At 41.4% G+C, this 60,948-nt stretch overlaps 3 protein-coding genes and 1 long non-coding RNA gene across 4 annotated transcripts; 1 reads left to right on the plus strand and 3 right to left on the minus strand.

The window, feature by feature from the left end:
* Window positions 1–1,161: 1,161 nt before the first annotated feature.
* dnajc21 (DnaJ heat shock protein family (Hsp40) member C21) lies at window positions 1,162–17,022 on the minus strand. The gene is made up of 12 exons (XM_072661738.1): window positions 16,549–17,022; window positions 15,460–15,553; window positions 15,070–15,193; window positions 13,187–13,315; window positions 12,791–13,095; window positions 10,889–11,040; window positions 6,301–6,388; window positions 5,441–5,608; window positions 3,251–3,299; window positions 2,161–2,312; window positions 1,962–2,046; window positions 1,162–1,732 (listed from the first exon to the last, which is right to left on the minus strand). The coding sequence occupies exons 1-12, from the start codon at window positions 16,643–16,645 to the stop codon at window positions 1,574–1,576; spliced, it is 1,602 nt and encodes a 533-aa protein (XP_072517839.1). The 5' UTR covers window positions 16,646–17,022; the 3' UTR covers window positions 1,162–1,573.
* Window positions 17,023–21,611: 4,589 nt separating this feature from the next.
* On the plus strand, window positions 21,612–39,071 carry LOC140539631 (uncharacterized). The gene is made up of 12 exons (XM_072662374.1): window positions 21,612–21,854; window positions 27,692–27,747; window positions 29,062–29,174; window positions 29,775–29,849; window positions 30,834–30,977; window positions 31,199–31,276; window positions 32,115–32,266; window positions 32,374–32,428; window positions 32,579–32,653; window positions 33,262–33,376; window positions 33,871–37,308; window positions 37,797–39,071. Exons 1-12 carry the CDS (start codon window positions 21,760–21,762, stop codon window positions 38,066–38,068), a joined length of 4,668 nt encoding a protein of 1,555 aa, XP_072518475.1. The 5' UTR covers window positions 21,612–21,759; the 3' UTR covers window positions 38,069–39,071.
* A 568-nt stretch (window positions 39,072–39,639) lies between these two features.
* aurka (aurora kinase A) lies at window positions 39,640–47,561 on the minus strand. The gene is made up of 11 exons (XM_072661837.1): window positions 47,415–47,561; window positions 46,444–46,478; window positions 45,399–45,454; window positions 44,931–44,999; window positions 43,788–44,115; window positions 43,515–43,557; window positions 43,148–43,339; window positions 41,797–41,935; window positions 41,422–41,570; window positions 40,560–40,734; window positions 39,640–40,339 (listed from the first exon to the last, which is right to left on the minus strand). The coding sequence occupies exons 4-11, from the start codon at window positions 44,994–44,996 to the stop codon at window positions 40,160–40,162; spliced, it is 1,272 nt and encodes a 423-aa protein (XP_072517938.1). The 5' UTR covers window positions 44,997–44,999; window positions 45,399–45,454; window positions 46,444–46,478; window positions 47,415–47,561; the 3' UTR covers window positions 39,640–40,159.
* An 8,570-nt stretch (window positions 47,562–56,131) lies between these two features.
* Window positions 56,132–59,710, minus strand: LOC140539522 (uncharacterized). Its single transcript, XR_011977832.1, has 3 exons — window positions 59,488–59,710; window positions 58,594–58,756; window positions 56,132–56,480 (listed from the first exon to the last, which is right to left on the minus strand). It is a non-coding gene; the product is annotated as an uncharacterized lncRNA (long non-coding RNA).
* Window positions 59,711–60,948: the final 1,238 nt, after the last annotated feature.

A 60,948-nucleotide genomic window follows, 5' to 3' on the forward strand; every position in this document is an offset into this window, starting at 1 on the left:
CTAAAACTAGTCCTTATTATACCATTTACCACAGTGTTTTAATTAAGCTTACGTATGTCTACTGATTACATAGAAACGGTACAGTCTTTTTAAGCTGTCTCTTAAAGATCATTGGAATTGTCCTAATCGTCCCCGCCAGCGCACCTGACCCATCTTATCAGCAAATGATCAAGTCCTTCATGATCTGGATCAGGTGTGCTGAAGGCTGAAACTGTGAAGACCAGTGGGTCCCCAGGAGGCAACCTCACAAGATCACTGTAACAGAGCACTTTACATATACGCATCTGCCTCTATAGCCTCATCTCCAGTGACAGCAGCTACTATCTTTGTTTTGTATTAAGCTTCTTAAGATGAGCATATAAAGTTGTGATTTACTTTTAAACATTGAATTTATTCAAAGAATGCCTTGATCTGTGTCATTTAATCAGTGTTGTATCATACATGTACACACACAGCTTTCTGGATGAACAAAATAAAGCATAAGAAAGATTTTGGTAATATGCAGCCAATGACTTTAGCAGTTACTGGGCATGTTTTTATAGCTACCACCAGCTAAACCCATCACTGGAGTCAGCCAAGTGATGAGGTCTATGCAGTAGTTTATTTCTGTAGTGGAAAAGTGTACTACCCTACACAGTAGACGGTTTGTATTATGTAAACTATGTTCAAATGTTTGTGGACACCACTTATAATCAATGCATTCAGCTACTTGAAGTTGCACCCATTGCTGACACAGATGTGCAATTGCGTATCTAGTCCCACTGGATTAGTATGGCCAATAGAACAGGACTCTCCAGAGCAGATGAACATGAACCTATTGGCACCACGCCTAATGCCAGCCATGGGTATTAAGTTGTGGAGCAGTGGAACTGTGTTCTCTGCAATGATGATGTTGCTACATCCAACTCTTTTGGACAGAAGTGGGATGGTAAACATCCAACATTCTGACCTTACTAATGGTCGTCACTGAATGCAATCAAATCCTCACAGCGATGCCACAAAATCTAAGTGTAATAGTGTAAGTGAACTTTCTAGGATAGCCTTGTAAGTGAACTTAGCCTTGATTTCAGAAGAAACCATAAAGGAGCAGGTGTCCCAATACTTTTGTCCAGACAGGGCAAGTTAACTTTCTAGGAAAATTAAATGAGAACTGACTCAGTGTGGAGTAGCTGTTGTGTCAGACACCAACAGCAGCAGCAAAGACACATTTATTCTCCACTTTTCCAACAGAACAAGAAGGAGTGAGAACATGTTTATTCCACATCGCATTCCTAGAAGAAAACTCTCATGGAGAGACCGTCTTCGGCTCAAAAAATGTTCGATGTAGCTGAAACTCTGATTTTTTTCTGCAAACCTTTGGCAATTTATAGCAGAATGAGCATGCTGTGGAATATCTACTGTAAATGTGTAGAAACTATGTGCACACACCAATGTATTCAGAATGGCAAAACTGTCCACATACAGACACTTTCACAGCACTGCGTGTCTGAGGGTTTCTGCAAAAAGCGTCTCCATTGATTTAGTCTTTATTGTTATTAATGAGCGTAGAATTAACTGCTGGCCACAGCTTTGGTCATCTGTTCTTCCGCTTCTCTTTCTTACTCTTTGTCGTGTTTGCGGCAGCACTGGACTGCACGGCGGTGGCATGGCCTGTGGTCTTCAGGTGGTCAAACAGTTTGTTTCTGGAGGTGAATTCATAATGGCAAGTCACACAGCGCAGGTTCAGCTCCTTCTGCACATAGATAAGAGACAACAGCATACAATATACAACAATCAGTCAATTATAACATTAAAACCACCTGCCAAATACTGTGCGAATACTCCTTCACTTACCTCCTATATGATAGGCTCGCTGACATTTTAAATATTGCTAGTAACATCAGTTACAATATAACCACAATACGGAATTTTGTCCACACAGCTCAGCTATAATGCAAATATATATGCATACAAATTCATACCTCTTGGAGTACTTCCCCACCTCCCTGAGGTTTGCTGTTCTTTTTTGAGTCTTTTCCACCTTTTTTTCCTTTCGTCTTTGAAGAGCTTTAAAAGAAAATACATTCAATAAATCATTACAACAAAACAATGAACAAAATGACAACTAAAGAGTAATGAAGTGTAACAGTGTGGAATTATGAATAACACTGAGGGTCCCACCCTTTGTTGGGTTCGAGGCCATCCTTTTTCACTTCCTCTGTGAGGTCCTCAGAGGCTGGGATGTCCTCATTACTGCCCGTTTGGGTTGGTGGAGTAACGCCTTCTGTGGAATCCGGGACTGGACTCTCAGCCTTTGGCTCTTCTGGAGCATTCTGTGGAACATGTAGGTCAGATTAGCATGGATTTAAAATAAAAAAAAAAAAAAAAAAAAAAAGGAGTAATTATTAGCGTGGATCTTCCCCCGTGGCTTCTCTCTCTTACTCTCTCTGTTTACCTTGCTGTGTGCTTGTGTGTGTGCATGCTGTAGTTTATTTCTGTAGTGGAAAACAGGGTTCAGTTTAAAAGTGTACTACCCTACGGTTTGTATTATGTACACTATATGTTCAAATGTTTGTGAACACCACTTCTATTAAATGCATTCAGCTACTTGAAGTTGCACCCATTGCTGACACAGATGTGCAAGTGCACACAAACAGCGTCTATAGTCCCAGTAGATCAGTATATAGAACAGGACTCTCCAGATCAGATGAACATGAACCTACTGGCACCATGCCTAATGCCAGCCATGGCCATTGAGCTGTGGAGCAGTGCAATTGTGTTCTCCGCAATGATGGTGGTGCTGCATCCAACACTTATGGACTGAGGCAGGGTGGTAAACATACAACATTCGGCCCTCACTAACGGTCATCACTGAATGCAATCAAATCTTCACACCAATGCTCTAAAGTACTCAAGTGTAAACAGAATCTGGTCAAAGTAGGTCCGGATATTATCCAGTTATAGAAGACATGTTAAATTAATAACACAATGTTAACTGTTTTCATTTTCAATATTCATAATAATAAGCATCATACTGCAGTATTTCTGTACCAAAATCTATACAGTTTAACTTCAGACTGATGGATTGCACTTAACTGCTACCCTCCTTATTAAGAATATTTAATAACCAGTGGAAAACAACCCATAAGCATGCAAAGCTTGACCAACAACAAGCCACTAAAAACACTTTCAGCCTCAGGTTAAGAGACTGATGGTCATGGAACTGTTTACAGTCACAGTCCTGATGATAAAGTCTGTAAAAGAAACTTACGTTTGTGTTTTTCTGCTGCCGCTTTTTCTTCTTCTGTTTCTTGGACAACCTGAGATCAAAACACAGTCAATGAGCTAAATTAGAGTGACTGCAATTCCAGTTCGTCCCAGTTCAGTACCAAATTAGGGTTTAAATGAATATATTTCTAATAATAAAAAATGCTGACAATAAAGACATTCTTTCTTTGCACCTTCAGGTACAACGGGAGATGTTAGGATGATGCTGCTAGCAAACACTAGACTGTCACCGATGTCATCTTGGTATATACATGGCAAGAATCAATTATTTGCTTCCAAACTATTAAAAGCTACAAAAACAATTTTAATTAAAAAGTTGTTTGATGAACTGTATCTGGGGTCAGTGACGAATCATGTTCATTATTTGTGCACTCCCTAATACTTTTTACTTAAAAACTGGTATTGTTGTTTATGAACATACAGTCTATGAGTAGGGCTTTTTTTATTATTTCCATTAAGCCCTAAACAAGCTCTATTTATCAGCACAATCATAGGCAGAATATAATCTATTTGCGGAAGAAAGCAGAGAATCAAAGGAAAATTTAAAAACAGGATAAAAGGATCCAGAGAAAATGAGTCACTTAACAACTGCACAAGACCTGGTAGACCACCAAAATTGCCCCCATCAGATAAACAGCACTTAAAGCATTTATCTTTGAGGGAGATGAGAAAATGCATCATCGTATTGGTGCCAGATCTGAAAACATCCACAAATGTTCCATTCTTCCACTTTGCGAGGTCAACTGATGTGGAGCTGATCAAGAAGCTCTTACTGAGAAAAGCAAACAGCCAAATAAAAAAACAAAGAAGCTGCTGCTGCTCATAGTACAAAGGACTGACCACCTCAGAGTGCAGACATCAGCATCCTTGAATGTGTTTCAGATGGCTCAGATGGTCAGAAGCAATAAACTGTCAAACTTCTAGGCCTGAATTTTGAGGCATAAAAATTTCTGGAAATTTCTGCAGAGAAAAATGGAGCTACAGCACCATAAATACTAATAAAAGGACGTATGAAAAAAAATAATGGCAGTCTCTACCTTATGCACATTACTGTACCCTACATTACCTCACAGAAGTGCTTCAGGTTTAATCAATTAATCAATCAAAGCAATGCTCCAATGACTTCTCACAATATTAGTGGACACTACTGAGAAACTGTCTGTTAACAGCTGTATATGCTTCACTTACAGCTAATACAGCAGAGACTGGTCAACGTCTGAGCAGACATTAACTGAACTCACGCGCAATTACACAGACTTGCCGCGCTGTCCGAGAAGCAGAATTAGCCCCAGTTCCGCTAATCACCTGCAAATTGCATGAGAAATTGCATCTCTGGAACTATGCAAGACCATGGTCAAAGGTAAAATGCTTTAAAAAGTGACAAGCGTGAATGAACTGTGATGGCTTCACAATGTGTTAAAACACTTACACAACCGACCTTAGCTTTAATGCCATTGAGCAAAGGGTTGAATTCACAGAAATGTGCTACATATAAGAGGCAGGGTCACGGCTGACAGTGTGAATCAGTGATGTTTGAAAGAAAGCATAATGCTGGTCAGTATTATGTGGGCCACAGAAAGTATATGGAAAGTCATACATGCAGCAACTTCTAAGACTGAACTTTGGAGGTGTGGGGGAAAAAAACTAACAAAAAAAAAACACTAGTCTCGTAAAAAGAATGGAACGGAAGCCGTAACACTGTAAGGGCAAAAAGGAGGGTAGTGTCTAACTTTTGTACCATTACTGCACAGCAGTTTCAGTCAATCTAAAGGCAACAGTGCAATGACTACTGACAATACTGTTGGAGGTAAATCTAAATCACCTAAATCTAATACATATGCATATAGAAGTCATACAGAAAGTATTCTAATCCTATTATTCTGCCCATGAAAAGCACAGAAAGCAGAAAGTCATGTACAGAAAGCACCATAATGCCACACAAAAATACCCTACAACTCAGCACCATTCAGTCAATAAATTGTTTGATCGACTTATAGATAAAACAACAGGGTCGCACAGTAACACAGTAATCATTAACCGACATATATCAAGTTCTAAAGACACTGCATACAGCAGTATATAGTGATATAACTGTAATGTGTTATTCTGTTAGTATCGTGAAAGTCCTACAGTGTAATGACCCTGCTTCAAAAGACCTTGGTGGAGAACATACTTCTGTCTCGGGGCATCGTCTCTCTCCTCCTCTTCATCTTCTTCCCCAGCCTCCTCCTCCTCTCCATCTTTCTCTGCTGAAGTCAGACACTCGTCTTCCTCCTCCAGTTGTTGTCGTAGCAACGCCACCATCTCCCTGTGCTTCTTGGACTTCTCGTGATTCTTCATGCTGAGAAAAGAGAAACAGCCATATGGAGTTTATCCTGGGGTGGTCTTGCTTGATGCCAGTGACTGAATTGTACAATGCCATGCCAAAGCCTGGCACTATAATGTAAGATTTTGTTACAGATACATGTATGTGTAAAGTTTATTTTATATATTTTTAAATAAATAATTAAATAAATAAATAAATATATAGATAAATAAATGTAGGTGTCCCAGTGTTTTCCACTATACTATCCAACCGACTTGGGTCAAGTATTATTAGGGATGAAGATCTGAATAGAATCGGTATTGACAGACAACGGTTTCACAAAATATCTCTGTCTGTCTGTCTCTATATGGCAATCAGACTGAATTGATGAATAGAGCTGACCAATATTTTTAACTGATATTTGATGGTACATTTATCAGAACAGTATGTTTAAAGAGCTACTGTGCTAAATATTGTATTTTACTGTATCTTACAGACATAAATGGTACATTACTCTAAACCAGATGTATTTGGTCCCAGATACAACATATATTCATTACAAGACCTTGTTTTGTATCTCCCTCTCCCTGTACTCAAAAAACAAACATAAAAAACATATTAACACTGCCTGATATCATCCTTCGTATTCTGAGAAGTTTAAAAAATATAACCAATTGTGTGTGTGTGTGTGTGTGTGTGTTTATGTGTATGCGCATTAAGTTACTCACGCTTTGTCAGACTTGAAGGACTTGTCACAGGCAGGACAGTAAAGGTCATCATAAAACTCATCAACATCATCAGCACCATCCACAGCATCTGCCATGAAACACACATGCATAGATTTATTACTGAATGACTGAACTTGGTTTATAGTACCTAGTTGTATATTAAAATATTAAACATTTGTTTGTATTGCACCCTTCATACATAGAGAGATAAACAATTTAAAGATTCAGTTTTGAGAGAAAACAAGGTCCAAGGAACATGAACAATAATAAAATGTTTGGTCAAAGCTTTAAAATAATACAAATCTAATAAATCATTAAAGAAATTAAAATGAAATATGTTCTTTCACCAACCTACATACATAGACTGAGTTGGCAGCCACATGCTGTTCATATTTACATGAAAAAGACAGCTTTACTTCTTTATATGGTTTTATTTATTAAAATAATAATAATAATAAAGTTGATCTTGCTTTTGTTGGAGTGACTATCTCTACTGTCCAGGGAAGGCTTTTTTACTAGACTTTGGAGCATTGCTGTGAGGATTTGATTGCATTAATCTTTAGTGAGATCAGGAAGTTGCATGATCACCAAACCACCTCATCCCGAACTCCCCAACTCATCCCAAAAGTATTGGATGGGGCATCATCCATCATTCCAGAGAACAGAGTTCTTCCACTGTTCTACAGCTTAATTCTGAGGGGGCTTGATACCCCTCTAGCCCACACCTGGCACTAGGCAGTATGGTGCCAATAGGTTCATGTTTATCTGCTTCAGAGAGTCTATTCTATCTGCAGTACATCTCTACAGGGACCAGACAAGCTGTGTGTGTGCATCTGCAGATCTGGATCAGCAATGTGTGCAAAAGCAGTTAAATGCATTAATTAGATGGGGCGTCAACAAACATTTGGACATACTGTGAACTGAAGAATGTCATTTGTGACAATCAATGGACATAATTAGCAACATTTTCTGTACTTAAAATCTTTCAAAGCAGTCGTACCACAAATCTATTTTAAATCACTCACACACAGCCTTTCAGATGTGTATAAGGGGAGGAATTAGCACATCAGTTAGACCCTCAGGCGACAAACAAAACATCTGCACCTAAGCCTCACACACCTCACGCTTGTGCACGACCGTGTTTGTGTGTGGTAACCGCAGGCCTGGTCAGTGTTGGCGTGATGGGGTCAGTGTGAGATGTGAAAACAAACACACACGCCATGTCCACCTGTTGTTTGTGTGCCATCTCAACTGTAGCATTTAAAATTCCCAGATTCCACGATCACGGGAACTGGTGTTCTCCTCGGAAATTCATGGAATACAGACAAAACTGCACAGCCTTCTCAAAGTTACAAGAGCTCAATACTATGGGCGTTAAAACACGTGATAGATTCATCTTAAGCTGGAAACACCTGTTTATTAAAGTACTCGTAATATACTGGGCACTCGCATGTAATGAGATCATAAAAAGCACTTGTATATAATGCTATTATAAAAAAAAAGATTATCTATGATTTTACTGATTGGAATCTGATTTAATTTCATAAATTTAATATTCTACTGTATACTATTTTGTTAATAATTGAAATTGAAATTTAAATTTAATTTAAATAATTCAGAAATTGCACCAAAATAAACATCTCAAAAGAAGTATTTGCCTTAAAATGGTTCTTTACATTTGCGTTAAACCTTTTGTAGATGGTTCCAGAAAATGATTAGGAGCAGAGCTCTTGCCACTCATCTGCTAAACCCTAATCAGGCACTTAACCATTTCCCCTTAATCAAGCGGGGGCCAGAGGACTATTCATTAAAGCCAAAACAGATCTGATGCGCACACAGCTGTGCAAACTCAATAAAGCCTGCAGACATTCAACAAATGCCGCTGGCACATGTTTTGTCAAAAAACACCAAAAATAAATAAATAAAAAAAAGCACATGCATTGTGTATGCTTTCAGCTATTTTTGCAGGGGAAGTATTTTGTGTTTTCACTTCTTTTTGTTTTTGTTATTGATTTTATTGTTTTGATACAAACAGAGTTTGGAGATGGGGGTTAAAATTTCCCATCAAGGCCTCACACCCACCTTGCCCCACCCCTTACAAACCACTGAGGAGGTTTAAAATAGTAATTTTAAACAAGAACAAAAAAGTAAAAAACACAATATGTAGAATAACTATAATGTTTCTATATGTATACAAACATATTTACATTATATAATGTAATGTGTTATGTTGTGTGATTTAATATCTTTTTAAAAGAAATCTTTTTATATTTAAGCACACACATACGAAATATATATATATATATATATATATATATATATATATATATATATATATATATAAAAACACACACCCACCCCCACCTTAGTTAATATATAAAATGAACGTGCATACTTTAGTATAAACACCAATTATTCTTCACACTTCATGATGAATGCACCTACAGAAATGCCATAAAGGATTTTATATCATTATATACAATTACGATGTGTAAGAATTAGATTTGAATTAGATTAATATACATTCAAATATGAACTTTATTTTTCTTCTACAAACGTTATTTTGAAAGAAACATTTTGTTACTAGAAAATCAGGCCACAGTTCTGTTTTTTTTACGTATTTAAGATTAATATTAATATGAAACGTTTTGCATTGCGTAAATTCTGTTTTATTACTCAAAATATGTTTGTTTTTGCTAAACATTTAAGACTTTTGAGCAAATTACTTGTGATGTGCACATTAGTAGTTTGTAGACTAACAGCAGTTTTACATTTTACAGAGCTGTGGAAACTCTAAAATGTGGACTGAAAACCAAAATAAAGCTTTATAGCATTATTTCAATTTTCATCATTAGACATTTAAATAATACTTAAATTTGCCTTTAAGGTATAAAAAGAACAAAAATATAATGGACTATTTAATTAATGAACACAATCGGGAATAATAATCATAAGCGATAGCACGATTATTTAAATTTCACAACATCCACTGTTGCACCACAGTTGAATCGACTGGCTGGGTGAAGTACACATACCTGTGCCATATCACTGGGTGTGTGAGTTTTTATGGACTTACTGAAAACCAAGTCACTTGCTACGTACACAAGTACAGGTGTGCGCGTTGGTCATATTTCAGATGGACCACACTTCCTCATGTTCATCTGTTGTTTGTATTTGGTCTCGACTTTAGCATATGACTTTCCGTGATTTAATTTTCCCAGAATTTTTCATGGAAATACTTTGTGGCTTGTCCATAGAATTTGACTTGCCTCAAATATTATCTCAAAACAATGCTTTTGTGATTATACAAACAGGGTAAGACCGTTTTTAACTCCCTGAACACAAGGAAATGGCCAAACAGCACGGTAATTCGTTATTTAGCTATTTTCAATGACATTTTTAATTCATCTTGTGTTAGCTTGTTTCATTCATTTTTTGTTATTATTAGTACTATTCAGAAACATTTAATAAACATTTTTAATGTTCAAGCTTTTATGGCAACATTAACAGTAACCAGTAGATCTACATGGGGCTTAAGGCTGGTTTATACCTGGTGTGGACAGGCACTGTCGCACTGGACCATCCGCATAGCTTGACATTCATTCGTCTTGTTCTGCCATGCCCAGCAACTGTGCCAATTAGACCCATTGCTGACATCGATGTGCAAATGCATAGAGCTTGTCAAGTGCCTGTAGAGAAGTACTGCCAATAGAATAGGACTTTCAGGAGCTGATAAACATGAACCCCCATGGCACCAGGGCTAATGCTAGTTGTAGGCTAGAGGGGTACTAAAGCCCCCCAGCACTGAGCTGTGGAGCAGAGGGAACTGTGTTCTCTGAAATGATGGTGCTCCATTTCATACATCTGGGATGGGTTGGGGAGTTTGGGATGGGTTGGGGAGTTCGGGATGGGTTGGGGTGGTGATCATCATCCAACATCCTGATCACACTAACGCTCTTGTCGCTGAATGAAATGATCCAGAGTCTAGGAGACTAGAGACAAGCCTTCTTCGCCAGACGGTAGAGACATTTGTCTATATAGTGTATGTCAACGTAAGACCAAATGAGCACGTCTAGATTATTTAACAACATGGTTAACAGCATGGATTGTATGATTTAGGGTACGGCGGAAACAAAATATGATCAAATTAACCTTTCATCCAAAATAATCCTTTAACTGCCTCTACTAAGCCCCACTTAAGAGCGGATGTGAGCAGTGGCACATGGTCGAGAGTCTTGGCCTTCGTTTGTGCAGTGGGAAACAGGCCAAGGCTCCACTTTGACTGACTGAGTGCAAACAGGCCTACTGCAGTATTATTTACTACCTAAACTGTAAGCTATAAACTTTACAGAGCTTTTTCCATTTGCAGAATATAACCTGCTCAAATTACATTACCAAACTCATGTCTGTGTAATTCTACAGTTATTGAGACAATTTGGACTGAATGTTTCAAGCCTGCACTTTTAACAGGATTTTAGTCTCAGTGAGCTACAAATTAATTCAGAAATAATTTAACAAAATGTAATCAGTGATTTTCATGTCATTATAACCATAAAGGACTGTATGTGTGCATTCTCTACTTCCTCACCTGCGTCTACTCTGTCCTGTGTGTCGTCAAGCTCCTCCTCAGTGTCCGAAGCGTCTCCAAACTGCTGTCCGTACTGAGCCTCCATCTGCTGCAGCTCTTTTTCCAGTTCAGACATGGCTGCCCAACTCTGCTCCTTATAATTCTCTGCCAGTCTGAGAAGCAGAACCCACAGTAGAGCATCTCTATATTAGAGCTGAGCAATGTTACTATCCTCATCATTATCATGATTAAATTACATCACAATATGAGAAGATTTGGTTTTCCAGTATATTGCAGAGATTATCAGCATGTCTAGAACACGGGCCAACTGCAAGTTTCACTACAAGGTGAGCATAATTACTTCAGGTTAATTCAGTTTATTGTCACACAGTTTGTCCTGGCTCCTAAGTGGCACAGCCATCATCTGGAAAGTGATGCTGCAGCCATTCATTGGCAGGAGTCCCAGTAGGCAAAGTTGGCCTTGCTCTCCGAGTGGGTAGGATGGAGTGTAATGCCGTAACAGGATTTGCTGTTAACATTCTCCCTCAAGCGTGTTGAGATGACGTGACACTAGCAGCAGCTGCAAAAGACAAGGTTGGGTCTAGGTCTGGATAATATCATATCATAGCTAGAGCTAGAGCGACTTGTCAGCGTAATCATCATTAACGATAACGGAAATACGTTGTTTTGCATAACATGCATCAATGTGTCGCAAAGATGGCCGGACCTACTAAAAAAAAAAAAGGGGCTGTGTCACAAACTGTACACTACCACACTAAATAGTGTGCTAAAAATAGGGCACAATCATTAGTGCATTCACTAATGTTGTAAGCAAAGTATAGACTTGTGTGGTTTGGGTTTCTCTAGAGAGCAAGCTGCAGCTAAAAAACCCATGGAAATGTATAGCGTGGAAGTATGTGGGGCTCAGTAAGCCTTATCTTTGTCAATTGCTGTCTTAAGACGTCAGCATAACAGTGCCATAAATGCTGTGTCCCGATGTTAAAAGTCATTTATGCACCGCTGCTGTTAGGGTAAGGTAACATTTTACCATGCATTACCCAACACTGTTTTTCAGTTTTGTTTTGTTTGTTTTTTACAATAAAATTACCACCTGTTGCTGCAGCCTGTAAATCCTCCAAATAAAATTAAATAAATAAATAAATAAATAAATTAAAATGGATAATATTAATAATATAATTTATGACAATACAAAAATATTACTATTAATTATTTATTATACTATACTATTATTACTTTTAGTAGTAAAGAGTTGCTGCAACATAAGAGGTTACCTGCTGACATCCTGATACTATGTGTTTATATGATTATTTGAAAAACTATTGAAATATTAATATTAAGAGAAATAGAGCTACCCAGCCCCCCCCCCCCCCCCCCCCCCCCCCCCCCCCCCCGCTCCATTATTATGGTTAAAGGACACAAAAACTTTTCGAATAATCAATAAACTGGTCATTTGTTTAAAAATAATAATAATAAAAAAAGGTTTGAAAAATTAATTTAGGTTAATTTATCAATAAAATAATAGGTCTAATGCTAACCTTCATCCACCCACAGCAATTTCTAAGAAGTACTGTGATATCAAATTTCTGCATATCACCTCCAGCATTTAGGGATGTTGCAATAAACATTTCCCATGATAATATATTTGTTACATGTTGAACAAAATCTTAATAAACCACCTTGTCTGTTTTCAGTTGTTGCATAATCTACAAATAAAGCAGAATCTGAACATGCTAGAGGGGGTAATGACATTGTTACACTCCTAAAATATGGCACCATCTATCAAACATGGCCAGAAATAATTGCACTGTAATACTGTAGTATTTTGCTTGGCCAAAAACAGTAAGTTTATGCCCCACTAAATGTTTATCCAAACAGGGAAACAGAGACTGTATGAGAACTCACTTGGCCTGTTCTAGTTTCTGTTTCCTCCTCATCTCCTCCACCCTTTTGGCTTTTTCTGCGTTCTGCTCCTCCACCAGCTTTTTGTGGGCCTGCACACGTTTGTCGCGCTTGCGGACGAAGGCCACAAGTTGGCGCACCAGCTCACTGCGCTCTTTCCTGGCCTTGTCTCGGGTCTTCTTGTTCTCCTTTTCCATGGCTCTTCTCTCCCAGCGGTTGGAGGCCTGCCGGGTGTCATACTCTTCCTTCCATGCAAAACTTTTCCTTGTGCAGAAACTCTGCCAGCAGCCATAGAACAGATGCACAACCTAAAAGAGGGGAGAGTATCAGACAGGCAGTATTCAGTAGAATCCACAACACCCTTCTACTCTTCAGTTGTGATCTTTGGTGACTTATTACCGTATCATAGTCACTCTCAGAGTCTCCAAAGGTGGGGAAGTCTTCACATTCATCATCTTCCTCCTTAGTGTGCTCCAGTTCTTCCTTTGCAATGGACTCGAAAAGGTTCCTGTATACAGTGTAGAACCCCTACAGAGAAGGATATACTTATTATACCATAACATAAAAGCCCGTACAGACATTATTTAGCTAACATATGTGAAAGGGACATTTAACTTAGTTTCCCTCTTTACCCTAAATGCAGTTAAACAGTCAAGAAATATGTTGTGATAGTGATATTACATTGGAGCTATGAGGTATGGCAAAGTATTGAAGGTGTATAGCTTTGTGCAAGCTTAAAAAAAAAAAAATCACACTCGTCTCAAAACATGTTAAAAAGACATACAGACAAAATTCAGCGTTCAAAAAGGCTGCTTCTACTGTTTTAGCCACATTATGTGCTTTTTTTGTCCTCGTTCACAAAAAAAACAGCATGTCGAAGTGTCCGCAAAAACACAAACCAGGGTATTTAAGCTTCCCCTAACAACTGTGTGGTTTGAGGAACGTGTGTGGTGATTTAGGCATGCAGGTGGTATTTAGTTTAAGCTACATTATCTTTGTAGTTAAAGAGTCAAAACTAAAAAAGCAAATTCACATTCAGACTATATTTGAAGTAAATTACATTAGAAACATGTGGGTTTTTTGCCACAGTGTTGTTTATTATTATTATTATTATTAATATTATTAATTTAATTAGTTGTAGTATTAATAATAATAAAAGCTAAATAAAAACAAATAACGACAACTTATTTACAAGGGAGAGCAAAGCTGCCTTGGCTGAAGATGATGTGCCAGGCAAGCACAGGCTTATACTGATATCTAGTGGCCAAGAGTGGAACAGCAATTGTTTTCATTCCTATTCTGTTTTACATTTACATTTACATTTATGGCATTTAGCTGACGCTCTTATCCAGAGCGACTTACAAGGTCACACGTATTACAGCGTTGGGCCAATGTAGTGTTAGGAGTCTTGCCCAAGGACTCTTATTGGTATAGCGCAGCATAGTCACCCAGACTGGGAATCGAACCCCAGTCTCCTACATGGTGTGGTAGCTCACTGACAGCTAGTGGTGTTATCTGTTGCGCCACAGCAACCACATCCATCTATTTCATCCATCTATTACCAAAACACACAAATCATAGCTCTGAAATAACCACATTATAAGTACAGAATTATTGGGACACCTACACATTACACCTACAGTACCTTTTATGACATCCCATTTTAAATATGGAGCTGTTCTCCCTTCGCAGCTCTAACAGCAGGTTTGTCACTCTGCAGTTAGTGTTGGAGACCCCGTTCTGTAACTTTAAGTTGCTGTAGTTCCTAAACACTTCCACTGTTCAATACTACCACTCACAGCTGATGGTGGAAGATCTAGGAGGGATGAAATTTCACCAGATGACTTCTTGTTGCAGCAGTGGCTCCTATTACATACAGAACCACGCTGGATTTTAGTGAGCTCCTAAAAGCCACCTATTCTTTCACTAATGTGTGTAAAGGAAGACTGCATGGCTAGGTGCTTGTTCTTTTACACCTGTGGTAGTGGGACTGAATAAAACGCCTAAATTCAATGATTAAGAATCCAATACTGTAGTGTATGTTTGCAGTGATGTTTGGGAGTAAATGTTATTAGCATTTCTGGAATTTCTGGGATTCTGATTTGAGATTAATTTAAAAGCAAAAAATATAAAAGTGTATAATCAATTGTATTTTATATATTTTTTATTGCATCTTCCTTTAGAACCTGTGAAGTTAAACACGACTAGAGTGAAAGAATTGTTTTCTACACTTACAGATAAGCAAATACTCTTTTCTTCTCGTCCCTCATTCACTCACTCACCTTCTCATCGTCTCCGTAACCCGAGTAACAGGTTACAGTGAAGTACTGCAAGAGATCAATACTGTCATCCTGGTACTCTCCATCTACTCCACCCTTCAGCAGCGCCTCACGGTGGTTATCGTACCTGTAGCAGGAGGAGAGGCCACATTAACTCAAGTTTACAGACCCAACTCATCCCAAATGTATTGGATGGAGCACAATCCATCATTCCAGAGAACACAGTCACCCTTTATGCCCCTCTAGCCCACGCCTGGCATTAGGCATGATGCCAATAGGTTAATGTTTATCTTCTTCAGAGGGTCCTGTTCAATCATACCATTTCTGTTTATCAATTAACTTATTTAAACTTAATTGTTAACAGTCGAACATCACAGCTAAAGCAGTGCTTACCAGGCTCTCTCCTGTGGGTCACTAATTACATCATAAGCCGCCTGAATCAGTTTGAACTGCTCTGCAGCTTCCTCTGCGTTCTCCAGGTTCTTATCTGGAAACAAAAATGCATTTATTGATTATTTATGGCAAGCTTTTAAGAAAGAATTTTAGCACTCAACATCTGAATGAATGTGGCACTGGTGGCTCAGGGGTAAGAGCACTGGGTTGTGTGTTCAATACTGTTAGACCCTTGTGCAAGACCCTTAACCCTCTTTGCTCCATGGGAGCTGAAGCATGGCTGACACTGTGCTCCAATCGTACTGTACTTTACAAGTATAATGACAATAAAGGTACTTATTCTGTTACGTACTGTTATTCACTCCAGCTCAGCACTTTAGCTATAAAAGTATTGGGACACCTACTGACTCATCATTTCGTCTGAAATCAAGGGTATAATGTATCCCACTTTTGTTGGAGTAACTGTATCTACTGTCCAGGGAAGGCTTTCTACTCATTTCTGGAACACTGCTATAAAGATGTGATTGCATTCAGCAACAAAAGCGTTAGAGAAGTCAGGATGTTGGATGATCACCACCCCACCTCATCCCAAACTCCCCCCAAAAGCTTTGGATGGAGCACCATCCATCATTCCAGGGAACACAGTTCCACTGCTCCACAGCTCAATGCTGGGGGGCTTTATACCCCTCTAGCCAACGCCTGGCATTAGGCATGGAGCAATAGGTTCATGTTTATCTTCTCCAGAGGGTCCTATTCTATAAGCAATACTTCTCTACAGGGACTAGACAAGCTGTGGGTGTGCATCAGCAATGGGTGTAGGAACAGAAGTAACATAATGCACTGACTAGAATGGGTGTCACAAACATTTGGACATTATGTATATGCATAAATATTGTTTACATAATATTCAAACTGAGATATAGGGTTCAAGTGGGTTTAAATAATGTACCTCTGTACAGCACAACACCCTGTGAGCATGTGTAACTAGACCTATGTGCTTTTAAATGGTCACTTTTGTTACCAAGCTCTCCTAATCTCAGCTGTGATTTCTGTTGTTTGTTGACATGCTGTCTTATTGATATTACCTACCTGGGTGCCATTTGAGGGCCAGTTTCCTGTAGGCTTTTTTCACATCGTCATCTGTGGCGTCCCTCTGGACCCCCAGCACCTCGTAGTGGCACTTCATCCTGGAGAGATGCTCCTAATGAAGAACTAGCTAACGTCAAACTGGAAGTTCCCCCAACCACAGCAGACCACAGCAGATACAGAGACCGAGCAGATACAGACACGCAGCACCTGTACAGATAAACTACCCCCGGCTCGGGGCAGCACAGCAACAGCCCCAACACACTCACACCGGTTAGCCTGATAGCATCGGCTAACCCCGCTTAGTCCACGCTAAGACACTACTTCTAATTTCTAACTTTAAAATAAACATAAAACACTCCGCGATTCATAACTCATATCTCAAGGCTACCCGCTGTATTAATTTTGTAAAATACTAAAGTTTATCCCGCTGTTTTATTCGCTTTCCAGCTACAAGCTAACCGCACTCCACAACAACGTGGTGACGCCTGAAAATTACGTCACTCCGTGCTCTGCTCTGATTGGCTCGTCGCTCGTTGGTTTTCGTTTTTATTATTATTATTTGTAACATTTTTTTTACATTTTATTATTATTATTGTTATTATTATTATTATTATGATGATTATTATTATTGTTATTATTATTATTATTATTATTATTATTATTATTATTATTATTATTATAGCGTCACTGTCAACAACCAAGTATCTCACAGCTGGAAATGGCAACAGGAGGAGGTTAAAAACCTTTTAACTTTCAATGAAAGTCAACCATTTGTGTAAAAATAAACACTCTATAAAATAAATAAAGTACATTTAGAACAAAGAGAGAAAAATGAGAAAAACTTGAAATGTAAATATATATAAATTATATACTTTTTAGTAAAGTGGCATAGTGGTAATAACTGTGATAATAATGGAAAATTATTGCAACAGAGTTATTGCACACATATTAAACTGAATTACACTACTATTATAATTGGACATATGAACAGTATAACTGAAGTATTGCACAGATGAACCTGAGGGAGCTCCTGTGGCACTCTGTAGTGCATTTCGGTGGATTGAGTCTTGCACCGAATGCTTTCCTGTGTCTCGTCAATGAATGTTGGATGATCATCACATTTACATTTACATTTACATTTACATTTATGGCATTTAGCTGACGCTCTTATCCAGAGCGACTTCCCAAAAGTACTGGATGGAGAACCATCATCATTCCAGAGAACACACTTCCACTGTTCTACTGCTCAGTGCTGAGGGGGGTTATAGCCCTCTAGCCCATGCTGGCATTAGACATGGTGCCAATAGATTCATGGTTATCTGCTCCCAAAAGGCCTATTCTATTGACAATACTTCTACACAGGGACAAGCTGTTTGCTGTATATCTGTGTCAGCAATGGGTCCAACTTAAAGTAACTCAATGTACACAGAATACATCAATCCTTGCTCTGCTCTGGTTGGCTCGTCGCTTGTTGTTGGGTTTTTTTTTCACTATTTTTAACATTTACTTATCCTTCATTCAGTGTTATGTAATTTAACATCACTTTTATAAAACAATCTACTTTCTCTAACATGGCAACTTTACAGGAGAAGGTAAAAAAGCCTTTTTATTTAGCTTTCAATGGACGACAACATAAAGTAACTAAGTAATTTTTGAGAATTTCTATTGGTTCATTAAAATTTAATTGGACTTTTAGTTTCCACAAATCAATGCTTTCCTATAGTGGTTAATGGTGTGCAAATGTCTGTGTGTCTCCTTTTCTGTCCCAGTGATACAAATACACTAGTAACCAACCCAACCAACCACTAGCAGCCACCTAACAACACCATAGCAACCTCTTAGCAAAATCCACTTGACTCTAGTGACCACATAGCTACAGCTTAGCCAATACAATGCCTGTAGGAAATGCATAGTGGCAGCTGTTAGACTGTTGCTACATTGTCAGTAGGGTGAAACTGTTGCAAAGTGGTTGATATGGGGTTGGTGGGAAGTTGCTAGGTGGTTTCAATGATGTTGCTTTTCTAGTTAACAATACAATCAATATACATTTTTGTTCTACATTCACCTCTCTTTGTACAATTAAGGACTAATGTGACACATACTATTATTATCAAACTAAAATAAAACCTTCTTTCCTGGACAGTAGAGACAGTTATCCCAACAAAAACAGGATCAACCCTTAATCAACCCTCAAACGGTGAATGAGTATGTGTCCCATTACTTTTGTCCATATAGTGTATAATGAATATATGTGACTGATTTTGCTGTTGATTTTTGTGGTTGAAGTTCAGTTAAAAACCCTGTAGATGGGGAATCTGATTAAATGTGTGAGATATTAGATGTGTTATTATCCCTGTTTGATAATAATCAACTGGAAAAACAATCCTTAGTCCAGAGCCCCCTCGTTTTATTTCATTTACCTCCCCGGGTTCATTAATTCAAAAGCAGGTCTTCATTAAAATCTTTGCAGCTGCTCGAGCAGATGTGTGACAGGGTTGGCGTTAGCCTGCAGATAGCATGTGGACAATGAATGCTGAATGTTCATTTTGTGAATGAATCTACAAATAAACAATACTGAATTACAAACATACACTGGCACAGCGTCAGCACATAAACAAAATTTCAACCAGGGTCAGGAGGAGTATGGGACACAGGAGCCTCCAGCTTTCACACGCTACCGCACATTTAACAGAGCACTCTCTAGCTGAAACCCATTACAGTAGCATTTCCCAGCACTATAAATGACCCGTTCCCCTCTGATCTGTATGTAATAGTGCTTTCCTGCTCTGGAACCCGCAGTCTAACCTCAGCAAAGGTTCAAAAGGATTAAACCGGGCTTCAGTGGGCTGGGTTGGGTTTCCCGAAAGCGTCTAAGCACAAAGATGACTCCTCGATGGTCAAGTGAGCATTACGGTGAATACTTTCTCAGTCAGTTGCGTTTATGTTTTTAAAACTACACTACATGTCCAAATGTCTGTGGACACCCCTGCTTATAAATGCATTCTGCTACTTTACAGATGTGCAAATGCACGCACACACACAGCTTGCCTAGTCCCTGTAGAGAAGCACTTCCAATACAATAGGACTATCTGGAGCAGATAAACATGAACCTACTGCCACTACGCCTAAAGCCAGGCATGGGCTAGAGGGGTATAAAGCCCCCCCTCCCCCCAGCATTGAGCTGTGGAGCAGTGGAACTGTGTTCTCTGGATTGATTGATTGTTGGGGCTCCATTCAAAGCTTTTGGGGTGAGATGGGGAGTTGGGGTGGTGTGGTGATCATCCAACATTCAGACCCTTTCTCCCTGGACAGTAGATAGTGTGGAGTTACTCCAACAAAATCAGGATACAACTTTTTTATTGCCCCTTATTTTGGAAGAAACAATGAATGAGCAAGTGTCCCTATACTTTTGTCCATTTATTGTATGATGTTTAGGGCAAACTTGGGGTGTATCACAGCAAGAAAGTGTTAAAATGTCCAGAAAAGGATAGATTACACCAGGGTCAGGATTGGGAAATGAACTAATGACCAAGTCTGTTAGTAAGCAGCCCATTCCAAAATAAGCCTCTGTAATACAGGTTCAGACTCCAGTCCTGGCAGTGAGGCTCCAGCCCTCACAGCTTTGCAGAGCATTATACCTTACTAAACACAACTAATTCAGCTCACCAGATATTTAGCTCAGCTTTCTTAAGGTGAATTCTGTGAAACACATATCTCCTCCGGGCTCTGGGCCTCCAGGGCTTGCTCTGTGACCTCTGTGACCTCTGCTGGTCTTGTAGTTGAGTACAAGAGGCCACTCCTGGAAATACACCACTACTAATCGCCAAAAACATTGTTTTTTTTTTAAGTTTCAGGCAGCACTCCTGACTCGTAGGTTTGTTTGCAGATAATGGACCATGTGGCCATTCATATTGGTGTAGATAGTACATAGAGCAGCATCAGGCCAGAATGATAAGGTGTTTATCCAACAAGATGATCCAGGCCTTCTATGGTTCTATGTAGTGAAGAAAATGATAGGAATGATTAGAGACAAGCACACCTTTACACTCATTATTAATTATTTTATAAATGCATATTCTTATTACCTAATAAGTTTGAGGGACATTTAATACACACTCTTTAGCTCTGTCTAGCTCTGTCACAATGACAGGAGCATGCAGCTTTGGAGGCTGTTTATGCTGTTACGGGACTCTTGTGAAGGTCGTGTGAGTATTCTGGTGGCGACTGCTGTAAGACGAGGTGGCCCTGAGTGGCAGGGAAGCTTCTTTGCTGTTCTGCGAGCGGTCCTGGAGTCGAAACAGTGTGAACTACGAGACAACACACTGCTATCTGAGTGAAGTGCTCAGAATCTCTGCTCAGTTCGGCCAGCGCATGTCTGTTCTACGCAGTGTAAAGGCCTGAAGACCCTTTTCCCTATTTTCCAACCACTTATTTCTTCTCTTTCACCTTTTTTAGAGACTTTAAAACACTTAAAACATTATTTGACTCAGGACGACTGGTGTGTGTGTGTGTGTGTGTGTGTGTGTAGGGAATAATCTGAAGGAAAACCACCAGGATTAGAGCTCTCGTTCCTTCTGTCTGACATATGTCAGCATGGATCTGAATATATTTATTATAAGTGTTATGGGAAGTGGGCAAGCCATAATGTTTCTTGTCCCTTCTGAATTACTGATAAATAACCACATCAGTATTTATAGTATATTTTTGGCCCATTTAGAAGAAATACATATAGTATATAGTAAACATCAGCTGAAACTCGATTAGACCATCTTATAATTATTACCTGCATCCAACCACAACCAAGAATGAGGCTCGACCTCTTATTCTGTAATATTTAACCAGTGCCCCTGCATTTGATTAGATTTTAAGCAAAGATTAGTAGCTGAAGCAAAGTTTTCACATAAAAAGGAAGGAGGAGGGGTCCATGGCTGACCTTTTTTACCCTCCAGAGTGCAATTTTTATCCCAAATCGGTAGGAGTGGCTTGATAAAGCCCTTTTTTCCCCCTCAGCTTCCTCTGAGTTCACAAATGCCTGCTATTTTAACCACAGGAAGACTGGAGCTTTGCTTTATTCATGTCTGAGTAAACGACTTTGCAGGCTAACGCTCAGTCCAGGAGGGCCACACCGGGCTGCTATAAAACCCTTTCAACCTTTTTTTCTGAGTTTTCCGGATAGCGGACTACAGCAGGCAGCTGGAAATCAGCATCACTATGAAGTCCAGTAAGGATATCAATCTGGACACCTATAATTTATCTCTGGTAACAGCTAAAGAAGATGTGCTGAACCCTCGAACCTCCACAAACTGGTATGAATGGCAGCATTTTACTGATAACTAGACAGATAACTATTCACAGAGAAATGTAAGAACTGCTTTTTTGTATATGTGAGTTTATCAAATCTACTGTCAATTTAATTACTAATTACTTTACATAATTGCATGATTACATGATTAAAAATGCTTTGCAGATGTTTTTTGCAGATGTTGCCTGACATTAGGTAGACTGTTAAGGTAGTGTATTAGGTTCCTGAAGCATGTTTAATGATTTTTCTTTTGTTCAGGATGTAAAATTACTGTAATAATGATTATAGATTACAAATCTTTGAGAATGTGTTTTTATTTTTATTTTCAAATGGGCATTTACAAGGAATTTGAGGAATTTTCCAGTGTCTGAATGTGACGTTTTAACTATAAAATGTGTTGTATAAAACGTAGCAACAGTTTACTAGTATTAAATAATATTTTTTGAAAGTGTTAAAAAATATAAAATAGCGGAGATGAAAACTGTTAGCAGAGGATGGTTTCGATCCATCGACCTCTGGGTTATGGGCCCAGCACGCTTCCGCTGCGCCACTCTGCTACACGCTGCACTGGGGCAGAATATACAGCATTTAACCTGGTGACTGCCAGTACCTGGCACTAGCTTTATACGACGCTTTCAGGACTAAATCTTTTACAAAGCAGCGAGATTATCGTTATATGGTTACATGAGGCTATATATATATTTATATATATATATTTAAATAGCAAGTATACTGTGGGGTAGTGCTAACTAGCTAGATAGCGAGCTAACTGTGGTAAAACTACCACCCAATAACACACACTCAATCAACTGCCTTTTATTTAGCTATGAAACTTGTTTAACGTGTTTAACGTTACTTACACTCATAACACTGCTGTAATTAGTTAGCTATTGCTCCATTGCACTGTTGGTCTTTGCTCTGCTCTTTCTGACAGTACAAAGACACAAAACTTATTAGCTAATCATTCTCAACCCAGATATCGTGTTCAGTAGCGTTAGGAAGTTTTTTGGAGTCATTTCGTAATGTCCCTGGCTTCTCAATGGTCTATATATCTGTATAAAAGGTGCTGCACAAATTATTTATAAGTATTAGTGCAGTAGATGTAGCTAGTAGTACCATAGTAGTAGTGGCAGTAGTAGTATCAGTGGTAGTAGTAGCACTAGTAGTAGCTAGTACAAGTGGCAGTAGGAGTAGTAGCAGTGATAGTGCAGTATATGTAGTAGTACAGGAGCAGTGGTAGTCGTAGTAGCAGTGGTAGTAGCAGTAGTAATAGTGGTGGTAGTAAAGTAGTAGTAGTAGTAGTAGCAGTGGTAGTAGTGCAGTAGTAGTGGTAGTAGTACAGTAGTGGTAGTAGTAGTAGTAGCAGTGGCAGTGGTGGTAGTACAGTAGTAGTAGTGGCAGTGGTAGTAGTACAGTAGTAGTACTACTAGTAGTAATAGTGGCAGTGGTGGTAGTAAAGTAGTAGTAGTAGTGGCAGTGGTGGTAGTAAAGTAGTAGTAGTAGTGGCAGTGGTGGTAGTAAAGTAGTAGTAGTAGTAGCAGTGGTAGTAGTGCAGTAGTAGTGGTAGTAGTACAGTAGTGGTAGTAGTAGTAGTAGTAGCAGTGGCAGTGGTGGTAGTACAGTAGTAGTAGTGGCAGTGGTAGTAGTACAGTAGTAGTACTACTAGTAGTAATAGTGGCAGTGGTGGTAGTAAAGTAGTAGGAGTGGTAGTAGTGCAGTGGTAGTAGTGCAGTGGTAGTAGTGCAGTGGTAGTAGCAGTGGCAGTGGTGGTAGTAAAATAGTAGTGGTAGTAGTGCAGTGGTAGTAGCAGTGGCAGTGGTGGTAGTAAAATAGTAGTGGTAGTAGTGGCAGTAGTAGTAGTACAGTAGTGGTAGTAGTACAGTAGTGGTAGTAGTGCAGTGGTAGTAGTAGTAGTAATAGTGGCAGTGGTGGTAGTACAGTAGTAGTGGTAGCAGTAGCAGTGGTAGTAGTACAGTAGTAGTACTACTAGTAGTAATAGTAGCAGTGGTGGTAGTAGTAGTAGTAGCAGTGGCAGTGGTGGTAGTAAAATAGCAGTGGTAGTAGTGGCAGTAGTAGTAGTACAGTAGTGGTAGTAGTACAGTAGTGGTAGTAGTGCAGTGGTAGTAGTAGTAGTAATAGTGGCAGTGGTGGTAGTACAGTAGTAGTGGTAGCAGTAGCAGTGGTAGTAGTACAGTAGTAGTACTACTAGTAGTAATAGTAGCAGTGGTGGTAGTAAAGTAGTAGTAGTGGTAGTAGTGCAGTGGTAGTAGTAGTGGCAGTGGTGGTAGTACAGTAGTAGTAGTGGCACTGGTACAGTACAGTAGTAGTAGTAGTAGTACAGTAGTAGTAGTGGCACTGGTACAGTACAGTAGTAGTAGTAGTAGTACAGTAGTAGTAGTGGCACTGGTACAGTACAGTAGTAGTAGTAGTAGTAGTACAGAAGTAGTACTGGCAGTGGTGTTAGTACAGAAGTAGTACTGGCAGTGGTGTTAGTACAGAAGTAGTACTGGCAGTGGTAGCAGTATCAGCAGTAGTACATAAGTCTGATAACCTGCCATGTGGAGTCTGCAACTGGGAACCAAAAAGGTTTTTTTTCCATGTTAGTCTCAGTGGTTGTCTACCAGGGTCTCAACAGGGTCAGTGATGAGACCAGTAGGGGTTAAACATGAATTTGTGTATTTAATGGGTCACCCTGGAAAGAAACACAGAGGTTGAGACAGAGATTTGTCTTTTTCATCGTTTGTAGATGCAATTGTCCTGCAAGTTTACGCTAAACTTAACCCTGAAGTCACATTCAATCAAGGGGCATGACTAAAGTGGACACACACTTAGTCTGAGCACTTCCTGTTTGTGCCACAGTGTATTGTTGATTGTTGGAGAAAACACATTGAAAAGGGAGAATGTCTCGAACGGAAGCACATTTAAAAAGAAAGAATGTCGTTGCATGTCAACAAAACTCCCTGTATGCGTGTCTGTGTGTTTCCTTGTTTGGTCAGTGTGTGGAGAGGGGACAGGAAATGGTCCTAAGTGGTGTAATTTGCCCCACCTCAGTCATCTGTGAGTTTGTGCAGATCTGACGTTCTGTCTCTAAACATCTACTGCCATAGACTCTCTCTTTCTCTCCGCTCCTATAAAATGGTGCAGTACTTATTTGACCTTGAATGTAACTCTACGGAAAGCATCTTCCTAGATTTTATTACGATGCAAGGTCAGAAAACCTGCTTAAGAAATATAAAAAATATAATCTATATGTAGAATTCATAACATGACTTTATATATGGCTAAAATGCATTACATCTATAGACTTGTATTGAGTGATATATTAAATTACTTAAAAAGTGGAATCTTATCACTTATGCAACAGAAATCCATTTGTGTGTGTGTGTAAAATATGTTTCACAACTACACAAGTTATATTTCATATATATTAAAGTTCCACAGATTACATTTGGCACATACATACATACATACATACTTACATACTTACATACACACTAGCAAACACATACAGTGACAGTTAGCACATGTGCTCAGAGCAGTGGGCAGCCATTGCTGCAGCATCCAAGGAGCAGAGAGGGTTAAGAGCTTTGCTCGAAGTAGCCCAACAGTAGCAGCTTCCTGAGCCCAGATACCAAACCCTCAACCCTGTCATCAGTAGTCTGGCGCTCTAAGCTGAGCCACCACTGCCTCAAAAACCTAAGTATTGTAAAATATCTTGTCATATATGCTTTTTTGTATAATGGATCTGATCACTTTTGGCCTTTTTCTGATCTGACTCGTCTATGTGGTTTTATAATCAGTTAGTGTCAATTTGTTAGTGTAATTACAATATTATTAATCATATTTGGCAAATAGGTATTGCTGTATTGTTTGTTTGTTTTTTAAAAGAAAAACAAACATCCATAATTAAGAATTTTGTCATGTTTGGCATTGAAATTAATAATAAAAAACATAAAATGATTCTCAAACCTGTTGATACAGAAAGTCAACGCAATTTATTACATGAAAATGCAATTTTTAACATAATTATGTCATTACCTTTTAAAAGCACAGCACACAGGTCTTCAAATCTGGGCCATGAATCCAGTTTCCAGTCCTGATTTGGTTCTCTCTGGAACAGCTAAGGTCATTAATTGGCCATGTAGTGTCAGACCCGCCATGGATTACAAAGTCCAGGTCTGGAAACTGGATTCAAGGTCCAGATTTGAAGACTTCTACTGTAGCAAAATAACAGTAATAACTCTTAATAGTAAGGTAAATGACCATGTTTTGAGGGTTTTAAGGTTGACCTGGCCATTGCTTGCTGAGTGTTAAACTGACAATGGTTATTGGAATAGCTCAGAAACGGCTGGTGGTCTTTAGGGACTGTGCTGTATTCACTGCGCTTATCAGAGGCTGACAGTAAACAGTCTAGTTTGGTGGGAGTGGGGGCTGTCTTCCGCCACCACTCCCTCCTCTCTTTCTACATCTCCTGTCGATGTGTGTGTGCCCTTCGCTTTGTTTGAGTCTATGATAATTCAGTTAATAGGCTGTTTAGACAGACATTCCAAAGCCTCAACAGCTTTAAAGCAAATGTTTGTGGACACCCCTTCTAATGAGTGCATTCAGCTACTTTAAGTTGCACCCATTGCTGGCACAGATGTACAAATGCACCCCTTTTGAGAAGTACTGCCATTAGAATATCTCTGAAGCAGATAAATATGAACCTATTGGCTCCATGCTGCCACAGCAGTGCTCCAAAATTTAGTGAAGAGAGTTTTTTGGAAAAGAGGGGGAATTACTCCAGAAGAAGTAGGATCAACTTGATGAATGAGCAGGTGTCCAAAAACATTTGTCCATGTAGTATATTAGGCTCATTTTGACATTGGCCTATTCATACAGCTATATCAAATACTAGCAAAGTAACTGCTGTGGGATGTTTTGCAGCTTTTTGCCATTAAACCTTTCAATCAGGCCCAGAATGCTTTTGCACAATGTCAGAAAGTGAAGTAGTGGAGTAATAGTATTAGTTGTAACAACATATAGTGTAAAATTATACTTTGACATTATTAACACCTACATACCGACTTTGTTTCTTGGTGTGTTGTAGATTTGGCCCCTGTCCCCCCAGGACAAAAAGTTTAGGTACCCCTGCTTTACACTCTGCTAAGGATTAAAGGCCCATGAGACTACTCCAGCTATTCTGGACTGATTATGAGAATATACAAACATAATTGAGCTAATCCTGAACTCACAGAATGTGGTCCTGGGGTTATGTCAGCTAAATGTCTGGCTGGGGGGTTTCTGTAATCTTGATGAACTTTCTACAATGTTCATTCTGACGGCTGAATAGGTCGTAGTAGTTTACAGAATGGTTCCTTTGTTTTGGGTGTGAGCAGATTACAGGAGACCCAAGAGGATAGAGAAGTGCAATACGTGTTTGCATGCACACACACACACACACACACACTTGTTTATATACACTGTCAGGATTCGGGTTCTGCAGCGAAGTCAGATTTGTTGTAATGCTCCACTGACTCTAACAGGGAGAATAGCAACTCGATCACTGCTGATCTGGGCTCAGCACGCTGCTAACGGCACTATGTAAATCTGGTGAAGCAGGCAGGACAATGCCTGTGAGAACTGGGTAACACTGACTTGAGCCAATAGTCCACATGATTCTTTCACTTTCAGTGATGGTATTGTATCGCTTGTCCAGAAATGCCTGTAAAGCATGCCCTTTAGGGGTGGCTCAAAGTGTGAGTTCTTTTCTCAACTGTAGGTGGAGACCAGGAGCAAGAAATACAAATTGTCACATAACGCCGCTATAACAGCTTCGCTCTGGTGTGTTTCTGTTCACAGGGCTCTGTTCGCATATGACGGTGTAACAAACCGGCTCAAGCTGGCTGATTCTGGAGGTAAGAGAATGCGCAGAGAATGCAGCTCTAGCTCAATGCTGGGGGTGCTTTGTACCGCTCTAGCCGACACCTTAAGGTTGGGCCTGGTGACCTCAGACTCATATGGAGCTGCTCCAGGGTGCCCCATTCTATTGGTCAATGATTTTCTTGACACTGTGTGTGCACAATTGAACACATGTACAGGCAATGGATACACCATAAAGTACCCAAATTCACTAATAAGAAGAGGCATCTGTGTACTTTTGGATATGTTGTATATTTAAATACTCAAAGGGAAGCGAATTAGCTGCTTTTATGAGACACATATTGAATCGTTACCCCTGTGTCCGGATCCATATCACATCGCCAAGTCCTTGCTCAATACACAGCCCTACTGGATATTTTGAGTGGTGGGTCTATTCCAGAGGTGTCAAGTAATGAAGTACAAATACTTCGTTACCTTACATAAGTAGAAAAGTTGGTTATATACTTACATTTTCACCCAATTATCTGTCCTTTCTACTCCTTACCTTTCAAAAATAGCCTCACTACTCCTATTTAATTTCAGTTTGTTTTCATTCTGGCTTATCATCGTTCAAATGAAAAAAAAACCCTATCCAGATAAATCGCGCAATTTGATTGTGGTTGGATGAGAATAAATATAAAGATTTATAATGGATGCCTCTGAAGTTTGACTTTTTGCACCATTACAATACTTATAGGCAACTACTACATTTTCTGGTCAATAAAACAAATGTTAATGCTCAGTAGTACATATCTATGGTCCTAAAATATATTTGATATTACTAAAATGCATTCATTTTCAATGTACATTTACACAGCTGAAACAGGTCGTTTTACTTTTATACTTAAAACCAGTACTTTTACACTTTTACTTAAATAAAAAGCTGAAGTTGATACTTCACCTTCTATAGAAGTCTTTTTAAACCCTATCTACACTTCTACCTGAGTAATGACTGTGAATACTTTTGACACCTTTGACCTATTCTTAACCTTGCCGTGACACTGTCATGTTGCAGTTGCAGCACTACAGGTGCTAGCCTACCCAGGTAAATCCTACAAAATCTACAAAGTAAATATGTACTCTGGTAGTTGGTGTAGTGTAGTAAGCAACAACACTGCCTCCACCGTGGCAGACTAGGGTTCAATTCCTTGGCCGGGCAAACACACCACTAAACCCCAATAAGAGAACTTGGGCAAGCCTTTTAATGATTCAAATGACAGTAGCTGTTTCTGATGAAAAGGCTAATAAGCATAGACACAAGGTCAGTAGATCTAACAAACCCATAAATACAAGCATTATGTTTTTTTCAGTGGGTGGTGTCCCTGAACTCGTTCATAAGCTCCACCCCAGACGACCTCTCTATGGGCTCTGCAGAGTAGACCAGCCGAAGACGACACAGACCCATATCGTCATGATTATCTGGGTAACTTACACCCTTCATCTATCTGTCTCCACTATATGGAGATGCTCGGTCATTGTTTTTTCTGAAATCAAGGGTATTAAAAAAAAATTTTCCTGCTTTTGTTGGAGTAACTGTCTCTACTGTCCAGGGAAGAAGTCTATTTCTATTATATTTAGGAGGAGCATTGCTGTGAGGATTTGACTGCATTCAGTAACAAGAGCTTTAGTGAGGTCAGGATAGTGATTGATCGCCAACTTCCATGTCATCCTAAAAGTACTGAATGTAACACCACCATCATTCCAGAGACCCAGTTCTTCCACTGCTCCACAGCTCAATGCTGGGGTGCATTGTATCACTCTAGCCCACACCTGGCATGGTGCCCCGGAGAGTCCTATTCTATTGGCTGTAATTCTACACTGCGACTAGACAAGCTGTGTGTGTGTGTGCATTTGCGCATCAGAAATGGGTGCAACTTAAAGTAGCTGAATGCTTTCTTTAGAAGGGGTGTCCACAAACATTTGGACAAACAATCCTTGTAACAAGCCTTATATGTAACAAGCCCCAGTGTAACAAGCCTTATATTACAGCAGTGCAATTTCGCGCTCTCTCTGTCGTTTTCAGGTGGGAAAAGAAGTGGATGACTACCGCAGAGCTCAGTGTGTTGATCATGTTCCTGCAATCAAGTCCTTCTTTAAGGTAAAAACACTTAAGTCATTTATATACTATGTAATTATTGTTGTTTTAAACCTGCTTATTCTTTAGTACATACCGTCCACAGATTCCTCAGACAATAATGGTTTATCTACCCCCGGGAATGGACCAGCCAAGAGAGGAACTGTAAACTCACATTAAAGCAACATTATGTAACATCTTACCATAACATAGCAGCTAAATCATGTTGATGCTCCACTGACTGTAATAGTAAGATCTATGTTGTTGCTAATCTGGGGTCGGCACATTGCTAACTGCCCAATGTAACTTTTTGTAAAACATTAGTCTTGCCTGTGTAACTGTGTAACCCTGGGTAACCCGAGTCCGATATCCAGTAATATTACCATACCGCTCAGGACAGTAATGGTTGGTTCTGTGTCTCTCAACATGTAATATTCACATCTGCCACAGGAGAAGGAGTTCAAAGCACACTTTGTCTTCACTGCAGTGAATTACACTCTCCAGTCTAAAAATACAAATTCTCCATATTGCTGCTTTAAGGCTAAGTATTCTGGCCTTTGTCGCTTGTGCCGTTGTCGCTTCTAATGTACTCTCAAACAATTTAAATGGAGAACACCAGGGATGAACATCATGTGCCAGGCGTATAGTGGAGTGCCCATACATTATTGGTCCTTAGTTCAGTCATGCTAATGCTATCGCCACAGGACAGAGCAAAACAACTGGGGTGGTAAACTGTGAAGCCTAGCTAGACAGTGTGCTATTGCTTCATTAAAGCAGCATTATGCGAGAATACATTTCTGCCCCTACAGAAATCAGAAAGTCAGAAAGTTTAGGTGGAAATATGCTTTTCATATGTAATTCTGGACAAGCTTCACCAAAGTTTAGTAGTGCAGGCAAGGTAAAATACTACATAATGTTGCTTGAAATTCCTCACGATCACACATCAGTGTTGGTCTGCCACACCGTCTAGTGTCCCTCAGTCAAAATGTTTCTCTCTCTGTCCTGCAGGAGGTGCATTTCTTTGTCCCTGCTTCGTCTCTGGAGGACGTTACGGAGGAAAGGATTTTTTCAGTGGCCTCTACAGTTATGGAGATGATTGATAGAGAGAAAGCCAGACGGGCTAGGCCACAAGAGGACAGGAAGGAGACAGTGGTGCGAGAGCTGTGATCAGTATGATGGGATCCAGTGGGCATGTTTTTATGTATCCATTAAAGGGATAGTCCGGCTAAACTAATTCTAATTTCCACAATTTTCTGTTTACCACAAATGTACTGGAGCTACAAAGCTAGCATAGCAATCTATGGGGAAATGTCTTTGTCTGTAAAACATCTCCACATTGCAGTCTTCTTCACAATGTCCTCCTGTTCCGGCAGGGAACTAATTATAAACGGACGATAGCAGCAGCAGAAATTCGCAAAACACACAGAGAGAATTTCTGGGCTCAAGCAGAGGTGAGCATCCATTCACAGTGTCACAAATGTCACAACTTAGGACATTCCACTAAAACCATTTGTCTTTTTTAACAAATTTAAACATCTGGACATTTGATCTTCATTTGAAGGATATTGAAAGATTGAGGTAATATAATTTAACACATAAAACAGAAGAAATTAAAATAAAAGATATATAATAATAAATACATAAATAAATAAATAAATATTATGCAAATAAAAAGTTTTTATTTATATATTTGCAATTTTTTTATAGTAAAAAGTTAGAACCCCCATTTCACATTTATACAACTTACTACCTAAAATGTCTAAAATTATAAGCAGGTGCTGCACATCAGCTGCAGATTATTAGAAGATGGTTAGAGAGAGGAGCCTGCCTTATTTAAACCTTTGTTTGGAGTTGGATCCCCATGCCCAGATCCAAAGAGCTTTCTGAGGCCTTCGGAAAGAAGATGTAGATGTTATAGATGCAGATAAGTCTGAAAAGGGCTTTAAAGATCTCAAAACAGTTAGAAATCAGCTGTTCCACTGTTTCCTAAATCATATACAACTGCCAGCATGGTCAGGTCAGGCCGTCCTAGCAAGGTCAGCCCAAGAGCAGACTGCAGAATGCGTAAAGAAGTCCTACAGTCGTAGAACAGTCCTAAAACGTCATCATGAGATTTACAGGTAGCTCTCGCCACAGTTCACGTTAGTACAGTGCAGTGTCATAGTGAATGTATTTGAGAGTGTTGTGAAGTGGGGTGGATTCTCTTTTTACCAGAAGGCCATAAGTGGCTTTTAATGACTTCATTCTTATTCAGAACTCTAGTTGAGGCTGTTTGTGCATTTGTCGCAGAGAGAGGAAGAGGCACGCAAAGAGGAAGAGCGAAGGAGAGCACTGGAGGACAGGAGGCGGAGGGAGCGAGAGAGAGTGCAGCAGGAAAAGAAGGAGGCGGAGGAGAGAGAGAGGAGAATGAATGAGAAACTGAAGAAGATACAGGAGCAGAGGTTCAGTATGCATGGCTTTATCACTGTCTATCACATTAAGACACTTCAGTCTTTTTTTTATGGGACTGATTGTTAAAAATCTGATTTCTGATTGTATCTGATTTCAGGCAGATACAGGCCCAAGCAGAAGCAGAAAAACACAAACAGGAGCAACTCAAATGGGTAACTCCTGTTCAGGGAATATGGGACATAAACCTGTTTGGGGAGCAAATTCAACACTTGACAGCAGTGCTGAATAAATAAATATCAGTATGTATTTGTTTCTGTGTGTGTGTGTGTGTGTGTGTGTGTGTGTGTGTGTGTGTGTGGCAGGCCCAGCAGCAGAAGGAGTTTGAGGAGGAGATGAGATTTCGGTTCACACACTCAGAATCAGTGGAGAAGGCAGCTGTGAGTTTTTGCAGGATGAAATAATTGTATATCGTTACGTTCAGGACAAAAACCCTGTGTCTCTATTTTGCTGTTTTTTACTTTTTTGGTATCATGTGAATCTGGCAGTTGGTCTTTACATTGTGTCAAAATGTCATGCTGAACAGACCAATAGAAATGCTCCACAATGCCTTGGAAGTAAATCTTTTTACACTGATTTAGGAAGGATTTTCCCTTCTCCTGTAAAGTTGCCTTTTTGGAGATGCAAGGTTTAATGTGACAACATGTTGTTGAAATTTATTTGAAATGAATTATTAATAAGTTACATATCATTGCTGTGAAAACACATATATCTCCAAAAACGGCAGGTGACAACAGGAAAAGGTAAGGAAAAGGTCATTTTAGAGCGTTTCTATTGGTCCCCTCATCATGAAATTCTGATAGACAGTGAGATTCATATAGCATCATATATTCACCAAATCGTAACAACTAAGATACAAGGTTTCTGCATAACAATATTACTATTATGGAAAATCCCAATTATGGCCTAATTTGTAAAGGGATGGAGACACTGCTGGACAACGGTACAGTATTTTCTGTGGTGGTGGACTACTGTTTATGCCCCGCAGGAGGCAGCAGCTTTGGTGTCTCAGCGGAAAAGGAATCCGAGAGAGTTTTTCAGGCAACTCTCACTGTCCTCGTCCTCAGACACACAGCCAAAACCACCCAGTCCATCACAGACAGGTGAGACAAAGATAGTGGGGAGAAACAGAGAGTAAAACAGACAAAAGGAAAGAGAGAGAGAGAGAGAGAGAGAGAGAGAGAGAGAGAGAGAGAGAGAGAGATACAGAGAGAGAGAGAGAGAGAAAGAGATAGAGAGATTGAGAGAGAGATAAAGAGAGAGAGAGAGAGAGAGAGAGAGAGAGAGAGAGAGAGATAAAGAAAGGTGTAAAAAAAACACCAAGATGGAAAAGGGGAGGGAAAGAGGGAAAATTATAGGAAGAAATAAAAGATGCAGAGGTAGAGAAAACAAACAAAGAAAGGGGAAGGAGTGAGGAAAAAGGAAGGACAAAAAAAAGGAGAAGGAATGAAAGAGAGGTGACAAGAGAGAGAGAGAGAGAGAGAGAGAGAGAGGTGTGGAAGGTGAGGAGGTGAGAGAGCAGGGAAGCCAGAGTGAAGGAAAGACAGAGATTATTAGTTCTCCTGAATATAAACCTTTTGTCTCTTCTTCTTTACAGTCAGTTCTAACCGGAGGTTTCATCGCAGTCTTACTGACGCCTTCATCTTCACTAAATCCTCGTCCTCCTCCCCTTCGTCTCCCTGCAGCCCTAAACCACTCTCTCCTTTCTTCCCTTCATCTCCAACAGCGCACAGCCCTACAGCGCTCTCCCCTACCACACAAACACAACCCCAATACAAACACTCGTCCTCAATGGCAGTATCTCCCTCCGTACCTCCATGTATCCCAACCCAAAGTCTAACAGTGGGGTCTCCACCACCCCCAAGTAGTCCAAGTGAGGGCCTTTCATCACCCCCTAGTGGTCAGATTGTGGTGTCTCCATCACCCTCCAGTGATCCAAGTGAAGTCTTTCCATCACCCCCCAGTAGTGCAACAGTGGTGTCTCCATCACCCACTAGTGGTCCACGAGAGGTCTCTCCATCACCTTCCAGTGATCAAACAGAGGTATCTACATCACCCCCTAGTGGACAGATAATGATGTCTCCATTACCCCTGAGCAGCCCAAGCGAAGTCATTTCATCTCCCTATGGTGATCCAGCAGTTGTCTCTTCATCACCCCCTAGTGGTCCAGAAGAGGTCTTTCCATCACCTCCTAGTGATCAAACAGCGGTCTGTCCATCACTCCCCAGTGCCGAAACAGTGGCATCTCCACCCCCACCTAGTAATCAGACGGTGGTGTCTCTGTTACCCCTTAGTGATCAGACAGTGGTTGAGATTCCTAAGTCTGTATCTGAGTTATGTTCATCAGATCACACATCCACACCTCCTGCACCTTCTACACCTTTATCCACCTCTCCCCAGCCATGTTCTCCAGACAATGCTGAAATCTCATTGACTGAAATAGTTGAAGGTTTGACATTTTACCCTCCTCCACCACCACAACCTACTGCAGACATCAACGCGCAAAGTTTGGACCAATCAGACAGTGAAATTTTGACACACCCACAGACCCACTCAAATAGTTCTGTTGCCCAGAATCCTGACTGTGACCTGGATCTAATCCACAACCAGAGCACAGCTCAAGTCCAGCCTGGTATCACGTCTGCTGTTTCATTTCCCATGATCCTCTCTGCTCAGCCTGTGCCTAAACCTCCATCGCGGCCTTTACCTGCACTGCCAATGAGAGAGTTCGACAGCCTGGAGGCTGTGATTTCCATAGGAGAAGAGGGAGAGAGACAGGATGAACAGGATGAAGAAGGTGGAGAGAAGAGAGAGGGGGAAGTGACAGGGCAGAGGGAAGAAAGCGAGGAGAAAGAAAGTGAGGAGAAGGGACGAGAAAACGTCCTGGAAGCTTGGGTAACTGCTCAGGCTTCTATGATATCCATCCCTGAGGAGGAGGGGGATGATGCAGATAAAAGAGAAGGGGAGGAAGAGTTGAGAGTGGGGAAGGAGGTAACTGAGGAAGATGCAGTGATAGATGAAAAACCTAGAGAGGAAAGTGACCAAGTAACTCAAACTGAAACAGGGGAATGTGTGAGTCCAGTGTTGGAGAAGAACGAGGAGATAGCAGTGGCTCTTCAGCCAAGTGGATCCACGAACCCCTGTGCTCATTCACTGACTGCCCAAGAAATAGGTGATACTGTCCCGGACACATGTAATACTCAAGATACCAATGAGGAATTCACCCCAGCTAAAGATTTGGAACCAGGTACAAATCCTTCTGTTTCAGACCACCAAACAGATTCCCTGCCTGTAGCTTTAGCTGAAAACATGGTCGCAACCATTCTTGAACCCCTTGCGACATCCACTGAACCATTATTCAAAGTTTTTGAGGAGAAATGTCCAGGATCTTCCTCTAAAGACAGCCCAGAATTTGAGGATTCCTCAGTTGATGTAGGAATAAAAGAGGAGGAAGTGAAACTGGAGAAGGAAGAAAAAGACCCTGAGCACTGGGTTGCTACACAAGCTTCTAAGATGTCCAGTCTGAAGGACGAGTCCGTTGATGGAGAGGCAAAAGACGAGAAGGAAGGAAAGGCTGGTGAAATCCTGGTTGAGAGAAAAGAGACAGATGATGAGGCAGAAAAGGAGGAGAAAGCAGTGACAGAAGAGAAGGAAGATGGGAAGGAAGGAGAAGGACAAGGGGAACAGGAGCAGGGAGTGGAGGAAACAGTGGATGGAGAAAAGAAGGAAAGCTGGAGTGATCAGGAAAAACTGGAGGATGAGAGAGAGACGGAAGCAGAGACAGTGAAAGAGGATGGAGAAGAAGACAGGATCGTGGGCGAGGAGATATCAGCAAGAAGGGAGGAAAATAACAGTGGAGATGAGATGATGGATGATGGAAAGTTGGACCAGATAAACAGAGCGTCAGAGATTGAGGAAAATAATAAAAGGATGGATGCAGCAAGAGACGAGGTAGAAGATGAGGTGAAGAATGTGATGGAGGTTGAGGAAAGCTTTGAAAGAGAGGATGCAGTACTGGAAGATGCGAAGTATGAGGTGAAGAACACTGAGCCTACTGAGGAGAAAAGGAGGGAAAGAGACACTAGTGAAGATGGACACATGGGCAAAGACAGAGAGACAGGTGTAGATGTTGAGGAAGCAGAAAGGATGGAGAAAAAAGCAGAAAGCCAAAGTAAGTCAGAACCAGTGGAGAGCTGGGAAAATAACGTAAACGCAGGAGAATGGTCAGAACTTGAGAAGAGTGCTGAACCAGAGAGGAATGAGGAGAGTGCAGCAAGAGAACAGCACATGGACGAAGTGAAGGCTGTGGAGTTTACTGAGGAAGACACAGCAAAAGAAAGACAGCCTGGAGAGGAAACTGACAAAGTAACACAAACTGAAACAGAGGAATGTGTTAGACCCGACGCTTTGGAAAAGAATAAGGAGACAGCAGAGGCTTTTATGATAGAAGTTCAGCCAAGTGGACACACAAACCCCTATGGTCCCTCACACACTGCCCAAGAATTAGATGATACTGTCCCAGCCACATTCAGTGGTGCATCTTGTCAAGAACATGTAATGAATGCTCAAGATACCAATGAGGAATTCATCCCCGCTGGAGATTCACAACAATGTGAGACCTTATCAAGTGCGAATAATCTGACCATTGAGGTTAAGTCAAATCCATCTGTTTCAGACGACCAAACAGATTCCCTGCCTGAAGCTTTGGCGGAAAACATGGTCGCAACCATTCTCGAATCCCTCGCTATAGCCATGGAACCATCATTTATTGTTTCTGAGGAAAACTGTCCAGGATCTCCTTTTAAAACCCGCCCAGAATTTGAGGACTCCTCAGTGGACGAGGCTTGTGAAGAAGCTAAGGAGAAAGAAGAGGTTGAAAGTGAAGGTGAGGCTGCAGAGGAAGAGAGTGAAACCGACGAGGTGGATTGTGAACCAGCCGAATGGCACACTGCTGAGCTCAAAACCCGCCACTTTTCCACAGACAGCGCTGAACAGCCAGGGCCTGGGGATGCCAGCGATGAACACAAGGACACAGGTAATCTTACTAGATGAGATGCAGTCATCAGTCCTTTGTGTTATTAACTCCTAGGTCATACTTTCGCACACTGGCCATTTTATTGTAGATCCACCTTCCTTATAGGTCCAGTCTATATCTGTACAATGACTGATTTATTACATTCATCTTTAATCAGTTTCTGACGACAGGATCCTGACTTTTTTATTGTTTCTTACTGACATTTTTTTAAACTTCAGAAAAAATGACAAAATAAAATGGATTAAACCCTTAAAATTACTGTATGCACAGTCTCAGGTGGCTTATGTGGCAAAACCGTTACAAAATACACTAATATAAATAATGTTCAATAAATAAATCAACTTAATATTAATGAGAATCACAATAAACAATTATTCCACCAAACCTGCCGCTTTAATTTACAGAATCTAGTTGATGTGTGTGTTTATCTGTGGCTCTACCACCAATGAACAATGATGTTTAATATTTATTTTATTTTTATTTTACAGATTTTACAACGAGCACCAATTCAAACCAGCTGACCTTGAGTCCAGGGCTGGACCCAGTTCAAGAGACGAGTGATGTGGAGGACGGACACAAAGCTTTCACTCTGTCAGCCGAAGATAAAGCCAGTTACGAGGAGGCCCAGGAACCTGACTACGACTCTGACAGTGTGGAGGAAGCCACAGAACAGGCATTTCTTCCAGCCATTGATGTCAACCTTGAAGTGATGGACATAGTAACGATCACAGATACAGACAATAAGATCAAAGCCAAATGAGGATGAGACAAGGCTGCATTACTGCATTATGAAATGATTAGTGCCAATTCAGGCCTATTTGCCCTATGTAGGAATAGCAAAAAAAAAAGCAAATTCACAAGCCTTCTATTAAATAAAAAAGCAAAAATAGAGGTTTACCTTCACCAACTTTTACACGGCACTTTTATTTTCATACCTAAATAAAATAAATAAATAAATAAAATAAAGTCCGCTATTTCACTGACCACTGTTCAGTCCTCCTGGTGTGACCAACAGGCTGTAAAAGGCTATAAGGCTCTCTCTCTCTTTGCGTACGACTCACTAACACTAGAAAGTATAGACAGTATATGTCCAAATATTTATGGACACCCCTTTGTAATGGATAATTTAGCTACTTTAAGTTGCACACATTGCTGATACAGATGTGCAGATGCACGCATCCACATACAGCTTGTCTAGTCCCTGTAGAGAAGTACTGCCAATAGAATAGGACTCTCTGGAGCCGATAAACATGAACATAGGCACCTTGCCTAATGCCAGGTGTGGGATAGAGGGGTATAAAGCCCCCCAGCATTGAGCTGTGGAACTGTGTTCTCCAGAATGATGAATAGTTCTCCACCCAATTTTTTGGGATGACTGGGAGAGTTGGGGATGAGGTGGGATGTTGATCATTCAACATCCTGACCTTACTAACGCTCTTGTCACAGAAAGGAAACAAATCCTCACAACAAAGCTCTTCCTTTTTTAATACCCATGGTTTTAGAAAAAACATTGAGTCCCAATACTTCTGTCCATAAAGTGTATATTTATATATATTATACTGTATATATTGTCACTGTCACAGAAAACCAGTCAGATGCACTTGACCTGTTTCAGCTATTCCAACCATGAATGTGTTTGGTGACACTGTTTAGTGGTCAGCTTGTTTGGTTGCAGCCTGATCAGCATTCTGTTTGATGGCTGGTTTTATGAGCAGGTCTGAAAAAAAAAAGTTTGAATTTATTTTTAAGGATTATGTAATCAGTGCCAAAACACAATAAAATCTGACCAGCTATACAGTAATCTCCATGTTGTTCTGCAGTCATTGAGGAAGAGGCCTTGTGCCCAAAACTTGTATGCAACAAAGCAAGAGCCCTGGAAGCAAAGGTAGCTAACGCTAGCCCACTGGGACACTTCTCAATGGTCCACTTTTTGGGGAAAAAAAAAAAAAAAAATTCACATAATGTTTCACTGAAAACATAACTAGTCATTAACTAGTGCAGGCCAATTGAACTCCTGATCTGGCCAACATATGCACATGTTGCAAAAGCATATGGCAACATTATTTTATCAATGTGATAAATGCTTTTTGAAGCATGACAAGGATATTAGTGCTTGATCAACATTTATCAACTTCAATACAGTTTAAATAAATGAGCATCAGGTGTTGAATAGAAATTACTATATTCAGGGAGGGAGAGTATCTGAACAGTAGCTTAAGAACATGACTGCTGGTGAAGGAATGTTGAGATATGCATTTAAAAAAAAATAAATAAAAAAATAAATTTTAATTTTTTACAATCAACAGGATAGTACACAAACACAGTTTAGGATTTTCAGTGTATTTTAATAAGACTGGCAATGGAAATTGAGTAAGGGAGAAAAACCCCACACTCCCCCAAATAATCCCAGCACAAAAGCATCTGGCCCAAGCAGACCACATTCACATATTGCACTCATCTGGGGAACAAACACTTTACTGGTGAATAAATATGTTCAGCTGGTCGGACTTTCTCCTTATTTCCATTTCAATCAAGCTTGCAAAGAATGGACCAAGCAAAGTCATATAGCCACAAGTGTTGAAAGGATCTCCCTCACTGTAGCCAGCACTAAAACATGTTTATTGTTTCAAGTAATAGCAGGTAAAATTACATTTCATAATTGTGAACAATTAAATATTTACAAAAAAAAAAAAAAAAAAAAAAAAAGAGTGAAACACAACAAGAGGCAAGATGACAAACGCACAAAGTATTTAAGATGTGGGGAGGCAATCAGTCTCAGGATTTCTGCCAAAAACATTGATAATCCACAGTTTGAGTTTCCACCTAGTAGCTTTAATCAAATCGCACCTCCTCACTGTCCAGGTACGGGAGGTGACGTGAAGGAGGTGGGCTTTTTGGTGGCGTTCTCCACAACCCAGTAGTGAGTCAGCACTCCTTGGATGGGGAGTCTGTGCATGGGGTTGTGTTTCAGAAGCCCATTGATCAAATCTCTGCTTCCCTCGCTCACATGGGCCGGATAAGTGAACTCAACCTGCACAAGAACAGAAAACCAGAGTGATCTGAGCACTCGATTTAAAAACCACCTTTAAAACAAAGAAATGGTCTATAGCAGAGCCAATAATAAAATTCAGGCCAGCTGAAGAAAGAATCAAGATGTTGCACAGCAGTCATGAATTGGGGTTTAATGAGCAGCCACCAATTTGGTGAACATGGCTCAGGTGATTAACCCAGTTACTTCCTTACAGACTTACCCTGGAGATCTTCCGGTAGGTTTCTTCATGGCTCTTTGTTTCGAAGGGTGGCCGCCCAACCAGAAACTCATAGCAGAGCACCCCTAAACTCCAGAGATCAACTTTCTCATCATGGGTCTTCCCCTCAATCATCTCTGGAGGAAGGTAGTCCAGGGTGCCGCACAACGTCGACCTCCTGTTAGTCCAAACCCGATAAATTAAAGGCAACCAAAAACACCATAAGAGTCCCAACTGTCCCACACCTACACAGCTTCACATCTGAAGTGTAAACAACCCCATACAAATTGACCTTCTGTTATAACAATCAGATCACATACTGCCTCAGAACAAAAGATCTCAAATCTCATGAACAATGAATGAGACATTAGATCAAATTGATGACAAAGTATAAGTTACAACACAAGTAACAGTCAAAACCTTAGACACACCTGCCATATACAAACAGGGTCCTCCCAGTGCCACCAAAAAATGTCTGGTGGTGTCTTGTTATACCTGGCAACAACTTGTTCCAGATCATCAATATCTCTAAATCTGGGCCACCATACCCCTTCTGTTTAAGAGCCAAGTTGGATAGCCTTGGACATTCTTGCAGTTTAATGCCAGACATGGATATGCACCAATACTACAAGGTGATCTGTGATGTGTTGAATCAGTGTATGTTTTGAAAGCCTCAGGGTACCACTTAAGAATACACTGGAATTAGGACAACGTCTGGCATGGTGAATCCACCTCTAAATGGTCTAGGTTTATCCTGTAGAATTGCTCAGGCACTAGTTCCGATTGGATGAGGCCTTTAATAGACCCATCATGTAGGTAGATATCTTGTAGAGAAACCTCAAAGGCTGAGAAGACCAAGTCATACCTGGAAGAAGGCGTGTGAACAGACCACCCAAAATCAGCAATCTTTAGCTCTCCATTGGCCCCCAGTAATAGATTTTCAGGTTTAATGTCTCTGTGAATCACTTTCTTTGAGTGACAATAGTACAGAGCATCGGCCAATTCCATTATATACTGAAAAACAGAAGGCATAACTTTAGACATTCAGTTTTCATTACAGCACAATAAAAATGTCTGAGGTGCTCTACATGGCAACAGTAGGAAAAAAACTAGGTTTATAAGTTCATGCACCACTGAGAAACTTAAGTGGGCAATTCATTAAACAAATTTAAGAATCATTAAATGGTGAAATTAAGTCAGTTTAGTCCATTAAAAAAAATAAATAAATATGCTTCCTCACCGTAGCACTGCGCTGATCATCAAACATCCCACAGCGCTGCAGCTCTCCATACAGTTCTCCTTTGGGAGCAAACTCCAGGATGAGATACACACGTGCAGAGTCGTGGAAGTAGCCATACAAACGCAGGATGTTGGGATGCCTGTGTGAGGCAACAAAGACCAGGACAAAACAGGAAGACAATTTTAATATCAAACCACAGCATTAGCTCCTTGACTGAACTCAGGAAGCTCTATATCGGAGCTACAGACACTTCGGCTGTGACCAAAAGGGCTCCCTATTTATGTTTTAGGGCACTATGGAGGAGAGCAACACATCCAAACTACCACATTCCCTTTTGGGGCAAAAAAAAAAAAAAAAAAAACCCACCAGTCATAGCTGCGGCAAGCTGCTGTCACCATTCTCAAAAGCTGCTCTGTAGAATCTCGAAGAGAAACCCCCTAATTTACAATTTCTTTTTCTAATTTCTTTACTTCCCCAAAAAGCAAATCAAGAGCAACAGGAAAGATCTGTGGCTTAAGTCTACCTGACGAGATTAAAGTAGTAAATTCTGGGACTCTGCTAGTTAACATGTATGCCTGTGGCAAACACTTCACCAGGTAAGTTAATGATGTGAACATCAGTTATAATAAGTCAGACTCCTGCTGTATGCTGCATTAATTTCCAAAGGGGAACTGAAAGGCCACTGATTCATTTAATTAATAACTGTTCAGCAGATACTACACAAGATTATCCACTTTGACAAAGGCACACAAAAAACTATCATTGACTGGCAACATGATAGTTTTCCTGGCTTGCCATAGGTTTAGGACTTTAAGCATTTCCTGTTTTCTTGCTGTATTTTATACATCTGAAGTCTTAAAAGAATGGGGTTACACATTTACCACCAATCAAATTACCGCAACTGTTCTCACCCCAGAAAAAAGCAGGAACATTACAAGGCAAAGTACTTTGTGTACAAATACATATAACATTTAACAATATTTAACATGCATCAGCTGCCAAGTTAACGAGTCCTACATGATCCGGGTAAAATATTGCAAACTTTGTTATTTTGCCATTTAAATACAATCAGTGCCACCAACAAAGTTGTTGGTCAGCCAAAACCATTCATTTGTAAGCTGAAAGTGAATTCTGATTTACTGGTGGTCAAAGGTGAGGACAGCACTTTTCAGGTAAAGTCCACAGTTCTTGGTCGACTTTAGTTGTTTGGACATCAACATCTGGATTTTGAATTTGACCAGCATGTATGATTAAACAAGCTTCATGTGATGCATACAATGTGTCAAGCAGGCTACTTTTCCTGTCCAAATAATTTACTTTACCATTTTTAAAGCAGGACACATTAACAAACCTCAGATGAGACTGGATCTCCACTTCTCGCCGTAGCTGGTGCTCCACACCAGCTTTTTCCAGCTGCTTTTTAAACAGCACCTTCAGGGCCAGGATGAATTTGGTTTGTCGCTCCCTGGCAAGGTACACACTCCCAAACTTGCCCTTCCCCAGGGCCCGGCCAATGTCAAAGTTTTCCAAGCTCCACGGCGTCCTGAAGGAAAACAATCCATTTATCTCAAGAGGTTTGACACCAACACTATCGTTGACAGATTGTGTTTGGCTAAAGAATGTCTTTACTGTCCAGTTATGGTTAACCCCTTTCAGGTTTACATGTTTACAGTTTTATGTATTATATGTATAACTAAACACTATCAGTATTTACTTACTTTGAGGAACCAGAGAGACTGGGGTGTCCACTGGCAGATTTTTCTGAAAAAATATTAATGAATAAACACCCAAATGTAAATGAAAACCATTTTCAAATAGGCTGTGCAACATGCACTAGCAAAAAAATACAATGTACAAACATACATGTAGATTTTTACCACACAAGAAGGTAGTGCTTAAAGGTTTGTTGTTTTTCCAAACAATCTTATCATGGTCAGATGTTGACCTGTACATCAAGGACACAAGTTTTTGCACTAATGGGAGACTCTTACGGTTAGGCTTCTCCTGTCTGCTGGGTTCAGCAGCTTTGACAAGTTCAGGGTTAGCAGTGGGTTTTGGCTGGCTCTGAGGCTGTAGTTGCAGTTTTGGCTGAGCTTGAGGTGGAGGGGTCGGTTGCGGCTGAGCTGGGCTGACATTCTGATCTCCACCAGACAGGGTTTTCACGGAAGACCCATTGACCGCTGGTTTAACCTGACTCCGTGGCCGCTGTACACGCTGTGGCCCCTGCGACACCCCAAGAACATGCGTGTGACTTGGAGTAGGCAAGGGTTTATGGAAGCCCTGAGTCACAGGAACCCTCTTTGGCCCGTCATTCAAAACCTGGAAAACAGAGGGGGAGAAAGGGTTTGATTTTTGTTTTCTTAGAGGCAAAAGGAGTAGTTCAATAAACTGATCAAGGATCCCGGGACTCAGCCCGTCAGCTAGGCATGTTTGATATATGAAGTTTGCTGTTTAGTTTCAAAGCATGGATGCTAAACCAAGATCTGTCACTCTCATCCAATACACAACCAAAAAATGTTTTTGGTGTGGCGCAACAGACCATGCAAGCTACCACACCATGTGGAAGGCTAGGGTTTAATTTCCAGTCTGGGTGCAGTAGTCTATGAACACAAACTTCATAACATGGGGGTCCCCAAATCCAACACTCATTCTGCCAATCTAAAAAAGGTATACACAAACCCTATGCCCCTTTAAAGCCCTTTATCAAGGACTACCATAACTCAGACTCAGCAGCTGTGTGAGGGTCTAGTTTAGCCCACTTGAATGTTTTTTAATCCTCTCAAGGACTCACTAAAGGGGCATATGTTGCCGACATGACCTGAAAGCAACCTTTAAGGAGGGCCAGAGGCTTAATACACCATTTGGGACGAGGCTAGTGTGAAATCACTAAGCTTGTGATGGCTGGGGCAAACTGCTTTCAACGGAAAAGTGCCTTAGTATGCAAGCGGTCACTTGCCGAACCCTTTTTTAGAAATCTAGCTAAAACTAAAGACCCAGACTTTAAGGCATACTTTATTCATTAGTGATTTGTGTCTTCACTCCCACCATCATGCTCCTGATGCAGGTATGGCAGCTAGCTACAGTCCACAACCCAAACAGCTAAGTGAAGTGTGACTGGGTTAAAGCCATTTTACCTTTTCACTTTCTGATTTCCGAAGGGCCAGGTCTTTTGAGGATCTGATTCTAGCAGCAGGGTCCATATCCTAAACCAAGAGAAGCCAGAGATGCAGGATTAATCTTTCATCCTTCAGTTAGGGCTTGCACTTGTATCCAGCTAGCTAGCATAGCTTATAGCTAGCTAAGTGTTAGATGCTTAGATGCTTAATACACACGAATACAAACACAGATCTCTATTAGGAAGCATAAAAACTTAACCATCAATTACTAGAGAGCTAGCTAGCACTAATACTTTATATAGTTAGCGTTGGTTAGCTAGCTAGCTAGCTAGCATGTTAGCCGGAAAGCTAACGCTGCTTTTATTGTTAGCTAGGCTAAATTATCAGCTAGAAACGTATAAAATAAGCATTAAATATATACTAAGTGTATCAGCTAGCTTTAGTAACAATATTTAGGATAATATAAAGTGAATTATGAAAACTCACTCAGTCACTACAGAAGCTCCACCGCAGCGTCTCCCTCTCTGCCACCGCAGCAGCGACTAACCCTCGACACAGAACCAAAAATAAACCAAATTAAAAGGCTCAAAGCGCCTCGCCGAGGGGAAAAAAGGCTCCAACTCAAAAGCAGACGTTAAGTTTGGGTCATGGACTCTGATTAAATGTATTTTATCAGCACTGTTGCCTGAGTTAGATCAGACGATCCCTCCCACCGCCGCTCCGCTCGGACCGAGTGAAGCTGTTTAGTTTCAAATCTCCCCCTTTTAAACACCTTTAACGTTTCACCGCGTCTGATTGGTGGATTCGTCTTCAGTGCCCATCGCTGATTGGCCAGATCTTCCTACAAGCCGTGATCGTATTCAATATTAGACCAAGTCTGATTGGTCGGTAGATGCTGTGGGCGGGACATGAGTGACCATGAAAGCCGCTCAGACGGATCATTTAATTTTCTAAACAATAAAACGTAATAGAGAATATGAGATTTGACAATATTACAGTGACAAATACCGACATTAAAACCTTAAAAAATAAAGAGTAGAAAAGTGCTGAGAACTGAAATAAACTGTTACCGGAAATAACATGGCACTTCCGACAAAATAAAAGCCACCAGGGAACTGCTGCAAAATTCCACATTAAATAAATGTATATTAAAAATGCGAGCAAGTCGTGTAATTAATTAATTAATTAAGTAATTATTTTGGAAGATGCGTATAGATACCAAGTACAAGAAGTTTGGTAATTGATCTTGCTCATGTTGATCATGTTTTGTAAAGCAGAGGATAGAGCCTGTTAATGCAGCAAAGACTGTCAAAACCCTTTAATACCATAATGTATTATACACGTTATACTGCATATTAGAAGAAACAAACATCTTGAGGTAATCTAGCATATAGGAAATATCTATTTATCACCAATGTATGTAAGCTTTACGTTAGACGTTCAAATATTTGTCAAATATTTACTATATGTAATTAAATTCAATTCAATACAAATGTATTGATGTAGTCATTTAAACAATGAATGGTCTCACCAAGCAATTTCTGACTGTCTGAGGGTCAGTCTACTCTAAAAAGGAGACAAAAGGAGAGAGATTTAGAATTTAATGGGGTTTAAATATGCTATTTATGTTAAAATTAAATAATGCTATTTAATATCCTATATAAATAGTTTTAAAACCTTTATAAATGTAAAATATGTATAGCAAAACATCAACATAAAGCTCTTACATTTTTAATGTATTAATGAGTATTTACACTTCTTTTTATAAAATCGTGTGTTTAATCAAGGATGTCAGACTGTTACCAATGTACTAAAGTTTAAGGTGATGACAGGGTTGTGGGTTCGATACCGGGCTCAGCAAGCTGCCACTGTTGGGCCCTTGAGCAAAGCCTTTCACCCTCTCTGCTCCTTGGGTGCCACAGCAATGGCTGCCCACCTCTCTGAGCACGCGTGCTAGTTAGTTTCCAACACTAATGGGGCATGTATTGTCCTACAAATTAGTATAATACTTTTTTATAATATATTATAATGTTATAATTATATATATAATAATGTGATAATAAAAATGTAATGTTTGATTTTACTGTGGCACCATCCAAGTTATTACATGGGGTTGCATGTCAGGTGAAGGACCAGAGGATTGTGTAGTAATTACCTCAGTCATTACCTGCCCCTAATAGACCACAACTCATGCTAAAAACATATGGTGCTCAGTTATTAAATAAAAATGGTGTTGTGTTATTTGTGATATTTTTAGTTGGTAATAATGCTGTTAAATACTTACTTTTTATTATTTATTATTTTATGTTATTTATTTATACTTTTGTATGCATGTGAAACACCAAATTCTCAGCACTAGATTGTAATATTGTTACCATCTATGCTTTAATTTCTTTGTCTTCAGGTAGGATGATGATGAGTTATTTAGTCTTCTATTGTTATGTAGCATTAATCATTTTAATATTATTAATGTCAATTAGTATTATTAATAACATTAATTACCTGAAACCAGATAGTGTCTCTGCACGCACTGCATTCAGTGACTCTCTGCTCCCCATTCGACTCTTCATTCAGTGACTATCTGCTCCTCATTCGACTCTCAGTGACTCTCTGCTCCCCATTCGACTCTCAGTGACTCTCTGCTACCCATTTGATTCTTCATTCAGTGACTCTCTGCTCCCCATTCGACTCTTCATTCAGTGACTCTCTGCTCCCCATTCGACTCTCAGTGACTCTCTGCTCCCCATTCGACTCTCAGTGACTCTCTGCTCCCCATTTGACTCTCAGTGACTCTCTGTTCCCCATTCGACTCTCAGTGACTCTCTGCTCCCCATTTGACTATCTGCTCCCCATTTGACTCTCAGTGACTCTCTGCTCCCCATTCGACTCTCAGTGACTCTCTGCTACCCATTTGACTCTCAGTGACTCTCTGCTCCCCATTCGACTCTCAGTGACTCTCTGCTCCCCATTTGACTCTCAGTGACTCTCTGCTCCCCATTCGACTCTCAGTAACTCTCTGCTCCCCATTCGACTCTTCATTCAGTGACTCTCTGCTCCCCATTCGACTCTCAGTGAATCTCTGCTCTCCATTCGACTCTCAGTAACTCTCTGCTCCCCATTCGACTCTTAGTGACTCTCTGCTCCCCATTCGATTCTTCATTTAGTGACTCTCTGCTCCCCATTCGATTCTCAGTGACTCTCTGCTCCCCATTCGACTTTAAATTCAGTGACTCTCTGCTCCCCATTCGATTCTCAGTGACTCTCTGCTCCCCATTCGATACTCAGTGACTCTCTGCTCCCCATTCGATTCTTCATTCAGTGACTCTCTGCTCCCCATTCGACTCTCAGTAACTCTCTGCTCCCCATTCGACTCTTAGTGACTCTCTGCTCCCCATTCGACTCTTTATTCAGTGACTCTCTGCTCCCCATTTGATTCTCAGTGACTCTCTGCTCCCCATTCTACTCTCAGTGACTCTCTGCTCCCCATTCGACTCTTCATTCAGTGACTCTGCTCCCCATTCTACTCTCAGTGACTCTCTGCTCCCCATTCGACTCTTCATTCAGTGACTCTCTGCTCCCCATTCGATTCTCAGTGACTCTCTGCTCCCCATTCTACTCTCAGTGACTCTCTGCTCCCCATTCGACTCTTCATTCAGTGACTCTGCTCCCCATTCTACTCTCAGTGACTCTCTGCTCCCCATTCGACTCTTCATTCAGTGACTCTCTGCTCCCCATTCGATTCTCAGTGACTCTCTGCTCCCCTTTTGACTCTCAGTGACTCTCTGCTCCCCATTCGACTCTTCATTCAGTGACTCTGCTCCCCATTCTACTCTCAGTGACTCTCTGCTCCCCATTCGACTCTTCATTCAGCGACTCTATGCTCCCCATTCGATTCTCAGTGACTCTCTGCTCCCCATTCGACTCTTCATTCAGTGACTCTCTGCTCCCCATTCGACTCTTCATTCAGTGACCCCATTCGACTCTTCATTCAGTGACTCTCTGCTCCCCATTCGACTCTCAGTGACTCTCTGCTCCCCATTCGACTCTCAGTGACTCTCTGCTCCCCATTTGACTCTCAGTGACTCTCTGCTCCCCATTCGACTCTCAGTAACTCTCTGCTCCCCATTCGACTCTTCATTCAGTGACTCTCTGCTCCCCATTCGACTCTCAGTGAATCTCTGCTCTCCATTCGACTCTCAGTAACTCTCTGCTCCCCATTCGACTCTTAGTGACTCTCTGCTCCCCATTCGATTCTTCATTTAGTGACTCTCTGCTCCCCATTCGATTCTCAGTGACTCTCTGCTCCCCATTCGACTTTAAATTCAGTGACTCTCTGCTCCCCATTCGATTCTCAGTGACTCTCTGCTCCCCATTCGATACTCAGTGACTCTCTGCTCCCCATTCGATTCTTCATTCAGTGACTCTCTGCTCCCCATTCGACTCTCAGTAACTCTCTGCTCCCCATTCGACTCTTAGTGACTCTCTGCTCCCCATTCGACTCTTTATTCAGTGACTCTCTGCTCCCCATTTGATTCTCAGTGACTCTCTGCTCCCCATTCTACTCTCAGTGACTCTCTGCTCCCCATTCGACTCTTCATTCAGTGACTCTGCTCCCCATTCTACTCTCAGTGACTCTCTGCTCCCCATTCGACTCTTCATTCAGTGACTCTCTGCTCCCCATTCGATTCTCAGTGACTCTCTGCTCCCCATTCTACTCTCAGTGACTCTCTGCTCCCCATTCGACTCTTCATTCAGCGACTCTATGCTCCCCATTTGATTCTCAGTGACTCTCTGCTCCCCATTCTACTCTCAGTGACTCTCTGCTCCCCATTCGACTCTTCATTCAGTGACTCTGCTCCCCATTCTACTCTCAGTGACTCTCTGCTCCCCATTCGACTCTTCATTCAGTGACTCTCTGCTCCCCATTCGATTCTCAGTGACTCTCTGCTCCCCTTTTGACTCTCAGTGACTCTCTGCTCCCCATTCGACTCTTCATTCAGTGACTCTGCTCCCCATTCTACTCTCAGTGACTCTCTGCTCCCCATTCGACTCTTCATTCAGCGACTCTATGCTCCCCATTCGATTCTCAGTGACTCTCTGCTCCCCATTCGACTCTTCATTCAGTGACTCTCTGCTCCCCATTCGACTCTTCATTCAGTGACCCCATTCGACTCTTCATTCAGTGACTCTCTGCTCCCCATTCGACTCTCAGTGACTCTCTGCTCCCCATTCGACTCTTCATTCAGTGACTCTCTGCTCCCCATTCAACTCTCAGTGACTCTCTGCTCCCCATTCAACTCTCAGTGACTCTCTGCTCCCCATTCGACTCTCAGTGACTCTCTGCTCCCCAATCGATTCTTCATTCAGTGACTCTCTGCTCCCCATTTGATTCTCAGTGACTCTCTGCTCCCCATTCGATTCCCAGTGACTCTCTGCTCCCCATTCGACTCTCAGTGACTCTCTGCTCCCCATTCGACTCTTAGTGACTCTCTGCTCCCCATTCGACTCTCAGTGACTCTCTGCTCCCCATTCGACTCTTCATTCAGTGACTCTCTGCTCCCCATTCGACTCTCAGTAACTCTCTGCTCCCCATTTGACTCTCTGCTCCCCATTCGACTCTGTGACTCTCTGCTCCCCATTCGACTCTTCATTCAGTGACTCTCTGCTCCCCATTCGACTCTCAGTGACTCTCTGCTCCCCATTCGACTCTCAGTGACTCTCTGCTCCCCATTCAATACTCAGTGACTCTCTGCTCCCCATTTGATTCTTCATTCAGTGACTCTCTGCTCCCCATTCCATTCTTCATTCAGTGACTCTCTGCTCCCCATTCGACTCTCAGTGACTCTCTGCTCCCCATTCTTCATTCAGTGACTCTCTGCTCCCCATTCCATTCTTCATTCAGTGACTCTCTGCTCCCCATTCGACTCTCAGTGACTCTCTGCTCCCCATTCTTCATTCAGTGACTCTCTGCTCCCCATTCGACTCTCAGTGACTCTCTGCTCCCCATTCGATACTCAGTGACTCTCTGCTCCCCATTCGATTCTTCATTCAGTGACTCTCTGCTCCCCAGTCGACTCTCAGATGACTCTCTGCTCCCCATTCGACTCTCAGTGACTCTCTGCTCCCCATTCGATTCTCAGTGACTCTCTGCTCCCCATTCGACTCTTAGTGACTCTCTGCTCCCCATTCGATTCTCAGTGACTCTCTGCTCCCCATTCGAGTCTCAGTGACTCTCTGCTCCCCATTCGACTCTCAGTGATTCTCTGCTCCCCATTCGACTCTCAGTGACTCTCTGCTCCCCATTTGATTCTTCATTCAGTGACTTTCTGCTCCCCATTCGATTCTCAGTGACTCTCTGCTCCCCATTCGACTCTTAGTAACTCTCTGCTCCCCATTCGACTCTCAGTGACTCTCTGCTCCCCATTTGATTCTTCATTCAGTAACTTTCTGCTCCCCAGTCGACTCAGATGACTCTCTGCTCCCCATTCGATTCTCAGTGACTCTTGGCTCCCCATTCGATTTTTCATTCAGTGACTCTCTGCTCCCCATTCGACTCTTCATTCAGTGACTCTCTGTTCCCCATTCGACTCTTCATTCAGTGACTCTCTGCTCCCCATTCGACTCTCAGTGACTCTCTGCTCCCCATTCGATTCTTCATTCAGTGACTCTCTGCTCCCCATTCGATTCTCAGTGACTCTCTGCTCCCCATTCGATTCTCAGTGACTCTCTGCTCCCCATTCGATTCTCAGTGACTCTTTGCTCCCCATTCGACTCTTTATTCAGTGACTCTCTGCTCCCCATTCGACTCTTTATTCAGTGACTCTCTGCTCCCCATTCGACTCTTAGTGACTCTCTGCTCCCCATTCGATTCTTCATTCAGTGACTCTCTGCTCCCCATTCGACTCCTAGTGACTCTCTGCTCCCCATTCGACTCTTAGTGACTCTCTGCTCCCCATTCGATTCTTCATTCAGTGACTCTCTGCTCCCCATTCGATTCTCAGTGACTCTCTGCTCCCCATTCGACTCTCAGTGACTCTCTGCTCCCCATTCGACTCTTAGTGACTCTCTGCTCCCCATTCGAGTCTCAGTGACTCTCTGCTCCCCATTCGAGTCTCAGTGACTCTCTGCTCCCCATTCGACTCTCAGTGACTTTCTGCTCCCCATTCGATTCTCAGTGACTCTCTGCTCCCCATTCGATTCTCAGTGACTCTCTGCTCCCCATTCGACTCTCAGTGACTCTCTGCTCCCCATTCGACTCTCAGTGACTCTCTGCTCCCCATTCGACTCTCAGTGACTCTCTGCTCCCCATTTGATTCTTCATTCAGTGACTCTCTGCTCCCCATTCGATTCTCAGTGACTCTCTGCTCCCCATTCGACTCTCAGTGACTCTCTGCTCCCAATTCGATTCTTCATTCAGTGACTCTCTGCTCCCCATTCGATTCTCAGGGACTCTCTGCTCCCCATTCGACTCTTCATTCAGTGACTCTCTGCTCCCCAGTCGACTCTCAGATGACTCTCTGCTCCCCATTCGACTCTCAGTGACTCTCTGCTCCCCATTCTTCATTCAGTGACTCTCTGCTCCCCATTCGACTCTCAGTGACTCTCTGCTCCCCATTCGACTCTCAGTGACTCTCTGCTCCCCATTCGACTCTCACTGACTCTCTGCTCCCCATTCGACTCTTAGTGAATCTCTGCTCCCCATTCGATTCTTTATTCAGTGACTTTCTGCTCCCCATTCGATTCTCAGTGACTCTCTGCTCCCCATTCGACTCTTAGTGACTCTCTGCTCCCCATTCGATTCTTCATTCAGTGACTTTCTGCTCCCCATTCGACTCTCAGTGACTCTCTGCTCCCCATTCGATTCTTCATTCAGTGACTTTCTGCTCCCCATTCGATTCTCAGTGACTCTCTGCTCCCCAGTCGACTCTTCATTCAGTGACTCTCTGCTCCCCAGTCGACTCTCAGTGACTCTCTGCTCCCCAGTCGACTCTCAGTGACTCTCTGCTCCCCATTCGACTCTCAGTGACTCTCTGCTCCCCATTCGACTCTCAGTGACTCTCTGCTCCCCATTCGATTCTCAGTGACTCTCTGCTCCCCAATCGATTCTCAGTGACTCTCTGCTCCCCATTCGACTCTCAGTGACTCTCTGCTCCCCATTCGATTCTCAGTGACTCTCTGCTCCCCAATCGATTCTCAGTGACTCTCTGCTCCCCAGTTCTGTTATCCTTCTCATTCTCCTTTTCTCATCTCTCTCTTCTCTCTCTTCCTCTTTTGTCTTTCCGCGACCGCGCTTTCGCTCCGCCATCGTAGCCCGTCGCCATCTGTCTTCAGCTAACTTTTGGTTCTGAAGCTCTCGTTTTGCCTTTCGGCTCGCGATCCTCTTCCGTTTCTTGACCCTTACCTCCAGGGCCTTCTTCTGAACCCTGGTCCTTACCTTCGCGGCCACCTGCTGCACCAGGGCCCCTATTTTTACGGCACACCATTTCATAGTGGCCCATGTTTCAGTGGCCCTCGCTGGCAGCTTGGCTCTTTCCTCCACGGTCCTCTGCTTCATAGTGGCCCAGGTTTCAGCGGCCTTCTGCGGCATGTTGGCCCACGCTTCAGCGGCCTCCTGTGGCAACGTCTGCATCCTGGCCCGGAGCTTGTCAGCCAGTCTCCTCGGCTGCTTCTTGAGGGATTCCCACTGGGTCTTGCAATAGTGCTTTGCAAACTCCGTGTGGGTCAGCTGAAGCAGCCTCGACTGCTCCAGCACCTCCTCGAGGGCCTTTGTTGCCTCGTTCTCGCAGGGCTGCGCGCTCTCTTTCTCCCATCTCCGCTCTCGCTCCAGCCGCCTCTCTCTCCCCTGCAGAAGGACACTGAAGGTCTGGCTCACCCCGTGGAGGAATTTAAAGTCCTTCATGAGTTCTTCGTTTCTGCAGAGGTTTGAGAAATCCTCCTCTGCGCGTCCTTCCACTTCCAGGTGCTCCAGGGCGCTCTTCGCCCTGCGAAGGATCTCTGCCCTGTTCACGCAGGGCTCCATCGGGGACGTGAAGCTCTCCAGCTCCTTCTCCTTCTGCACGAGCGCCGCGGCAATCCGCCACACGCGCCTCCTCAGTCTGTTCTCTTTGAACGCCTGGACCCGGCTCGCGCTGCCCAGGTGCTCCACCTTCTCCTCCACTGTCTGGGATCGCTCTGAATCCCAAACCGCCGCCGCCGCCGCCGCCGCCGCCTCCTCCAGCTCACGTGCGACGTAGTGCTCCATGTTCACCTCTCCTCTCTCCGCGCTGACTGAAGACTGATGCGCGTGCGGCACCCCTATTTATGCCTTTTTGGCCATGGCGCGCGCGATGACGTCACAGACGCCAACGTTCTACGTCTATGACGTCACAAACAGACGGACAACTGGTTATCAGTGCTGGGTCAAGGCCCCCCCCCTTAACCCAGCACTGATAACCAGTTGTCCGTCTGTTTGTGACGTCATAGACGTAGAACGTTGGCGTCTGGAGGGTTATCGCTGATTCTACGCTGATCTGCCATAACATTAGTACCACTGACAGCTGAAGTGAAGAGCACTGATCACCTTCACCTACAGAGCTCTGTACACATGTCTGTGGAATCAACAGTGCTGTAAAACCATGACATTAAAAAAAATGTAAATCGAGAAACAGTAAAACCTCTTTAATTACAGTAATAATTTAGTAAAATATTGAACCAAACTCAAATATTAATTTTGAAGTTAGAATATGTCATCATTTTTCTCTGTGGAATTTACAGATGATTACAACACAGTTAATAAGAGAAGATAATCCTTTATTAGTCCCACAGTGGGGAAATTCTCAGTGTCACAGCAGAAAGGGATAGCAAGACACTCCATTACAAAAAACATAGATAAATAATTTACACTATATACACACATTTACACTATATACACATAATAGGTAGGTTTTTCTTTTCTATAGAAAGAAATCACATTAGAAATCTGTAATGCATGTTTAGAATTCAATAGGCCTATTTCTAACTATGTCATTTACACTCATCAACAAAAAATGATGCACCAATAAGTTATTGGAATCAAATGAAACGTTTTATTTGAGAATGCAGTGATGATCTGTGTGAGTGATTACAGTATAAGAGTGACAGAATAAGATATCTGTGGAAAACTGTACAACACAGGTGTTACAGCTGGGCCTGTAGATCCTGCATACTCGTAGGTTGCTGAAGCTGGCGTCCCAGCTGGTCTCCTAAATGCTGGATTGGCAACAAAACGGTGAGCAGACAGGCCAAGTGTTGCAGTCTGGTGAAGACTGTTCTGGGAAATCTTTGCTTTGTGTGGCCGAGCATTATCGTGTTGAAAAATGCCAGTTGGAAGTCCTACCATGTGTCCCTCGTATCACTCCTAAGGGTGACTGTCTCCCCAGATCATAACACGAGCAGTTAAGGCAGTGCGTCACTCTACACAAAAAGAAAAGAATAGTTAAACTGCAAGTCCTCAATACTCCTCCAAACCATCGGATCCCAAACAGAACCTGGATTCTTCAATACAGATGATCTGGTTCCAGTCCACAACAGTCCAGGTTTCTCATTCACGACACCACTGCAAACAAAGGTGACAGTGGCTGGCTGTCAGGTGTCTAGAAGGCAGGCAATTAATCAAAAAGACCATCATGCTTCCCTTCATCTAATTATGCACCCTCTCTCACAATCAACTGGGCAAAATGTCTCTGAGTTTGTCGTAGAGGGATGTCTATCAGTCAATGAACGCTCACCAAGATACACTACCCAAAAGTACAGTGTTTTTTAGGGCAGTCTTGTGGCAAGACCCAGTGTCTAATCTGTGATGTTCAATGATGTATATTGTAGTAGACTAACAATAAAGTTAAAAAAAATTTAATTATTAAAAAAGGTCTTTAAACCTTTTATATTTATGTTCAATGTACATGTAAACTGTTGCTTGGCAACACTGAGTGCTGTTGACTTGTGGGCTAATGAATAAGAAATGTAGTTTATAAATATTAAGAGATTGACCAATTTTATTTTGCTTTTCAGTCACAGCATATAGGAACTGAAAGAAAATCACTATTATGACTTAATGTGACGTAATTATTCTATTATTAATGAATTGTACATTTTTAAATACAATATCTGCATATTTTAATTACAGATAAATCTATGCTGGTAATTTTAGTGCTTTAAACACATTTTAAATAAATCTAATAATATTACATTTTACATTCCCACAAAATAATAGACCAGTCTGCATAAACTCAAGATACACAATATAGCCAAAAGTATTCACTCACTCATCCAAATCATTGAATTCAGGTGTTCCAATCAGTCCCATGGCCACAGGTGTATACAACCAAGCATCTAGGCATGCAGACTGCTTCTACACACCTCTCTGTCTGGCAATCCGATGGACGAGTCTGGGTTTAACGCTGAACTCTCTCAGTTTGTGATTCTCACTCTTCTGTCAGCCTCTTAAACAGCTAGCTGTTCTCTTCAACATCATCTTCCCCGTTTACCTTCGAGGTTATTGGCACACTGCTTGCCTTCTCCCAGCTTAGCAACCGGATCCCGCTTCCGTCACCACTGTAACATCACAGAGACACAGGCAGCCATGTCCATAGGACAGCAAAAATCAAGGAGGTGAAACGGATTCACTGAACAATGACTCATAAAGCATAGCCATAAATGCACCTCACACAAGGTTAACCTTCAGTCACAACAGGCTTCATGTACACACTATGACTGCTCTCCAGAGCACCCATGGCAGCTGGGGCCTGCCTATCCCTGCCCACAACACCTTACCATCAGTGGTGGCTCAGCGGTTAGAGCGCCGGGATATCGATAACAGGGTTGTGGGTTCGATTCCCGGGCTCGGCAAGCTGCCACTGTTGGGTCCTTGAGCAAGGCCCTTTACCCTCTCTGCTCCCCGGGCGCTGGAGTTGGCTGCCCACCGCTCTGGGTGTGTGTGTGCGCGTGAGTGTGTGTTCACTACCAGATGGGTTAAATGCGGAGGACACATTTCGCTGTACAGTGCACACTGGACAGTGACAAATATGTGCACCTTTACATGTGATGCTGTAAATATTTGAGCAAAATGTCTTAAAATAATGACAAGGGTTACATTTGTAAATGTAACAAATTTGTTTTGTACATTTGGTGTGTATGTGTTTATGTATGTTTATATGTTATAATTACACTAAATTATTCTCCATAATAAAGCCTATATTGGTGCTGAGCAGTTTAAGTTGGGGTGTCTGCCTTCCCCTTTTCCCTCTATCAGGTCTCCTCCCCCTCCCTGCCTTTGTTTTATACAAGAAGGTAGGTATCAGATTAAGCCTCATGTCTACATTTTCAGTTCACAAGAGGTCTTATGTTCCTGGGTACCTTAACAGCAACTGCCCTGTATTATATTTTGCTGATGGTCGATTTTAGAGTGAATGTGTAATGTACTGGGTTGAGGCAGGCTACATGTGCATGGGGACGCTTTCTTAGGGTTAAGGCAAAGCTCAGGGGGTCAAAACACACACACACACACACACAAAAAAAAAAACAGTTTGAGGAGTAATAATTAGCAGCACCTGTGTGCTTGGAGTTTCAGGTGAGGGCAGAGCCTCATGACTTGAGCCTGAGCTCCCCAATGAGGCCAGCAGAGGGAGACATTACAGAATTATACTACTGCATGTATCGCTAGCATTTCACCACATGGTTTACTCAGTATACTAGTCAGCTATGATTAGATCTTTTATGTTCTTTTTACATGAGGAGGAGGAGGAGAGGAGAGAAGAAGAAGCAGGGGCTTCTATATAGTACAGTACAGTACAGTCGGGCTGTACTATTTCTGTTATCAGAATAAAACCCTCACAACATAAACACTACGCAGTTTTCCTTCGTCTATTGGTGGCAGCGGTGTCAATCGGTTCGATTAACTGAACTGAAGTTCAGTTTGAAAAAGTCGGTTCGATTAACTCAGCCAAACTTCAATTCGAAAGAATCGGTTCAATAAACTGAATTAAACCTCATTTAGAAAAAAAACACGGTTCGATTCACTCAGCCAAACTTCAATTCGAAAGAATCGGTTCGATAAACAGAATTAAACCTCATTTAGAAAAAAAACACGGTTCGATTCACTCAGCCAAACTTCAATTCGAAAGAATCGGTTCGATAAACAGAATTAAACCTCATTTAGAAAAAAAACACGGTTCGATTCACTCAGCCAAACTTCAATTCGAAAGAATCGGTTCGATAAACAGAATTAAACCTCATTTAGAAAAAAAACACGGTTCGATTAACTCAGTCAAACTTCAATTCGAAAGAATCGGTTCAATAAACTGAATTAAACCTCTTTTCGAAAAAAAAAACACGGTTGCATTAACTCAGTCAAACTTCAATTCGAGAGAATCGGTTTGATAAACTGAATCTAACCTCATTTAGAAAAAAAACACGGTTCGATTAACTCAGTCAAACTTCAATTCGAAAGAATCGGTTCGATGAATTGACTCAAACTTAATTTTGAAAAACAAAATCGGGTAATAACTGAGTCACATATCGCTTAAAAAGAATCGGTTCGATTAACGGAATCAAAACTAATTTAAAAAAACGGTTCGATTCACTCAGCCAAACTTTAATTCGAAAGAATCGGTTCGATTAACGGAATCAAAACTCATTTTGAAAGAATCGATGAATAACGGAATCATACCTCACTTATAGGAGTCGTGTTGTTTAACTGACTCATACTTCTGTTCGAAAGAGTCGGCTCGCTGAAGTGACTCGCACTGTCCTTCTCTACTGTACGCCTGTACGGGTCCTCTGTTGTTGTTGTCGTTTGAGCGGAGTGCGGCTGCGCTCGCCGTTGGTGACGTCTGCTCAAGAAAAGAGGGGCAGATCGCGAGAGGAGGAAAAGGTGGAAAACAGCAGCAGTCCGACCACTCAGGGAGGGGAGGAGTACTACAGCCGTACTACTTTACTTAGAAAGAATCGGGTCGATGAACTGAATCAAACCTCATTTTGAAAAACAAAATCTGTAATAACTGAGTCACATATCGCTTAAAAAGAATCGGTTCGATTAACGGAATCAAAACTAATAAAAAAAACGGTTCCATTAACTCAGCCAAACTTCAATTCGAAAGAATCGGTTCAATAAACTGAATTAAACCTCATTTAGAAAAAAAACACGGTTCGATTCACTCAGCCAAACTTCAATTCGAAAGAATCGGTTCAATAAACTGAATTAAACCTCTTTTCGAAAAAAAAAACACGGTTGGATTAACTCAGTCAAACTTCAATTCGAGAGAATCGGTTTGATAAACTGAATCTAACCTCATTTAGAAAAAAAACACGGTTCGATTAACTCAGTCAAACTTCAATTCGAAAGAATCGGTTCGATGAATTGACTCAAACTTAATTTTGAAAAACAAAATCGGGTAATAACTGAGTCACATATCGCTTAAAAAGAATCAGTTCGATTAACGGAATCAAAACTAATTTAAAAAAACGGTTCGATTCACTCAGCCAAACTTTAATTCGAAAGAATCGGTTCGATTAACGGAATCAAAACTCATTTTGAAAGAATCGATGAATAACGGAATCATACCTCACTTATAGGAGTCGTGTTGTTTAACTGACTCATACTTCTGTTCGAAAGAGTCGGCTCGCTGAAGTGACTCGCACTGTCCTTCTCTACTGTACGCCTGTACGGGTCCTCTGTTGTTGTTGTCGTTTGAGCGGAGTGCGGCTGCGCTCGCCGTTGGTGACGTCTGCTCAAGAAAAGAGGGGCAGATCGCGAGAGGAGGAAAAGGTGGAAAACAGCAGCAGTCCGACCACTCAGGGAGGGGAGGAGTACTACAGCCGTACTACTTTACTTAGAAAGAATCGGGTCGATTAACGGAATCAAACCTCATTTTGAAAAACAAAATCTGTAATAACTGAGTCACATATCGCTTAAAAAGAATCGGTTCGATTAACGGAATCAAAACTAATAAAAAAAACGGTTCCATTAACTCAGCCAAACTTCAATTCGAAAGAATCGGTTCAATAAACTGAATTAAACCTCATTTAGAAAAAAAACACGGTTCGATTCACTCAGCCAAACTTCAATTCGAAAGAATCGGTTCGATGAACTGACTCAAACTTAATGTTGAAAAAACAAAATCGGGTAATAACTGAGTCACATATCGCTTAAAAAGAATCGGTTCGATTAACGGAATCAAAACTAATTAAAAAAAAAAAGGTTCGATTCACTCAGCCAAACTTCAATTCGAAAGAATCGGTTCGATGAACTGACTCAAACTTAATGTTGAAAAACAAAATCGGGTAATAACTGAGTCACATATCGCTTAAAAAGAATCGGTTCGATTAACGGAATCAAAACTAATAAAAAAAACGGTTCGATTCACTCAGCCAAACTTTAATTCGAAAGAATCGGTTCGATAAACAGAATTAAACCTCATTTAGAAAAAAACACGGTTCAATTAACTCAGTCAAACTTCAATTCGAAAGAATCGGTTCAATAAACTGAATTAAACCTCTTTTCGAAAAAAAAAACACGGTTGGATTAACTCAGTCAAACTTCAATTCGAAAGAATCGGTTCAATAAACTGAATCAAACCTCATTTCGAAAAAAAAAACTGACTCAAACTTAATGTTGAAAAACAAAATCGGGTAATAACTGAGTCACATATAGCTTAAAAAGAATCGGTTCGATTAACGGAATCAAAACTAATTTAAAAAAACGGTTCGATTAACTTAGTCAAACTTCAATTCGAAAGAATCGGTTCGATTAACGGAATCAAAACTCATTTAAAAACACGGTTCGATTAACTTAGTCAAACTTCAATTCGAAAGAATCGGTTCGATTAACGGAATCAAAACTCATTTTGAAAGAATCGATGAATAACGGAATCATACCTCACTTATAGGAGTCGTGTTGTTTAACTGACTCATACTTCTGTTCGAAAGAGTCGGCTCGCTGAAGTGACTCGCACTGTCCTTCTCTACTGTACGCCTGTACGGGTCCTCTGTTGTTGTTGTCGTTTGAGCGGAGTGCGGCTGCGCT

Source organism: Salminus brasiliensis, chromosome 18, assembly GCF_030463535.1.
Source record: "Salminus brasiliensis chromosome 18, fSalBra1.hap2, whole genome shotgun sequence".
Lineage (NCBI taxonomy): Eukaryota > Metazoa > Chordata > Actinopteri > Characiformes > Bryconidae > Salminus > Salminus brasiliensis.

Coding starts and splice junctions, on each gene's coding strand:
- dnajc21 (XM_072661738.1), bottom strand. CDS start 16,645: ATGAAGTGCCACTACGAGGTGCTGGGGGTCCAGAGGGACGCCACAGAT. Junction 5,609..6,300: donor TCCTTCAAGTCTGACAAAGC/GTGAGTAACTTA, acceptor CTCTTTTCTCAG/CATGAAGAATCACGAGAAGT. Junction 2,047..2,160: donor GGCCTCGAACCCAACAAAGG/GTGGGACCCTCA, acceptor TTTCTTTTAAAG/CTCTTCAAAGACGAAAGGAA.
- LOC140539631 (XM_072662374.1), top strand. CDS start 21,760: ATGAAGTCCAGTAAGGATATCAATCTGGACACCTATAATTTATCTCTG. Junction 29,850..30,833: donor CAATCAAGTCCTTCTTTAAG/GTAAAAACACTT, acceptor TCTGTCCTGCAG/GAGGTGCATTTCTTTGTCCC. Junction 37,309..37,796: donor CGATGAACACAAGGACACAG/GTAATCTTACTA, acceptor TTTATTTTACAG/ATTTTACAACGAGCACCAAT.
- aurka (XM_072661837.1), bottom strand. CDS start 44,996: ATGGACCCTGCTGCTAGAATCAGATCCTCAAAAGACCTGGCCCTTCGG. Junction 41,571..41,796: donor ATGATCAGCGCAGTGCTACG/GTGAGGAAGCAT, acceptor TCTGTTTTTCAG/TATATAATGGAATTGGCCGA. Junction 40,735..41,421: donor GTTCACACGCCTTCTTCCAG/GTATGACTTGGT, acceptor TTGGACTAACAG/GAGGTCGACGTTGTGCGGCA.